The 72,089-nt window shown below is 32.9% G+C and overlaps 3 protein-coding genes and 1 pseudogene across 3 annotated transcripts; 2 read left to right on the top strand and 2 right to left on the bottom strand.

Annotated features, from left to right (window-relative positions):
- The first annotated feature begins 26,458 nt into the window (after positions 1–26,458).
- Positions 26,459–28,517, top strand: LOC120141728 (protein RER1A-like). Its single transcript, XM_039156524.1, has 4 exons — positions 26,459–26,920; positions 27,921–28,101; positions 28,177–28,242; positions 28,364–28,517. The coding sequence occupies exons 1-3, from the start codon at positions 26,550–26,552 to the stop codon at positions 28,231–28,233; spliced, it is 609 nt and encodes a 202-aa protein (XP_039012455.1). The 5' UTR covers positions 26,459–26,549; the 3' UTR covers positions 28,234–28,242; positions 28,364–28,517.
- A 209-nt stretch (positions 28,518–28,726) lies between these two features.
- On the bottom strand, positions 28,727–31,347 carry LOC120141737 (probable beta-1,4-xylosyltransferase IRX14H). Its single transcript, XM_039156533.1, has 3 exons — positions 30,312–31,347; positions 29,677–30,216; positions 28,727–29,260 (listed from the first exon to the last, which is right to left on the bottom strand). The coding sequence occupies exons 1-3, from the start codon at positions 31,046–31,048 to the stop codon at positions 29,047–29,049; spliced, it is 1,491 nt and encodes a 496-aa protein (XP_039012464.1). The 5' UTR covers positions 31,049–31,347; the 3' UTR covers positions 28,727–29,046.
- A 10,594-nt stretch (positions 31,348–41,941) lies between these two features.
- Positions 41,942–43,661, top strand: LOC120141804 (annotated as a pseudogene).
- Positions 43,662–44,679: 1,018 nt separating this feature from the next.
- On the bottom strand, positions 44,680–46,835 carry LOC120141713 (probable 2-oxoglutarate-dependent dioxygenase At3g50210). Its single transcript, XM_039156511.1, has 12 exons — positions 46,764–46,835; positions 46,577–46,692; positions 46,372–46,490; positions 46,227–46,290; positions 46,080–46,147; positions 45,954–46,012; positions 45,714–45,870; positions 45,584–45,603; positions 45,447–45,493; positions 45,270–45,350; positions 44,930–45,019; positions 44,680–44,859 (listed from the first exon to the last, which is right to left on the bottom strand). Exons 1-12 carry the CDS (start codon positions 46,795–46,797, stop codon positions 44,755–44,757), a joined length of 960 nt encoding a protein of 319 aa, XP_039012442.1. The 5' UTR covers positions 46,798–46,835; the 3' UTR covers positions 44,680–44,754.
- Positions 46,836–72,089: the final 25,254 nt, after the last annotated feature.

Here is a 72,089-nt window from a genome sequence, read left to right as displayed (position 1 = left end):
ATAAATATAAACATGTAGGTGTAAAACAAGTGGATACCCTTTATTTTATTTATCAAAGAAAAAAGTATTCGTTGATTAGTATATGCTTATTCTTTATATTCATTAAATAATAAATACTATATAAGATAGTAGCAATCCAGGCTAATACCATTTGGGATTGGTTATGGAAAGACGGACTAATATACGACTGCGTGACTGAAAATTTAATAAGATACTTAATAAAGTCGGTTAAACGTTATCGGAAACGTTATCGGAAATGTTGACTAATAATAATGTTGTAGGTGGAAAATATGAAAAAATAGTAAAAAAGTTAGCAACCGACAAACTTTGTTTATCGGTAGGTATTGATATCGTGCACAAAAGTATTGATATATATAGTAATATATAAGAAAGTGAAGAAAATTGGTTAAAAGTAGACATGTATCGATACCTTTATAAGTATATGTATAAAAGTATCGGTACTTTAGTAATTTAAAAGAATTGTAATAAAAGCACCTATAAAGTATTGATATTTTACACACATGTATCGATACATGACAATATAACATGTTGAAATTTGACAAATCCAGTTTCAATTTGACAAAACAGGTAACGAATTTGAAAAAACCGATTGAAAATCGACAAAATCGGTTGAAATTTGACAAAATCAATTTCAATTTGACAAAACCGATAAAGAGCTACAGGAATTGTTGAAATTTATATTAATACGTTTATAAGTATATGTACCAAAGTATCGATACTTTGTCGACAGTAAACAACTTAACTGGTTAAAATAAAATAGTCACTACCTATTACGTTAAAATAGTTACCGGTTTCTTTAACGGATAATAATAATGTAAACGGTAAAAAAAATAGGCACTATCTATTACGTTAAACTAGCTATCGGTTTGTTTAAAGGTTAATAATAATACAAACGGTAAAATAAAATAGACGCTACCTATTACGTTAAACTACCTACCGATTTCTTTAAAGGTATATTTTTTATCCATACACATAATGCATTATTTTCAATTTTAATATACTCAAACATTTACAACCGACAAAATTAGTACTTAAATTTGAATTTGAATTTCAATTTCAATTTCAATTTCAATTTGAACTCCACTATAAATAGGAGCTTTTCTGTTTTATTCCCTTCAAACAACAACATGCTCATTGCCTCGAGAGGTTCTACTACTGTGAGGCTCGTGCTAAATGTTCACAACACAACACCATTCATCTTCTATCAAATGATATGGATCAATCAACCAACAACTCATCGGAAAATCTCGACCAATCAACCTACAACTCTTTGAAAAATCCCGACCAATCAACCAACTCTTCAGAGATCAAATGTTGTGATATATGCGGAGATGTTGTTTGGAATGAATTAATTAATATATGTTGTGTTTGTAAAAAATGTCATTTGTAAGATTCTTTCCTTATTAACTTCCACAATTTTCGTGTTAGCCTTGATTAATCCTAATTTCTATTGTTTCTTTCCTACATGAAATGCCAGGTATAGCATGCCTATCATAATTTTGAGGCACAAGCTAGAAGATTGGATTTGTGAAGAATGCCTTTCGGATTGAATCCATTTCATCCAGCTCATGAAGATAGGATAGCCATAAACTGAAACAGTCTAAGAGAAAGATACCTGATGGAGACTGATTATTTGATTGATTGCTTGCCTCTATTATATTCAGTCTCTAATGGATACTGATTGTAACCCCTTAGGCCTGGACGTTATGCCCAAATCTAGGCGGTTACATATCTTATTTAGAAATTTATTTTCATATTTAAAATAACGTTTAAATTCATATACAATATAATATGAAATTAGTCATAAGAAAGGTTCATATGATAAACGTCCATATATCAATATATACATGTATTAGAAAAATCGTATAAAGCATATACATAGCAAAATACCGGTAATACAAATATATTGAAACGAAATCAAAAAACAAGTGTCACCAAAGTATAACTAAAAGGTATATAGAGATATACAGTGGTACAAAAATAGGATTAGTTGGTCCTCCTGATGCCAAGTCTGCTAACCTACGGTCTGTTACTATCTGAAAAGGTTAAAATTTACAAAATGAGCTAAAAAGCCCAGTGTGCTCCTTACGGTGTATAAAAACATACAAATAAAATACTTCAGTAAAATAAGTTTATCAAACATATTTTAAAAATATGAACACTACCCTCATCTGATCACCAGAATGTGTAAGTTCCCCAGAACCATACACCCATCTATACACCCGGTAAGAGCCTTATACACACAACATAAGGACATGTGGTAAGGACTTATCATGTGCACAAAGCAGAGGAGCCTTCGATAAGGACTTACCCTGAGCACAAAGCCGATGAGCCTACGATAAGGACTTACCTTGAGCACAAAGCCGAGGAGTCTGCGGTAAGGACTTACCCTGAACACAAAGTCGAAGAGCCTACGGTAAGGACTTACAAGTCATAGACTAGGCATGAGATACATCCTCCAATAATACCACCAATGATAGTAATAAACATGTATGTATTCGAGTGAAAACAGTAGTTTAATTTAGTAAAACATGAAAATATTCCAGACATAGAAATCAGATACATAAATACATAATTCAGAGATCATATCAGAAATGTACAGTAAATCAGATATCAGATGAATAGTATTCAGAAAATAAGGTATCGTGTCGTAAAAATATTCAGTATTATCAGAAATCTAAAATAGTTTAGATGAACAATTTAAAACGATAATGTAACATCATCAGGAAACACACTTGTACCGGTCTAAGTAGTCTGATAAGAAAGCTTACTACTGAGTCTGCCGATCACGACCAGCGGTAAAGCTAGATCATACGAATCGGAAAAATCAATATCGAAATCCTATTATATAATAATAATAATAATAATAACTCATATTTAAATAATTTACAGATACTTACGAGTAACTCTCGAGGAATGTAGATTGTGCGGATTTGACAGAAATAAAGCACTGGATCTAACCGACCCTCGTTCGGGTGAAATACGAGTATCTTCATAAAAATATATTCTCGAATCAATTTCATAATCAAATCCCAAATAAATAAGCAAAAATATTAAAAATAATAAGCATTTTTGGATTAACGGGCTCAATTCGGACATTTCGGGTCAGAATTTGGTAAAACGGATCACATAATTGGACTTAGGACGTCAAAAAAATCAAGATGAATGTTTTAAAAAAAAGTCAACGCTGGTCAACGGAAAACGATCAACGGTCAACAGTCAGTCAATAGACAATGGTCAACGGTCAACAGTCAGTCAATGGTCAACGATCAGTCAAGGAACAATAGTCAATAGTTGACCAGTTCGGGTCGGGTTAGGTCGACCTATTAGCCACCAGGCGGTGGAACTTCACCACGCATCGCGGTAGTGAGTGTGGACGCGTGCGAGGCCCTCGGAGGTCAAAATATTTATGAAAATATTATACGTGCTTTTTAAAGGGTCTTACCAAGCTCTGTTCACATTGATGAATGGCGGAGAGCTCGATTTTGAAACGTCAAAAATTTTATCTTCCTTTCCCCCTCACACGCCGACGATAACAGAGACAATATGGGCATAGGTGGACTCAGGACAATGCAAGAAACATAATGGTGCGGGAAGTGTCGAAAACGGAGCAACGATCGGCGACGAACGACGATTGAAGGTTTTATTTTAAATGAGGAAAAGTTGAAGAGAAAGAGAGAAAATGAGTTTTTAAAAATGGAAATAATTGAATTTTGGGGTTTTAAACCAAACCAAAAAAGAAAATGGGTAAATTACACTCTAGGTCCTCTAATTTTTTATTCTTTTTTGAATTTGGATATGAATTTAATTAAAATTTCACTTTGACCCTAAATTTAGTTAAAATTTCAATTTAGTCCTCGTTTTTTTTAAAAAAAAAATTAGGTCCTAATTTGTAGTGTAACATTGATTACTTGCTTGCTTACATACCTTTCTTATATTTAATCTCCATCAGGTGTGTCTCTCTTAGACGGTTTCGGTTTACAATTATCTTATCTTCATTAGCTGGATGAAATGGATTCAATCCGAAAGGCATTCTTCACATATCCTGTAACCCGTATCCGAGTTTGAGGTGTCACATTAACTTTTCAAAGCGTTTTCCTTTACAAATTGGTTAAAATTTAAATTCACAATTCAAGAAAATAAATATTTTACATTAATTAAAATCAATTGGTTTTACAAAACATATCAGAGCTTATACAATTTAAGTCTTTAGACTACATGTCAACTACATTCTATATAACAAAATATATGTATTTAAATACATTTCTGATCTGATCTTTGGAAAGGATAATCTGACATGTCTTCCTCCTCTTCGCTCCATAATCTCATCAAAACCTACATGTGAAACATACACACGCTAAGTCTATGACTTAGTAAGACATATAAAACATATACAAGCATATATCCTTTTATATAACAAATATACACATGCACATATATCATCATCTTTATTCTTAACATTATCATTAATTTCGTTTATCATATGATCATTTAATTACCATGTATACATATCGTATAACACATTTATCACTTCACAAAGAAACAAACACATGTCATCATACCAAGTTTATTTATATTATCTTTTTATTAACCCATGTACATATGTGAGAACTAAAGATATGTGAGTACATTGAGGTTGTGCACCTATGCTGTCACCATAACTCGTATAATTCCCACTGAGTGGTATATGAAATTTGTCCCGAAGGACCACATATCACATATATCCCAAATGACCACTCCTTAAGAACCATATACATATTCCAATGGACCAAATAAGTGTACCAAAGTACGTATATATGTTCCAAAAGAATTACATATATGTCCCGAAGGACCACGCAGAACCCTCGACTCTTGGCATGCCAACTATACCTCTAGTTCTCATGACATATAACATGGCATTATCTTTTATATTATTTCACATATTCATATCTCATATGCTCATAGCTTCTTATCACATAGCCTTTTTATCATATCATTCACATCGTATGACTTATCTCTTGTGATCATGTAATCACATAACTTTGTATCACATAGCTCATGTCATTTCTTATGAAATCAATTGTATCATGTAGCATATATAACTCATATGCTTTCTTATATATTCACATAGGTCATATCATATAGCTCATATCTTTTCATATAGTTTATGTTTTATTCTCTTATATTCACATAATTCACATACATGTAATACATACCAGGCATGTTTACACAAATCATGTGACATATACAATAACATACAACACATACACTTATCTCAAACATATGCTTACATTCATAAATTCATGCATTCTACTATAGAAAATAGACTCATCGCAAGTCTTATTTCTATTCATCATCATATACTAACTAATATGCACTATCTGGCCTTACTAGTCAATATCGATCTCTTATCTTTCTCTCGATGACTATTACTTGTCGACTTGTTTGAACGTTTCTCTCGATCGATATCTACACAATCATACATATTATATACATATTAGCATTCCAAATATCATAATTTGATCCTTAATTTCTTAGACCAAAAGAAAGGTTTAATTCCATTTTCTACTTAGAATAGTATCGATACCCCCTGTAGGGTATCGATACTTCCCTAGCTGTGGTATCGATACCCATTTTGTATTCGAAATCCTTGTTTCAAAAATTGGTACCGATACTGACCTTATGGTATCGTACTCTTGGTATCAATACTACCCTCCAGTTATCGATACCCTATGAATGCCTTTGTCAAATTCAAGCTTATAGTATCGATACTGTTCAACCAATATCGATACCCCTATACCAATTATCACTCTTTTGCTCTTGAAGTATCGGTACTTGATTAAACAGTACCGATACTCATAGCCCATAATTCACTTCTTTAACTCGAAAATCTTACCAAACTCACTTAATTATTCTACCATAACCTCTTTTTAACCCTTTAAGTTCAACTACACTTGTTTAAATCAACTTAGATCACTTTAATTCCTCTTAATATCCAATATCCTACATACACACTTGAATTTTATAATTATGCCAATAAATCAAAATGTTCATGTCGTAACCGGTTTTCGTCCGGGCATGAAATTTTACTCGGCGGGAAAAATAAATGGTTTTTAAATTAATTTGGGAGTCGCCATCGACCTTTTGGGTCAGGTAGGTCGAATACCTAAAAAATTATCTTTTAAAAGAGTTTTTAAGAAAACATCAGTTAAAAGATAAACTGATCTGCATTTTAACCAAAAATTCATTCTTTTTAAAAATAAAAAGGGATTCGTGGTCGGTTACATTTAGAGAAGGATTAGCACCCCTACAACGCCCAAAATTGGTACTTTTTTTAATTATAAATTGTCTCTAATAATAGAAATTTAAAAATTCAAATATATATTTAATTCATAATTCTATTATTTCAAATATTTTTAATTTTACAAAAATATATTAATATATAAATATAGGAGATATTTACTTATTTAGAATATCAAAAAAGGGTTTCTAGGTGCTTTAGACAACTTTTCTTCGATATAAAAAATAAATAAATATCAAATATGATTATTTTTCTTAAAAGTAATTTATAAAATTAAATTTATAAATAGGATTTTTATTTTAAAAAAACAAATAAACAAATATTATTTATTATATATATGTATATGACTAAATAATAATAATAATAATAATTAAAGATAAAAAAACATATTAAAATAAGTAATGATTGAAATAAATAAAATTAAAACTAGGGTATTAAAATATAAAAAACGATAAACTAAAATTAGGGATTAAATTATAACTTGTTAAAATTAAATGGTCTAATTCGTAATATTATGAAATATAATAATTAACAGTGTCATTTAGCCTTAATTATTTATTAATGATTAAAATAAAAATTATTAAAACTTAAGGGACTAAATAGGGTATTTTATACTAAAGATATATACATATGTAGCAGTGATTAAATTATAATAAAACAGAATTAGAAAACCGAATTACAAGGCTCATAAATTGATATTAGTGACCATAATGTAAATTTATAAAACTTGAATGACTACGGAAAGGGTTTTACCCGTAAGTAAAATTACGCAGGGGTCTTTCCCCAAAACGACATCGTTTGGGGAGGGATTTATATATACCCTAAACCGATCATTTTAGGCCTAAACTTTCGTTTTTCTTTTTTTTTTCTCTCTCTATACGAGAGAAAAGATTTTCTCTCTTCTTTTTCTCTACGCCGGAGGGAGACCAGTCTCCGGTTGATCACCGCCGCCGACCACCGTTACCGGTGGCCGGAAATTACAAAACCCACCCCAAATCGAAGCCCATATTTTTCTATACCCGAATCTAAGGTTGTTTTAGCTTAAAACCTTACCAATCGTCGTAGATATAGGATAGTTCCCTTCGACGTTTCGGTTCTCCGGTGGCTCGTAGAGACTCCTCTTTGGTAAGTTGCTTTCCCGTTTCTTATTTATTTCTTTTCTGGTTGTTGTTGTGGTTGTTTTGCTCTCTTTTGCCAATTGTTTTCTATGGTTTGGTATTTGTCTGCTGTTAGTTGCTCTATGTCGTTTGTTTTCTTTGGTTGTTATCGCCTCTGTTTCCTGCCGTGGCTTTCTGTTGTCTTCCTCTCTTTGCAGGAAATGATGGCCATTTATAGGCCTCGTCGAGAGGCTCCTCGGACCGGTCCAAAAGGGGCTCTTTGGCGAGTCACCAGACTATGGTGGTGACTCACCATAGAGTTGTAGCGTGGAGGGACAGCTGGATCTTCTGGAGCGTTCTGTTGAAGCGGTGGCAGTAGCTTCCTGAGACGTCGACGTGGGGCGGCTGGAGGCAGAGGCGGCGGCTGGTAATGAAATAAACCCTAAATGGGTTTAGGATTATTATTGGTCTGGGCTTCCAAGATATTGGGCCTCTGATTTGGGTTTTGTATATTAATAAATAATATATAATATTAATAATAATTATTTTAATAATAATAATAATAATAAATTTAAATTTAAAATGAAAAAATTGATGTCTTCAGCTGCCCCTCTTTGCTCATCCTTGTGTTAACAAGAATAGAGTAAAGACGAAAAAGACAATAATTTTTTCATTTGGCTTTTATTGAGTAGGATGAAAATGTTTGGAAACATCATGCACTGTAGGACTTACAGATGACTCTAAGGCTTTGAAAACATCAAAAAGCTCCCTAAGGCTTTTTGGAAACATCATGCACTGTAGGACTTACAGATGACCCTAAGGCTTTGAAAACATCAAAAAGCTCCCGAAGGCTTTTTGGAAACATCATGCACTGCATGACTTACAGATGACCCTAAGGCTTTGAAAACATCAAAAAGCTCCCGAAGGCTTTTTGGAAACATCATGCACTGCAAGACTTACAGATGACCCTAAGGCTTTGAAAACATCAAAAAGCTCCCGAAGGCTTTTTGGAAACATCATGCACTGTAGGACTTACAGATGACCCTAAGGCTTTGAGAACATCAAAAAGCTCCCGAAGGCTTTTTGGAAACATCATGCACTGCAAGACTTACAGATGACCCTAAGGCTTTGAAAACATTAAAAAGCTCCCGAAGGCTTTTTGGAAACATCATGCACTGCAGGACTTACAGATGACACTAAGGCTTTGAAAACATTAAAAAGCTCCCGAAGGTTTTTTGGAAACATCATGCACTGCAGGACTTACAGATGACCCTAAGGTTTTGAAAACATCAAAAAGCTCCCTAAAGGCTTTTTGAAAAACATCATGCACTGAAGGGCTTACAGATGACCCGAAGGTTTGAAAACATCAAAAAGCTCCCGAAGGCTTTTTTGGAAACATCATGCACTGAAGGGCTTATAGATGACCCGAAGGCTTTGAAAACATCAAAAAGCTCCTGAAGGCTTTTTGAAAAACATCATGCACTGAAGGGCTTACAGATGACCCGAAGGTTTGAAAACATCAAAAAGCTCCAGAAGGCTTTTTTGGAAACATCATGCACTGAAGGGCTTACAGATGACCCTAAGGATTTGAAAACATCAAAAAGCTCCCGAAGGCTTTTTGAAAACATCATGCACTGAAGGGCTTACAGATGTGGGAAATAGTTTACTAAGTAAAAAACTAAGGAAATCGTTTTATTACTTTTCAACAATTTCATTTTTAGAAAAGATTGAATGAGAAACTATGGAAATCGTTTTCTCATTATTTTTTTCAAAATAACATGTTGATTGGGTAAAATGCCCCAATCTCAAGATAATGCTCATTTTTGTGGATTGCATCCATCTTTTCTTCAGATGTTTGCATGATTCATGTATTTGCGGTTTTGAATACCTTCTTCTTGTAAGGTATTTCTTACCATGAATTTTCTTGTTCTTCCGAAGATCTGTAAAAGTTCATGTTTGAATGCACTCAATTGTATCAATGTAATGCATTGTCTATTGTGTAAATGATATTCTTATGAATGCATGAATGTTGATGCAATCTTCATTTGACTTCAAAGTGGTGAACTTGGTCTTCCTCCACTTCATCATTTATTGCCAGGGTTATCTCTGGATATCAGTGTAGAAACTTATGCTATCAAGCTTTCATTTCTGCAGAATCATCTGATCAACTTGTATCTTGGCATCTTCTTTGTTTCATGAAAGTCTCAGAAGAAATGTTTCATTTGTGGAACTCTTGCTGTAGTCAAAATTATGACCCTGATGCCCCATTTTGTCTTGGATAAAACCAACTTTATTTGCTTGGACTTGTGTGTAAATCCCATAAAGCTTTCATCTTTGAAAAAAGAATCTATCATCTTTAAAAAGAGAATCTATCATCTTTGAAGAGTGTAGATGTAGATATGCCTGACTCAGCAGGGATTAATTAGGAGAGTAGAGTATGTTCTAATTTAACTCTTGAAACATCACAAGGAAGATTTATTCCAATTCCTTTCATGTCTCCACATATAATCAGATCTCGAATAAGGCAACTTGGACCAATATCATGTCGAGATGCTTAACAACAACCTGTAGTTCAACCTTAGTTGACCCCATTAGTTTCTTGTTTAAAATTTCAGCTCTTCTTGGAAAGAAATCTTCATTATATCTCACTTCTAATCTTGGGGTTGAAGAAGACAAACTTCATCTTGGATCAATAAATGGAAATCATATGATTGCAACATTGGTTCAGCACCATAATCACTGGTTTGTAAAACATTTGACAATACATTCATCTTTTCCTGTGGTTTCTGCTCGGATTATTGGTCAAGGAAGCATTTGACAACACATTCATCCTTTTCTGTGGCTTCTGCCAAGATTTCTCAATCATTGAAGCTCTTTGCCTAGTGTTCAAAGCTTTTGTATGATGTCACAAGACCATTTGAGAACAAAACTCAATGGGGATACAAGTGATATGTTGGTATGACCAAAAAGTTGGTCAAATTCACAAAATGTGCTGGTGTTGAATTGAATACGAAATACCAACTGATCTTGATATCATTTCTGGAAAAGGCAAATGTAATACTGATTATGTTTTCTTCTATAACTGAGTGTTATAGAAAGTAGAAACACTTCAGCTATAGGATCCATGTACAGAACTATATCCGTAGAATTCTTGCTGCTGGTGATGAAACGCACATGATAAAACCCTAAAATAGATAAAAATCCAGTTCAGCCTGGCTTGGAAATGATAACCCTAGTAACAGCGGGAATGGGTAATATGTGTAAGTCGAGCTTTTCTCTTCAATGTCATCAAGTAAACAAAAACTGATGTGAAAAACATCTTCATAACCTCAATAGTATGGTTGAAACTAACTGCCAGGAACCTCAAGAAATATTTTCAATTATCACTGATACAGAGAATGCAAAATTCAAAGCTGAGATCTTGAGGAACTGAACCCTGGATCGAGTAGTCTCATGGGGATCATTTTTATTCATGCAACTGTGATGTAGCTTAACAAAGACCGTGCTATCATGTGACACATGGTTAAGAAGATTGGGTATTTGAAAACATACTTGCTGAGTAAAATTTTTTGTTCAACAATATGATCATAATGTAACTGCCTGATGAACGAAGCAATTATGTATAGTCAGCTCGACTATCATTGTTTCACCATTTTCATTCTTCATACCTTTTTGTCTCATTGGAAATATTTGTTCAAATCAATGATCTTGACACAGGATGTTGTGGGCCTTCAGCATGCCCCAATATTTGCTGATATGAGCGTTCAAAATACATCAACATTCTTCATTCTGATTGAAAGGGGCTTTCATCATGCCCTAGCATTTTGCTGATATAAACATTCAGGATACATCAATATTCCTGATTCTGATTGACAAGGGTTTTCAGCATGCCCCAACATTTGTTTCTTGTTAATCTGAGCCTTCAAAATGCCCCACATGGATCTGTCTGACTTGGACTTTCAAAATGCCACCAACATTTTAATTCTGGTTTATTTTCAATGTCTGTTTGACTTGAATCTCATGATCCCTATGAGGTCCAATTTTGACAATGCATTGTGTGGATTTATTCGTGCCCCAAATCTGTTTATCTTGAATGTTCTCATTATGGTGTCACTAAACAACACTGTTGTCAAGTAACTGGAGGAATTCTCTTCATGTTGTCACAAACTTAAGAAGTACTCAATCATTCTGACAAAAACGTCTGAGATATGTGTCTTTTGAATGAGGTGACCATTTTCTGTATCTGGAGGGGTCTAGTCAGACATAGTAGTATAAATTGCTTGGTAATTTATTCCAGGCTGATATAGTGAACCTTGTTTTCAGTGAAGGCTATTTTTGGAATATACTTTTCTGTGGGCGAGAAACCAATTTATGTGAACAGTAATCTGATGCAACAGCAAGACTACATATACAGTGGTACAAGCTTTTGAAAAATCTGCACCCATACAACATGTTGATTCTGATAACAACTCATCTGATTATAAAGCAATATTTCAGGATGATTTCACAGATATTGATAGTTCTACTAATATTGAGGAAATCCTGAATTCTGATTTTAATGAGGAGAGTAAACTATTATACTTGACAAAAATGGGATTCTCAGAGGCTGAGGCTTCAATAGCCATGGAGAGATGTGGTCCAGATTCATCAATTGCAGAGTTGACAGATTTTATATGTGCTGATCAACTGGTTAAGGCTACTGACACACTTCTTCCGATAGAAGATAGGAAGCCATTATGTAATGATCCCAATTACAAGAAAAGGCAAAACTCGAGCTATGATTTTTGGGAAAGGAATAAGCAGAAGAAGCTTCTTAATGAAGACGATCATGCAGTTCATCTTTTAATTCCAATGATTGGTTCTGTGGTTCATACCGAACCAGATTAGATAACTCAAAGAACACTTCCAGAAGATGCTATTGGGTCTTCTTATTTATACTATGAGTACATGGCACTTGCTCCAATTAATGTTTGGACTGGAATATCATAGTACTTATTCGATGTAGAGCTAGAATTTGTAGATTCGAAGCATTTTCATGCTACTATACTGAAAAGGGCTATATTCATAATTCTGCCAATTGAGAACAGATTTTCTCTTATTCTGCTTCCTCTATGTGCTTATGTTTTTCCATTGACAAAGAAATGATGGCCTTCCTGGGATCCAAGAACAAAGTTGAACGGTTTATAAACATGTACAGGAAGTGCCAAATTGACAGAAAGGATCTGTAAGGCTCTTGAAGCTTATGACAATGAGCCACCTTCGAGTGTCCAGAAGTATGTTCTTGATGAGTGCTGAAAATGGAATCTGGTATGGGTTGAAAAGAATAAAATTGTTCCACTTGAATCTGATGAGGTGGAAATGCTTCTAGGTTTCCCTAAAAACCATACACGAGGAGGAGGATCTGTTAGAAACATGTTCCCCTAGGATATCAATGTCCTGTCTCTTTTCTCTGGAATCAGTGATGCAGAGATTGCCTTCTATTGTCTTGGCATATCTTTGAAAACAGATGTGTAAGAACTGAATGATGATCAGTTGGAGCAATTGATGAGTAGATTTTTCGAATTCGACCTTGTTGTCGGTGGCATCCAGCGTAACAACCTTACTGGAAGAAATAAACATCATCAGGATGAAATAGAAGATTTTTGTTGGTGCATTTTCTTGCAATGACTGCTACGGTGACTGTCTCTTCTGCTATTTCAATATATCCCACTCTTTTCGAATCATGGAACAGTTTAGTTAACAGTAAAACTGGTCATCTTCAACTTTTGGAATCCTGTAACCAATGTTACCCTATATAAAAGGCCTATAAGGGTAGATTATGTTCCATAACCAGAGTGCAGGTAGTGACTTGTTCATGGCTCTATGTTGTAATCTTCTAGAGAACATGAATTGATGGCTGGGGAAAATAATTTGTCTGGTGATGCTTATCGCCCTCAACATGAGATAAACGATAATCTTTCTTGATGACCTCAAATAATGTCATAGGAGAGTGTCAAAAGTTCAATTCTCTAGACTTCTGGCTTTTTGGACCACTTGCCTTCAAAAATGTGAAGTGTTTCATCATTCTGGCATCACTTTTTCTACAATAGAGGTAGATTAGGCAACAACTTGCTTCAAGGACCTTCTCCATTTAAGACTGTCATGTTTAAAAATGTTTTTTCTCCTTTCTTTATTGAAGAATGAAAGAATTTTGAAAAGTAATGCCCTTCTCAGGTTCACAATAAAATCAAATCATAAGCATGAATTCAAAGAATATCAAAAGAATCAACAACTCTGTAATTTTTTTAGAATTATAATTCTTTGACAAGTATCAAGATTTGGTTTGGTTTCAGGATGGCCTTCTTATTTTCTATGGTTACATCTATTTAAGATGTCACTCATCTCTCGCTCTTTGTGAACTTTGTCACATGTCTCACTTTGAGGACTTGGTATTTTAATCGGATGCATACAAAATGACGCGACTATGATTGCCAATCACTAGACCTTCTAGAATCCTTCTATTTCAATTCTCTGGAATCTTTCATTTAGACTCATCTAATCAAAGTAGTGCAAAAATATCGGTCTAAAATGAAATTTCTGAGTGCTTGTGTGAAGTTGACTATAACAGGTGTTTCGTAACTCCCTTAGTCCATTTGTTAACACATTTGCCACTTTGGCTAGCTGAATTCAGCTTTATTGTATATAATAATATAATCACCTTTATCAGGTTAATTGAAATTTATCCATAAAGTCGTGGCTATTAACCAATTGCTCTAGAGGGATAGCTTTATTATATATAATAATATAATGGGTTGGCTGAATATTATCCATAAAGCCGGGGTGATTAACCATTTGCTCTAGTGGGCAACTCAAGCTTTATTGTATATAATAATATAACATGGTTATCCAAATCCAATTTCTTAAGCTTGTTAAGAAAAACCTGTTATAGTCTAGGTGTTTTGGTGGAATTCAGAAAATCTCTTTGTTAGAATTCAATTCTCAACTGACTTAAACTAGATTTACCTATTTGTGAAGATTACGTTCATCATTGAACGTCATCAATAGAAAAATACTTTAGTCGGTTTTGTAATGTAATACACCAATGATGCCCCATGTTGTATGCTCCTATATATAAATACCAAGCCTTTTTGTAATTCCTTTCAATAGGAGTAGGCTATCTCATATTTATAATAGGATAGTGTTTGGGTGTATTTCTTCTGAGGTAAGGTCAATGGTCCTTGTTTTTCTGGTTTTCAATCCTGATATTCTGTCAAAGATTATAACTGTAATCATGCAGAACTTTTTAATCCAGTTGATATTCAAAGAACTGCAAGATTGCAAAATCGACTCAATGTTCATAACCTTAATAAGCAACACAAATTTTATTTATTGTACAAAAGGCGGAGAAAGGAACAAAAAACAAGTTCAAACAAGATGCTGAAAGTAGAAAGGTACTACAGTGGTAGATAATACTTCCACTTATTTATTTTATCATGCCTCATTATTCCTATAATGTTGGGTATGTAATAGGATCAGTCATTCGCCTCCCCATTTCTTGATCATTTCTTGTGTCAAAACCCCGTTGTCAACAAGCATCTCAATTTCATTTAACAGTGGCCTACAATTGCCTGTAGAATGCCCCTTTACCCCCAAGTGGAAATTACAAATACTATCTTGATCATAGCTATGAGCAGAAGGGTTTGATATCACTTTAGTTGGTCTTAGTGTGATGTATTGACCTTTAACCAAATGAGGATACAAGTCTGAAATGGAAGTTTGGAACACTTCCAAAGTTTTTCTTGATCGCATGACTTTCTTTGGTCGATCCGAATAGTTACTTGCTCTTTTTCTTTTGCAATTGCGAGGACTCTGGATGCGACACTTATTCACATGATCAGCTTTTGCTTTTTGATCCATCAGGCTCCTAGATGTGACTTTTGAGTTTTCTTCACTGATTACATTCTCAATTAAATTTCCACTTGTCATAAGATTCTTGAATTCCTTCGTCGTATTTGCTTGCATTAACTCGCAGAAAGGAGCAGGAATGGAATCCCGAAACATATGTGATATCTCTTCTTCTAACATGGGAGGTTGAACTTGTGCTGCCACTCCTCTCCATCTTAAGGCATATTCTTGAAATCTTTCATTGGTTTTCTTCTTTACTCTTCTAAGATCCATACGTGTTGAAGCTAAGCCTTTAACATACCGATATTGTCCCAAAAATGCATCAGCTAGATCTACCCATTTCTTGATCTGTTCTTGGGTCAACTGATTGTACCAGACTACTGCTGGGTTAACAAGGCTATCATGGAAAGAGTGAATTAACAGGTCATCAGAATTTAAATATCCTCCCATTTTTCTGCAAAACATTCTCAGGTGGATTAGGGGACAACTTGTGCCATCATATTTCTCAAAATCAGGCATTTTGAATTCATGGGGAATAATCAAATCTGGAACCAAGCTAAGCTTTCTTGATTCTAATTCTTTGTGGGAAGTATCAACACATTTCATATTTTTTATTGCTTCATCCATCTTCTTGAATCTTTCCTCATATTGCGAATAATGAACAAGGCTATTCTTTGGGTTCAATTGGGATGCCCCAAAGGGTTTTACCATTTTTGACTCTTCAATCTGACAGCATGGTTGCTCTTTATCAATTATCTCTTCTTTATCAGATGTCACATACTGAATAATTTGATTTGATCCATCTGGTACTGAATTTGATGCTTATTTCCTTATATCCGGAAGTAACCCTGTCAATTGTTCTGGCCACTGGTCTTGTAGTCCCTTATAAGATTGCTCCACTGTTTTCATGATGAAAGTAAAGTAATATGAATGAATGGTCTTGGTTTTTACTGTTACAAAACCTTTCAAGAATTATTTACATGTTTTTATAATTAAAGTACATAACAGTACTTAAATAAAAATGTGAAAAATGCATAAATGGAAAAATAAGAATGAAAAATGTGCAATTCAAAGATATAAAAAGTAAAAATACAAAATGAAAATGCACAGATACAAAATGTAAATGCATGTATGAAAAGGTGTTACTCAAGAGTGATCATCTTAGAACAGATTCATTGAACACAAAAGCTTCAGTACATCAAACAAAACTTTTACATGTAGGGGACAACTTTCAGTCCTAACTTCAACAAAACTTTACATATAGGGAATAACTTTCCCATTTTCTTCTCTAAAACCAAGTTAGTTTATCAGCTTATGGGCCATATTGCTTGTCTGGACTGCAGCTTCTTCCATGACATTCTGGTGTTCTTTCATCTCCTATGTCAATTCTCGGAGTTGCTCATTTTCCCTTGTGAGAGAACATTTGTGTTCAAAAAGTTTTTGGACAAGATCTTCATACCCCTGCTATCCACTCTTCTGGGGTGTTTCATATACCAGCATTTTGAAAGGCTTGACTGACCTTCTGGAAATCTTCATGTATGGTTTCCATTTTGGTGCTCAATTTATCGTTTTCAATCTTCAAATGACGTATTTGAGCTTCAAACCTCAGCAAATCTTTTTCTCTCTGGGCGCCCCTACTGATACTCTTACCTTTGAAGACTTTTGGTATTAATCTAGCAGGACCTTTGGTTACCAAACTAGGTCGATCATTTACCATAAATTGCAAGGTTCCATGATCTAAAGGACTTTTGGACTCGACATTTGAAGGCAAGACAATTCTCGATGGTATGTCCTTGAGCTCTGGCATGATATTCACAATGAACGTTGATGTCATACCAATTTGGATACAGAGGTTGGAATGGTTTTATGTAATATGGAGCCACTTCTCGTGCTTCAAGTAACTTCTCATACAACTCTTTATATGATATAGGGATAGCATCAAAATGAGAACCACCTTTTGTTTTGGATTGAACCTGAGTTTTAGACGTCGGGAGCAGACCAAACTTTGATGATTTCTGATTACTTGATTTCTTCTTATCTCTGGGAGCTTTTACAGTGGTCAACATTTCTTTGGTATCTCCAGACGATTTGTAAATACAAATGATGATTGTTTGTAACTTCTCAAATTGGTTAGGATCAAAAGGCCCTTGCATATATGAAATTGCAGGATTAACTTCATTAAGCTTTCTCTCTTTCTGTGCAGGAATCTCTTCTCTTTTGGCCAAAACAGATATTCTATCCATCATCTTGGACATCTGCTCTCTTATTTCTCGTATCTCCTTTTGCTCTTCAATGGGCATACGATCTTTGGGTGCATAGCTCTTCTCTATCTTCAGAGTTCCCTCAGGATGTCTTTTCTTGGCCGCATCATATTTTGTTTGATCATAGAACTTTTTGTCCATTTACGATTTCTTTCCAATATGATGATCAATCTTTCAAGTCAACACCTTTTGATTATGCCATGATCATGCAATGCAAACAAAAGAAATCAATATGAACATATTAGAGCAATGTAACATGCATGAAAAAATAAAAAAAAATAGAATAGTTAGTACCAACTAATGGAAAAAAAATCTATTTATCAAGGTATAAATCTTAACCTCATGCTTTCTAGTTCCATGCTTTGTTTGGAAAATTTAACCTAACCGCATGATTTCTAGTTCGCATGCATTTATTCCGGAAAAAGAAAAGGAAATAAAATAAATTAAAAGCTAGAGCTTATTTCTCCTTTGTGTATACATACTGACAAAATTTCGGCATGGTCTCAGATTGGGAGAGTTTCTAGGGTTTATTATATGCAGGTTTTCAGTTCTAGGAGTAAAAGTACTCGAACTGTCCTTGTTGATGCCCCCTTGGGCTGTCAACCCTCAATCCTAGTCCATTACAGACTTAAACGGATCGAGTTCAATTCGAGGGGACACATTTCTCTATACCTGACACGGAGAATAAATTCTCACGAAGACATAGAGCATATGAACCCCGAAAGTTACTTGCTAGGTCTGACACGGAGAATAAATTCTCACGAAGACGTCGCTTTCACTCCCACTTAAAAGGGACAAACTCAATTATAGAGCTTTATGTTATGCAATGCAAGTGTTGTGTGTGAGGAGAAATGTTCAAACCTCTAACAGATAATTAAAATAATTAATACCTGAATAAAAAAACAATATTAATATAAAAACAATAAATAATAAAAATTTGAAAGAAAAGAATTAAAAATTAAATAAATGAATTTTTAATTTCTAATTAATAGAGACAATTTATAATTGATTTTAAAGTTTGACAGTCCCCAGCGGAGTCGCCAAGCTGTCGTAACCGGTTTTCGTCCGGGCATGAAATTTTACTCGGCGGAAAAAATAAATGGTTTTTAAATTAATTTGGGAGTCGCCATCGGCCTTTTGGGTCAGGTAGGTCGAATACCTAAAAAATTATCTTTTAAAAGAGTTTTTAAGAAAACATCAGTTAAAAGATAATCTAATCTGCGTTTTAACCAAAAATTCATTCTTTTTAGAAATAAAAAGGGATTCGTGGTCGGTTACATTTAGAGAATGATTAGCACCCTTACAACGCCCAAAATTGGTACTTTTTTAATTATAAATTGTCTCTAATAATAGAAATTTAAAAATTCAAATATATATTTAATTCATAATTCTATTATTTCAAATATTTTTAATTTTACAAAAATATATTAATATATAAATATAGGAGATATTTACTTATTTAGAAATATCAAAAAAGGGTTTCTAGGTGCTTTAAGATAACTATTTTCTTCGATATTAAAAAATAAATAAATATCAAAATATGATTATTTTTCTTAAAAGTAATTTATAAAATTAAATTTATAAATAGGATTTTTATTTTAAAAAAAACAAATAAAAATAAATAAACAAATATTATTTATTATATATATGTATATGACTAAATAATAATAATAATAATAAAAAAAGATAAAAAAACATATTAAAATAAGTAATGATTGAAATAAATAAAGTTAAAAATAGGGTATTAAAATATAAAAAAATGATAAACTAAAATTAGGGATTAAATTATAACTTGTTAAAATTAAATGGTCTAGTTCGTAATATTATGAAATATAATAATTAACAGTGTCATTTAGCCTTAATTATTTAATTAATGATTAAAATAAAAATTATTAAAACTTAAGGGACTAAATAGGGTATTTTATACTAAAGATATATACATATGTAGCAGTGATTAAATTATAATAAAACAGAATTAGAAAACCGAATTACAAGGCTCATAAATTGATATTAGTGACCATAATGTAAATTTATAAAACTTGAATGACTACGGAAAGGGTTTTATCCGTAAGTAAAATTACGCAGGGGTCCCTCCCCAAAACGGCGTCATTTAGGGAGGGATTTATATATACTCGAATCTAAGGTTGTTTTAGCTTAAAGCCTTACCAATCGTCGTAGATCTAGGATAGTTCCCTTCGACGTTTCGGTTCTCCGGTGGCTCGTAGAGACTCCTCTTTGGTAAGTTGCTTTCCCGTTTCTTCTTTATTTCTTTTCTGGTTATTGTTGTGGTTGTTTTGCTCTCTTTTGCCAATTGTTTGCTATGGTTTGGTATTTGTCTGCTGTTAGTTGCTCTCTGTCGTTTGTTTTCTTTGGTTGTTATCGCCTCTGTTTCCTGCCGTGGCTTTCTGTTGTCTTCCTCTCTTTGCAGGAAATGGTGGCCATTTATAGGCCTCGTCGAGAGGCTCCTCGGACCGGTCCAAAAGGGGCTCTTTGGCGAGTCACCAGACTATGGTGGTGACTCACCATAGAGTTGTAGCGTGGAGGGGCAGCTGGATCTTCTGGAGCGTTCTGTTGAAGCGGTGGCAGCAGCTTCCTGAGACGTCGACGTGGGGCAGCTGGAGGCAGAGGCGGCGGCTGGTAATGAAACAAACCCTAAATGGGTTTAGGGTTATTATTGGGTTTGGGCTTCCAAGATTATTGGGCCTCTGATTTGGGTTTTGTAATATTAATAAATAATATATAATATTAATAATTATTATTATAATAATATAATAATATTAATAAAAATTGATGTCTTCAGTTCCAAATTCATTTCTATCACTTCATACTTCCTAATTTAGCTGATGACAAGTCAATTTTAGTCTCAAATTGTACTTACCAACCCTCTTTCAAGATTTCACTTATAAACCTCTTATCTTCAATCTCTCCTAATTTATCATTCTTTTAGTTTCTACATCTATTTAAGTTTCCATAGTCTTTCCTTATGCTTTATCAATCAAAATCAATCCTTAATTGAAAGAAAATCAGCTGAAAAATCAAACTCACCTTAGCTACAATGCTCACGTTGAGAGGAGGAAGAAGAAGCAAAGATTTTAGACTTCTTTTTTCTCTTTTTCCCTCATTTCCACGAGGTTAAATCCCCTATAAAGGGAAAATAAAAATATTTATTATCAAATGACCATTATACCCTTTCTACTTTTAAACTTTGTTATTAACTCCAACACCAAAATTCTTCAATTAAGTCCCTGAACTTTTAATCTTTTTTTTAGATTAGTCACTAAGTTTCAAAAACTTTCATTTGGTCACTAACCTGACTTTTGGGATACTACATATCCAATCTTCTAGCTTGTGCCTCAAAATTATGATGGGCATGCTATACCTAACATTTCATGTAGAAAAGAAACAATGAAAATTAGGATTAATCAAGGCTAACATGAAAATTTTAGAAGTTAATAAGAAAAGAATCTTACAAATGACATTTGATGTTACAAACGCAATATATATTGACTAGTTCCTTCCAACCAACATCTCCGTTGATTGGTCAAGATTTTCCGATGAGTTGTTGGTTGATTGCTCCATATCATTTGATAGAAGATGAATGAGTTATTAAATTATTGTACATCTACTCCAAGTATCGGTAATATAAATTTTGAAACATAAATTGCATAGTTTTTGTATCCATACTTACGTTTTTGTATCGATACTCATACTATAAGTATTTGCATTTTAAATTTGAGGATTGTTGAAATATTGATACTAATTATTAAAGTATTGTACAACTACTCCAAGTATCGGTAATATTATTTTTGAAATATAAATTAAACAGTAAAATATTTAAAACTTAACCGGTTAAAATAAAATAGGAGTTACCTATTACGTTAATCACCTATCGGTTTATTTAAATGTTACTAATAATGTAAACGGTAAAACAAAATATACGCTACCTATTATGTTAAAATACCTACCGATTTGTTTAAATGTTACTAATAAAGTAAACGGTAAAATAAAATAGGCGTAAATGTCCAAGTATCAACACTTCTCATGTTGTATTGATACTTTTATTCTAGTATGTTTCTCAATCAATTTGCATGCAAAATGTATCGATACACATATATAAAGTATATATACTTGGAATTTCGAAATATATTACTTTAAAGTAATAGGTTAATTAACAATGTAAACGGTAAAAGTCTATCGATATATTGATAATAGTCGTAAATACCAAGTATCGATACTTTTATATAGGTAAGGATACTTTTATTCCAATATGTTTCTCAAACAATTTGCACGCAAAATGTATCGATACACATATATAAAGTATTAATATTTATAATTTCGAAACATATTACTTTAAAGTAATAGGCAAATTAACAATGTACACGGTAAATGTTTCTACCGGTATAATGAAAATAGGCGTAAATGTACAAGTATCGATACTGTCATATAAGTATCAATACTTATAATTTTGAAACCTATTACTTTAAAGTAGTAGGTAAATTAACAATGTACACTGTAATATGTTGATAATATTGAAAATAAATAAAAATAATTAACATATTTTGTTATCGTCGGATTTCTAAGGTCTCATCAGCTTTAAATAGGCGCTGCCTATTACATTAAATAAGCGCTACTTGTTATGTTATTATGGTTGATAATGTTTCCAATAATTAACATATTTTGTTATCGTCGGATTTCTAAGGCTCCATCAGCTTAAACTTTGGTAACATTTTAGGCGCTACTTAATATGTTTATAATACTGATAACAAAATAAGTAATTAACATATTTTGTTATCGTCGGATTTCTAAGGCTCCATCAACTTTAAAAATGTGCTACCTATTACGTTAAATAAGCGCTACATGTTATGTTATTATGTTTGATAATGTTTTCAGTAATTAACCGATTATGTTAAAGTAAAAAAAAATTAGTGTATTTTACATACAACAATGATATTGCCGGTTATTACCATTATTATTACCAACACAAATAATATTTTCGTTGAAAACATATAACATTTAAGGTAACGCTTTTAATCGGTCACCTATTTAACCAATCACATCATTTTTTAACCACATTTTAACTGTTTCACATCAAAACCTCCCATACCATTCATACTTTTTTTTCCTGCTAAAATGACACCTAACTAATATTGTTGAAAGAAATGATAATCCTTTTAAAAAAGATGTGCCTAGATTAAATATATCTCATAAAATTATGTGTAAAATCAATATAAAACACAAATTATAGGATGGAAAGAATATATTGTTTTACACAAAACAATTATTTACATATGACATGTTTCCTTTAACGATGATTTGATAGTTTCATCCAAGTTAGTAGTCATATAAATATATCGATACTTCGTCATATGCAGTGTCGTGGCAGGGTTTTTGGGGACCCTGTACAAATTCGTATAAAGGGGCCCCTATTTTCTAGATATATTCGATTTTGGACAATAATAGTGGCGTTTTCTTGACAAACGCCGCAATAAATCCATCTATAATGGCGTTTTATCAATAAAACCGCAATAATAGTGGCGTGTTTTTGAAAAACCGTCGCAATAAGTCCATCTATAGTGGCGTTTATTGGTAAAACGCCACTATAGATTTTTTTTGGCCCCATTTTTTGGGGACCCTGCGCGGTCGCGCAATTTGCACCCCCAGCCACGGCCCTGGTCATATGCATTAGTCGCAGCAATAAATCCATCTATAATGACGTTTTATCAATAAAACCGCAATAATAGTGGCGTGTTTTTGAAAAACCGTCGCAATAAGTCCATCTATAATGGCGTTTATTGGTAAAACGCCACTATAGATTTTTTTGGGCCCCATTTTTTGGGGACCCTGCGCGGTCGCGCAATTTGCACCCCCAGCCACAGCCCTGGTCATATGCATTAGTCCATATATTTTTTTTATTATAACGATAAAATAATAACCGTCAAATTTTTTTAGTTTCAACACTTCCAACATATACACAAATAGTTCGGTAAGAGAATGTACTCTAATAAATAAACATTAGTTACTTAAAAAGAAAATAAAATGAAAATATTATGATGAATTAAATTGAAAAAAATTATATGTATTCATGCATATAATAAGTTATCGTTTATTAACTTTTTTATACTTTTATTAAAATATCAAGATGAAATATTTTTTTACATAAATCTTTATTAAAATTATAAAGATAAATATAGTTTTAAAAAATAATTATAAAAATTATGACTAATTAACGTTATAATAAATATAATCATATTTATGCTATGAGTTAATTGCATCACATGTTCTTCAATCATGACCCTCATTCCAAATTGGTCCCTAAATTTTTAAATATTATAATTTCATCCCTAAACTATGACTATCATTCTAGATTAGTCCTCAAAATTTTGGACATTTTAGTTTCATCCCAAACTATAATCTTCATTCTAAATTGGTTCCCAAACTTTTTGAACTATCAATTTCGTCCCAAATTATATGTATATACTAATCACATCCATTGTTAATAAAATTATTAGGTCAAGTTATATTATTGTATGTTTGAAAAAAATAGGTTCAACTATGGTTGAAACTAATTGCATATTTGGATGAATTTATGGTTGAAATTGGAAGATTAAAAAGTTTGGAGACCAATTTAGAATAAGAGTCATGGTTTGAGGAAGAAATTAGAATGTTCAAAAGTTTAAGGACTAATTTAGAATAAGAGTCATGGTTTGGGGATGAAGTTAGAATGTTTAAAAGTTTAAGGATCAATTTAAAATGAGGATCATAGTTTAGGGACATATGATACAATTAACTCTTAGGATGTGTTTGGTTGGGGGAATGTGAGATTCCCATGGGAATGGAATCTACATTCCCCCGTTTGGTAATCTTACATTACCAATAGTATATTTTTTAGGGTATATTACCGGGAATGTCACTACCTCCCTTTCCTTAGGTATTGTTGGATTACCGGCGTTTTGGACTAAAATACCCTTAAAAAAATTTCTTTCAAAAATATCATTAATTTGTCATTGAATAATAAAAATTCTACGAAAGTTAATTACAAATTTATCCTTAAACTATTTTAGATTTACAAAAAAAATCTATAATTAAAATTTTATATGAAGTTCAGGGGTTAAAATAAAATTTTACCCTTTCATTAAACCTTTTTATATTTTCAATTTTGTAAAAAAAATTATATAAATTTTATGAATTTAAAATTTTTAAAGAAAATATATAAATTTTTTTCAACTTGTTAAAAAAACAAATATATAATAATGACAATTTGGTCAAATATACATTCTAATAATCTTTTATTCCTTTAACCAAACACGATAATCTTACATTCCTGCTAAACCAACCAAACACAAAATACAACATTCTCAGTAATCCTATTCCCTGATAATCTTTTATTCCCACTGGAATCTTACATTCTGTGAACCAAACGCACCCTTAGGGGCGTTTGGATAGGGGAATGTGGGATTCCCATAGGAATGTAATAATTTTTTATTTTTTTATTTTTTATTTTTTAATAATTTTAAAGAAAAACAAAATTAAGCACATTATGTGTTACAACATTAATACAATTAACAATCGTTCATGTATTTATCAATTAATGAAATTTTAAGAATGTATTTAATTATAAATTTTCAAATAAGAACTCATTTAAGAATGTATTTTATCACCAACCAAATAGTTTTTGTGTTAAAAGAATTGTTATTTCTTGAGGAACTGGGTATGAGTATTATAGATGTCAAGGGTGTAAGCGTTCAATTTCGAGAGGTTTAGAGTTATTTTTGAACACATATTGCCTTATAGTTACCCTAGGTTAATATATATATAGGTAAAAATTTAATTTTTTAGATAAAACTACGATGACCTATTAATAATTTAAATTATTTTTTATTGATATTAAAAAATAAAAATACATCTATTTAAATATTATTTGAATATTTTGACGGTTTAATATAAAAATAAATGTTACAAGCGTTTTAATTTTAAGTGTCCCGACCATAACACCTTTAAAAAATTTCGTTAAGCGACATGTGTCACATTCTTATAATTTAGAAAAAAATTTATTTTAAATACAAAAACTAAAAAATATAACATCTTTTAAAAAATACCAATTTTTTAAAAAATCTTAAAAAAACCTTCAAAACTTTAAAATCCTTTATTCCAATCCTTATACCTCGTCGACCACTGTCATTTATCACCGTTATCGTCTACCAAATCCAGTGACGAATCTAGAATTTTTGTTAAGTGACATGGATAATAGTTTATGGGTGGGCACATTCCCACTATAGCATCAAATAAATCCTCTACTGATCAAACTTCTACCGATGACACAGCCATACAACAATATAACCACCGTAACTAATCTTTGAAATTATTTATGTCGCTGTCACCAAATGTTAATATTAAGTAAAGGGGGATTGTTAGGACAGGTAGTTACAACGAGAGAGAGAGAGAGAGAGGGAGGGAGACCGGAAGGGAGATCTGAAGGAGAGGAAAGGGGAAGGAGACGGAGATGGAGATACAGATGACGACAGAGATTTTAAAAAAAATATATATTTTCTTCAAAATTATCAGAATACGACAATATCATTTATCAAGGTTTTTTTTAACGATCAGAGCACTTAAATGATAATGTTTGTAATATTAGACACATAGATTGATCAAAAAATAAGTTAAACACCTAAATGAAAGAAAACGATTTAATTACATTTATTTTTATATTAAGCCTATTTTAACCTCAAAAACTTTAAAATAATTAAAATCCTAAATCTTAAATATGATGTATAATAAAATTAAAATTTATAAAATATTTTTTACTATAAGTACATTAAATAATTTTTCTTAAAATTTATCCCAATTAAATTATAGAAGTACATCCGATTTAAACGAACCGGTATATGAAGAAGACGGATATTATTCAAGGAAAAGGCAAGAGAAAAGAAAAAACACAGACGAAAAGGAACTTCGTTTTAGGATAAAAAAAAAAGAGCTTGTATTTTTTCATAAGAGGGTCCCCCGATGGAGATCGGAACAAGCGGCGGCGCCCTAGGCGGTGACTATCTATCACCGTCGTCTCCCGCGGCAGTCATATCGCGCTGGACCTTCGAGGTTTCACGGCGGTTCCAACACCTCCTGGACAAGACGGTTCCGCACGTTCTCTACCGTTGGATCGGATGTCTGCTGGTGGTTTTGATCTACGCCGTTCGTGTGTACTTCGTGCAAGGGTTCTACATCATCACCTACGGCCTTGGCATCTACTTGCTGAATCTATTGATGGGATTCCTTTCTCCTCAGGTGGACCCCGAGATGCAGGATGGGCCCTCGCTCCCCACCCGTGGATCGGATGAGTTTCGCCCATTCGTTCGGCGACTACCCGAATTCAAATTCTGGTCTGTTTTAATGACTTTGATTTCATAAAATTGATTGTTATTAATGTTAAATTATGTTTCATTGAGTTGAATGATTAGAGAGATTTTTGTGTGATTGAAACTTGCTGGATGAAAGATTGTCTCCTTTTCTAATAGTATTCCTAATTTTAGGATAATTCAATTTATTACTGATGATAAATAATAATGTGCAAGCCATTGTGAGCGAAGAAAATAATGTTGGAAGTTTTTATCATTGCTGATAAATGAAGAGATCATGAATTCTTATTATAAAATGAAAAATAGAAGGATTTGGAATCAAGTATTTCCAGTTATAAGCCACATTCTGAAATCTGAACTTGTCAAATTGGCAGTCCCCCCACCTCCCTCTTATTTCTTGCCACTAATTGTTACCCTAATTTCATATAGGTAGTGAACACAAGTATATTAAGCTTTTCTATAGATTTAGAGGATTATACCTTCGTACCTATGTTTGAATATGTGTCAAAAATAAGTGTATGGATGACATATCTCTTGAATGTCAATGCTCATATATTGGAAGTCAATGAGAGTAACTAGAAATTTCTATTTTTCCTTCCATTTCCAAGGTACATGTCAATTGGAGCTTGGTATTTTAATATAGCCTTTATCACATATTCATACTTGCTGCTGGTTGGTGTCTGTGTGTAGAAACTTTTGTTGTAAAGTGTTCTTTTCCAGGGGAAGCCTTACCATGTTATGGAACTAATGGAAAATCCAGGTCAATGAGTCCAGTTTGATTCTTTGACTTTAAGGGTTCCTAATAACATAGTGTGCTATGCTCTAGTTAAATCCTTTTTGAACTTGATGTGAAATATAGATTGGGAGAAACAAGCAGCTTTTTTTTTCTCGACTCTCTTGTTCTTTGTCTATAGTTTTATATAGGGTGCCATAATAGGGTGCCATAAAACTTAGTTATTGGCTTTCAGAAATATTATGCTGAATGCTAAGATTTTTGTCTATTATGGGGCCCTTTTGTGTTAAGGTACTCAATTACAAAGGCCTTCTGCATTGCATTTGTGATGACATTCTTCAGGGTGTTTGATGTGCCCGTCTTTTGGCCAATACTCCTTTTCTATTGGTTAATGTTATTCATCCTAACAATGAGGAGACAGATACTACACATGATCAAATACAAATATGTTCCTTTCTCCTTCGGGAAACAGGTATTTCTGAATCCATTTTTCCTTGGTATATTCAATTGCATGATTGATTGTATTGTTCTTTGTTTCTTTTGTTAGCGATACGATGGCAAGAAGGCATCTTCAACAGAATGCACGAACGTTCCCAGGGATTAAATTCCTCAGGTATGTATGCGTATATATCTCTGTAGAATTTGCTGGTACTACAAGTGCTCTTAAAGGACCATCAGTTGCACATTGAATGTTTGCTAATTTTCGTTCGCTTTTCACTGAATGTAACTTTCAGATCGACAAAGAAACTTTGTATGGAAGGGGCTTACATTTTTCATCACCTGTAACTTCAATTACAATTATTTTTAATTTAGATAATACCCAATCAAGCAGTGCAGTTGGTTTAAATGAAATTATAGTTTTGAATTGTACTTTTGAACTTGAAGAAATACCCTATTATTAATTCATAACTTTAACGTTTATTTAGATTAAAAGATTGAGATCGGCGATGGGTATACTCTGCTGTCTATTGATTTCATTAGCTGTTTATCTGGATTTTGATCAGCGAATCAAACTGTGCATTGCACCAGTAAATATCCACCCATTTGCGATAATCGTCGGAATGAAAATTTTTATTATTCTTGTTATATCTACCGACTACTGAACACAACTCTATTGTCCCTATTACCCCTATTACAGGATTTATGTATAAATTTGTAAATCGAAGTAAAAAAACACCAACGGCTCGGCTTACATACCTCCTAAATGAAGCAGATAATCAAACACCCCAAGAAACTATAGATAGGTAAAAGGAAACAAAAGAATAGTCGAAAACTCAGGATGAACACAGAAAGATGCTTACCCATATGTACCCAACACCTGATAAGACCATCTGCATTTCCCCCTTGATCAAATTTCTCGGTGCAGCGGTTTCAACTCGGGCATGGCATAGATTCCCAGCTAATGATTTTAGTTTTGTCAAAATCCCGTGCGTCTGTCCGCTCTTGCTTCATCGTGCTTCCTTTTACTTCGACGTTTTGATCTGGATGTTCGTGTCTTTGTAGTATGCATGAGTGTTGGCTCTTGGATGCCTATCACTGGCTTCTCATTAGCAGGGAGTTCAGGGGGAGTATCTGGCCATGGAGTGCGTTTCGACGGAACAGTGATCTCCAAAGGTGGGTCGATTATCCATCTGCAGGGTGTACAAAACAATGAGCAGATGTTACGGAGAGGAGACCAAGGCAGAATAACATTTGAATTCTAAGAAACCAACAAGGTTACTTAGTTTCGGAAATGAATCAGCCACAAGTGAATATTTCACTAACATTTGAAAGAAATTATACTTAATTTGGCATTCATCGCTGCCTCTCCCTAAATTGCTTCCATCAGTATCAGATATTTAAGTTTTTTACTCTAAAATCAGTCTGATAACAATTTTATTATATTATATAACTTTCCACGACTTAAGACCTAATCACGATAATTTAGGAATCACAAACCACCACCATTTTCTAATATCAACCATTCTGATTGTTTTGTGTAGATATGATAATTCACTAACATTAGCAGCATAATACTAATATAAGGAGAATAGCATGAGATATTCACCTAGGAGGGAACTTGCTATCAGCACGAGCTTCAACTCGAAGCCACCAGAGCAGAACCCGACGTCCACAGCTTCCAAGTGGTTCTACCACCGAAGGGACTTTAACCAAACCCAACGGATTCTCAATATCCCCATCCAATGCATCGATATCCTTAATCCAGTCCGGCTTATCTCCGTCTTTCCAGAGCAACCTAGAATTCAAAACAAACCCTGACCACTCCAACATCCTAGGCAGCACGGTCGCTCTATCGTCAATATAAACAGCACTTCTCCCTGCAAAGGGCAACGTATTGAACGTATGCCACCCCGCCAACATATTAGACACGTTACAAGCCGGACCTTGAACCGGCATTGGAGGATTCTCCTCTTCCCCTTTCTTCTGATCCACGGTCTCATCGGTACTAGCCGAGTTAGCAAGTATTCCAACCGAAACTGCCCCGAACCATTTCACATTTTGGATTTCATCAAAAAGTTCCATACTATGCATGTTACTATCATCAGCAAACATTATAATTCCATCCAATTTCTTCTCTCTTATAATTCTGCCCCCAAAATAAACACAACAAATGCAATCAATTATAAATTTCTTACAACATAATTCCAAAAACGCATAAAAAATTAAATAAATTACGGTTACCTTAAAGCACGAAGCCGCATTTTGGATTCCAATTTATGTCGTTGGTCCCAGGAATTCGGCATCCGTTGATTGAACCCGACGTGGATGGTTTTCAAACCGGATTTGGCAATAAGCGACGCCGTTTCGTTGCTGATGCCACCAGCTTCCACAACGATCCATACCAGATCGTAAGGAACCAGCATTAGCGAGTGCATCACACCGGTCAAATGCAGCGCTTGGAAAGTCCGTACATATGTCGGCGTGACCACGATAATCTTCCTGGGATCCTTCACCCCGAATTGCAATCTCTGCTCCGTTTGAACTCTTTCTATAATCTGGTGCGCCTTCATGACCTCGACCGGGTTCGGGTGCGGCCACGGCCGGATCCGGATCCCGTGCCGCCCGACAACCACACGGGAATTAGTAACCGTATTATTAAGCGACGGTAACGGGACGTTGCCGACGGGGTTGGTGGGTAGAAGGGAATGGAAATCTAGCGTTTTGGCCAGTTCGGAAGAGGAGTGAAACGGCGACGTGTATAAGTTGGTGTAGGAAGTGGAGAACAAAAGGAAGACCAAACGAGAGAAACGAAAGCCGAGGACCAAGCTAATTAAGCAAGAGAGACCATGGAGGACGAGCCAGAAAATAGCCGCGGGTGATTTAATGGCGCTGTCGGAAGAAGAATCCAACGGTCCTGATGATCTGAAGCTGTTGCTTCGACGGTTGAGATAGCTCTGTTGTAACACCGAAAGCTTCATTTTTTAGTCAATCCGAAGCTCCGGAGACAGAGAAGAGGAAGAAATGGAGAATTAGGATGAAATTACTTGTCCAAACTTTTGTGGTAGGTTGAATTTGGTGCGTAGGGTGGGGTTTAAGGAGTTGATTAAAGAAAGGGTTTTCTCTTGATTACTTGGAAATTACGGGATGAATTGAATTAGGGGTTGTTTCAGATTACTGCTTTTGATTTGGTGTTTAAATTCCATCTTCTTTGTGTTCATGTTTGATACAGTGGAAAGCGAAGGGAGAGAAACAGAGTTGGAGACACACAGAAAGGCAAACACATTGGCCCATCATTTAGGGCATCAGCTTAGCTTAATGTTTTATTTTGGACAAATTATTTAAAAATAATAATTAACACGTATCAAATTTATTTTAATAATTAAAGAAATATTAATTTTTTTAAAATTTACATGCAAGTATTAAATATTATAATCGAATTTAAATTTTTATTATTAAATGATTAAAAATTTTATAGTAAATACTATTTTATAGTCACCATAGATTAATAAACAAAATATTTATAGAAAAATTCCCTGAATTTTCTTAGTCAATTAATTACGATTTACAGTGGTTCAAATAAAGATGACATAACAAATCTTAATGTCATCAGTAATAAAGAAATTATTGTTATTAAGTCTTGGGTTTGAGCACCATAAATGTCATGGGTACAAGCCTTCAATGTTAAAGGGTTGATATCTATCTTAGAACAAATAATATCTTATACTTACTCAGATTAATAAAAAAATTAGATTTAAAATTTATTGAATATTCCCGTTATATTTTATAATGATTTATTTTATCATATATATATATATATATATATATATATATATATTGATTTTAATTTTATTTATATATTAATAATAACTATTATCATAATTGAAAACATAACTTAAAAAAATTGTAAGTTTAATATTTAAAAGTCAAAATAAATATATCTTAACAAATGTAACCAACTACCTAAATTTCTAAATTTGATAAAAATAAATTAGTATAGTTAATTTTTAGTATTATTTGAAGTATATTATTTGTGAATTTTTATTTTGTAAATAGGATAAAATGACGCTAAATGTTTTATTCGTTTTATTTTTATAATTTTAAATTTGCACAAATAATATTGGACATAATTTTAATTTTATTTATTAGATATTTACTTAGAGTGCTTTAAATAATAATATTTATTAATTATTATTATTTTATACGATTAATATTTTATAATAACAGTACAGAGATTTTGCTAATTTTACACTCAATCAATTTTATTAAGTCTGTTTTATTTTTATTATATTAAAAATTAATTAAATTAGAACCCATTGAACCGTCTTACTATATAATGTTGTTTTCCTTAAATGATTCAAATTCGAACAGTTTAGTTTATCAAATGTATGCGCATTTTCAATAGACTAAGAAAAAATATTAAAAAAATATTACTTTTATCAAAATACAATGATATTGATAATTTGAGGATTGATTTAACATGTTTTAAAATTTAAAGATTAATTTAGAATAAAGTTATAATTTTAAAATTAATATAAAATGATTTAAATTTTAAGTTTCAATTTAAAATAGGAGTCATAGGGCATCTTGGACAGTTAACTCATTAGACTATAATTTATAATAATTTAATAATTTTCGTTATTATTCTAAAAGAACTCATTAAAGAAATTCGTAGTAAAATTTATTTGAATAAACACCTTGTAATGAAACTATACCTGATATTAATTACAAAGAGTTAGCTATATTTCCAAATTTATAATTATTTAATATTTTTTCGTTAATACGCTAATTAATTATGATAACGTTTAGACTATTGTTTATGAAATGACCATCCAGCTCAGTTGGTAGAGCACAAGGTTCTTAATCTTAGGGTCGTGGGATTGAGTCCTACGGAGGGCATTTCATAATTCGGAGGTCTCCTACGGAAGCTGCTCTCAACTTGACGTTGGGGGTAATCTACTATCCTACCTCCTCCTTACCCCATTACATATGGAAATAAGGGTCAGCTAATATTTTTAGACTATTGTTTATCTAATAGAGGTCTTGATATTAATTGGTTTTAATAGTAAAAGAGAATATTATTATTTTTAGATTTATTGAATTCAAATAGTTACGACTATATGATGCATATGTGTTATTAATAGATAAAAAAATTAAATAGAATAGATAATATTTTATAATCACTACATATTATTAAAAACATATTATACCAAATTTGACATTTTTCATATTATTTTATTTTCTCCCGTTGCAATAAGAAATGACAACAATAAATCACTACTCACAGGCATAATGCAATCGTTATGCCGTTAAATGAATAACTTAATTTTATTAATAAAATAAACGTGTTTAGTATATGCCATTAGATAAAACATTAAATAATTCGTTTTATTTTTGTTAAATAATCAGAAAATCTTATATTTAATTATTTTTGTCAAAAAATAAAAACAAGTAATATGAGACTATTTGCTCGCTAATTAGAAAAGGTGGAAGGGTAGAGTAAAAAACAGAGGAGCGGTTTGGTGGGAGGGATCTATTGATTAGCTGAATGGAAGGGTGAGTGACGCCAAATATGTGTAAGCTTTGCAGCATTATTAATTAATTAAATTTAACTTTTTGTTAGCTTGATTATATAACATATATTATATGTTAAATTTAAAAGAATAATAGAATTTATAAAATTTTGAAATATGATATATATTATAGGCCACATAGTACACTTTTAAAGTTGTCGTACCATTTTTTATAATAAAAAATAGATTAGAATGAAACGTATCATGATTGGAAAATTAAAGTTAAACTGAATTTTTTTAAGATATTAAAATGATAATAAATATAATGAATTAAAATTTCATTTAATTCTAATTAATTTATACGGAGGTGATGAGTTAAGATGGCCTAATTGATAGAGACCCAGAAATTAAGGAGATTGGTCTACATTTTTTATATTTTATTAAAGAGAAAATCGTCTCAGTGACCAAAAATACCTTAAAATATACAATTTTAACCAATTTTTTTTGGATTTGCCAAAATGACCAATAAAATCGCAACGCGATTTAGAAAATCGCAACGTTAAAAAGAAAATCGCAACGGTCAAAAGAAAATCGCAACGCGAGCTTCCAAGTTCGCAACGCGATTTAGAAGAAAATCGCAATGCGATTGATAGAATCGCAATGCGATTTATAGAATCGCAATGCGATTGAGAGAGTCGCAACGCGATTTAGAAGAAAATCGCAATGCGACTGAGAGAATCGCAATGCGATTTATAGAATTGCAATGCGATTGAGAGAATCGCAACGCGATTTAGAAAGTCGCAACGTTAAAAAGATAGTTAAAAGATTTTTGTTTCTTAAGAATTTTCTCTAAAAAGATAGTATCCGCGCGGACGTGTCGAAGACACGTATTACCACGACCACGACCACGACCACGACCACGACCACGACCACGACCACGACCCGACCCGACCCGACCCGAGACGAGACGGCGGCGGCGGCGGCGCACGAGAGTCCCCCTTGTCCTCTTTCACTCAACAAGGAAGTGCAAAATACAAGCCTTAAATATAATTCCCAATAGTGTTTCCAATACTATGTGGGATTGAGCATTACCAACACTTGTTCCCAATATCATTATTCTTCATAAGTTATCATCCATTACAATATGAATTATCGATAATAAATTAATTCATTTTAATAAGTATTTAAAATTATAACTTGATAAATACATGAAATAATTCTATTATTAAATAAAAATATATTTTTATATTAAAATTATTGAGATAGATATTTACTATAAAAGTAAAAGATTTTTTTTTCACGTACAACCTCTATGTGAATTAGTTTCACAATAAGGTATCGGTTATGCATTGGATTCTTTCGTATTAGATGGTCTTTAATAAGATCATCATCATCATTCTTTTGTTCAACAATACCATATATTAATGAGGTATATTGGTTCATTAACACGACTAATTCATATTGTAATGGATGATAACTTATGAAGAATAATGATATTTGGAACAAGTGTTGGTAATGCTCAATCCCACATAGTATTGGAAATACTATTGGGAATGGTATTTAAGGCTTGTATTTTGCACTTCCTTGTTGAGTGAAAGAGGACAAGGGGGACTCTCGCGCGCCGCCGCCGCCGCCGTCTCGTCTCGGGTCGGGTCGTGGTCGTGGTCGTGGTCGTGGTAATACGTGTCTTCGACACGTCCGCGCGGATACTATCTTTTTAGAGAAAATTCTTAAGAAACAAAAATCTTTTAACTATCTTTTTAACGTTGCGATTCTATAAATCGCATTGCGCTTCTCTCAGTCGCATTGCGATTTTCTTCTAAATCGCGTTGCGACTCTCTCAATCGCATTGCGATTATATAAATCGCATTGCGATTCTATCAATCGCATTGCGATTTTCTTCTAAATCGCGTTGCGAACTTGGAAGCTCGCGTTGCGATTTTCTTTTGACCGTTGCGATTTTCTTTTTAACGTTGCGATTTTCTAAATCGCGTTGCGATTTTCTAAATCGCGTTGCGATTTTGATATCGCGTTGCGATTTTATTGGACATTTTGGCAAATCCAAAAAAAGTTGGTTAAAATCGTATATTATAAGGTATTTTTGGTCACTGAGGCGATTTTCTCTTTATTAAATATACATACTAATTTAATATTTTCTGGAAATACTAATATGAGAATCTACATACTTTGTTTTACGAGCTTGAAGAATATGTTGGTAAATGGTAAATGTAATATGTTGATGAATATGTTCATATACACTAAATGAATTAAACGTGAACATCTTGAAAAAAATAAACAAATGAACATAAATACGATATTAAAAATTTAAACTAATATGAATCGAACACGAACAAGTTTAAAAATAAACAAATGAATTTGAACATAATCTTATTCGTTCAGATTAAATTCATTTATATCCCTATTTATAATTGTGTTTGTCAAGAGTAACAAAGCTACAACACAAGAGTAAAGAACAAGATAAGAGAGAATAGGCTCTCTAAACCTTTTAACAATAAATCATACATTTGTTGTTACAACTAAGCTTATTTATAGCTCTATGAACACACGTATAACCAACTATAACAGAAGTCTAACAGTTTCATAACTGAAGCTTAACAACCTAGCACTAACTAACTCATGCTAAATCACTCATAACCGAATGAGAACCTATTACATTCACCCGTCTTTTTCATTTCCATCAAGCCTCAACATTCCCAATGCTTTCTGAACTTCTAAACAGCAAATTGATTAAAGATCAACATTCTCCATGCTTTCCAACTTCTTGAGCAGCAACAACTTTCTAAAACAGCAGCAGATTAGGAATCAACATTCCCCATACTTTCTAACCTTCTAAACAATTGAGTGACCAAGAGTTTTTAACGATGCTTTACAAACATAGGCGAACTGAAGCTTAACAACCTAGCACTAACTAATCATGCTAAATCACTCATAACCGAATGAGAACCTACATTCACCCCGTTTTTTCATTTCCATCAAGCCTCAACATTCCCAATGCTTTCTGAACTTCTAAACAGCAAATTGATTAAAGATCAACATTCTCCATGCTTTCCACTTCTTGAGCAGCAACAACTTTCTAAAACAGCAGCAGATTAGGAATCAACATTCCCCATACTTTCTAACCTTCTAAACAATTGAGTGACCAAGAGTTTTTAACGATGCTTTACAAACATAGGCGCTGAAAGTGGCTTTATCAACACATCAACAACATGTTCATAGGTTGGAACTTCATGCAATTGCAGTTTTCCAGCAGCCATCATTTCACGAACAAAGAATAAATCGAGCTCAACATGCTTGAATTTTGAATGAAGCTCAGGATTAGCACAAACATCCACAACACTCCTATTGTCACACCACAGGGTTGCTCGTACATGCACGACAACATGTAGCTCCTTAAGCAAGGCCATAACCCATACCAAATTCGCAGCAGCAAAGGCAACGCTCCTATACTCAGCCTCAACAGTAGAACATACAACGACTTGCTGCTTACGAGAACTCCATGCAATAAGATTACCTCCAAAATAGATACAAAACCCCAAAGTAGATCGCCTATCATCAATATCAGAAGCCCACGTGGCATCAGCAAAGCCAGTTAACGACAATCTTGATGATGAAGTGAATCGTAATCCATAGTCAGTAGTGCCTTGAAGATAATGCAAGATCCTCTTGATTGCTTGAAAGTGTACATCACATGGTGCCTGCATAAATTGACAGACCCTAATAACTGAGTAAGAAATGTCCAAACGAGTTACTACCACATATTGGAGAGCACCCACTATGCTGCGATACTCAGCAGCGTTTGTAATGAGCTCACCCCCATTTGCTGAAAACCTGCTTGTAGAAACCATGGGAGTAGGGAGTTCTTTTACATCACCGAAGCCAAATCTCTCTAATAGTTCATGAATGTATTTCCTCTGACTCAAAACTAAACCATCAGCATCATGGCACACCTCAATGCCCAAAAAGTAACTAAGGGAACCAAGATCTTTCAAGGCAAATTGTTTGTTCAAATCATTAATCACCGTTTGAACATCATTTGCATTACTCCCTGTTAAGATTATGTCATCAACATAGACTAGCATATATACTATGCTATCAGTAGTCTTTCAAACAGACAATGACGAATCATATTTTGCCAAAACAAATCCTACTGAAATCAGATATCCTCGAAGACTGTCAAACCAGGCTCGAGGCGCTTGCTTCAGGCTATAGATAGTTTTATTAAGCTTGCACACCAGTCCTTCATTTCCTTGTTCATACCCAGGCAGCTGCTTCATGTAAACTTCTTCAGTCAGCACCCCATTCAAGAACGCGTTGTTGATGTCAACTTGGCGAAGCTGCCATCCCTTGGACAAGGCAAGTGAGATAATTATACGAACAGTGGTTGGCTTAACCACTGGGCTAAACACTTCATGAAAGTTCACTCTAGCCTGCTGAAGGAACCCTTTGGCTACGAGACGCGCCTTGTAATGAGACACAGTCCCATCTGGATTTCTTTTCACCTTGAAGATCCACTTACAGTGAACTGCTTACCGTCCCTTTGGAAGAGAAACTAGTGACCAAGTTCCATTATTTACCAAGGCTTCATATTCTTCTTGGACCGCTTTAGCCCAGTGAGGACTGCGCATAGTCTCCTTGAAGGAATAGGGTTCCTTATCAAGAAAGGCAACCTGAAGTGTCTTTGGCTTGCGAATCTCATTTTTGCCTCTCGTAAGCATGGGATGAAAATTTTGAAGAGTAGGCTGAGGACCAGCTAAGACATGTATACTGTCCTCTGGAGCAGGTACTAGAGTTGACATAGGCTCAACAACTGAAGGAGCAGGTTCATCCACAGCAAGGGACTGTTCAACACGTTCTGAAAACTCAGAAGCTGTAGGCAGAATTATACTAGGCGGTTCCACAAATTCTGGAGCCACGGAAACTACAGGATCATTACAGGGAACTATTTCTTCATTGTTCGATGTAACAACTACTTCATTACTATGGCCAGCATTACAAGTAGAATCATTAGCAATACGAGGAACAACAACAGGCAGCATGCTAATGGTTACATCAGACGTACCTCGATCACCCATGCAATCAACACACCTTGCTTTTGCATAAGGAAACTCTTCCTCGTCAAAGACAACATGTCGAGAGAGAATGACCTTGCCTGAATCATCCAAACACTTGTAGCCTTTTATAAGAGGAATTATAACCAAGAAACACACATTTTTTTATAGCGAACTTGCAGTTTATGTTGATTAAATATGCGTAAACACGGAAAAAAAAGCACTGCCAAATACACGAATAAGAGAGTAATCTGGAGATTCTTTATAGAGGACTTCAAACGGAGATCGACCACTCAGAATACTCGTAAGAAGCCTGTTTATCAAGTATACTGCTGACACAAAAGCATAGCTCCAGAACTTTAATGGCAACGAGGCTTGAGACAACATAGCAAGGCCCATTTCAACCACATGCTTATGCTTCCTCTCAGCCTTACCATTCTATTCAGATGTACCAGGGCAGGATATACGATGCAGGACCCCATTCGTTTTGAACCAAGACCTCAAAGCCTGATATTCTCCACCTCCATCAGACTACAGCATCTTGATTTTATAGCCGACTTGCACTTTAACCATTTTAACAAAATCAAGGAAACATTACATGACTTCAGACTTACGCTTGAGTAAATACACCCATATGTATCGACTAAAGACATCGATGAATGAAACGTAGTAAGAAAATCCATCTAAAGAAACAACCGGTGTAAGTCCCCAAACATCAGACACGACTAATTAAAAAGGCTCATTGTATTCAGTCAAGGACTTACAAAAGGGTAATTTGTGTGCTTTGCCTTGCATGCAAGCAGTACAAACACGAGTGAATTTAGACTTATTCAAAGGAACATTACAAGACTTTATAACATAAAGAACCACTTCTAAATAAGGATGACCTAGCCTTCTATGCCACAGCTCCAACTCATCTTGTGAGCCAGAAACATTATGGACTTGAAATCCTGCTTCATGCTTGGTACACGGAAGTTGACCATCATATGGCAGTAGCTGATATAGCCCCTCATCCGTGAGCTTCCCTCAAAGAAGAAGCATTCTGGTCTGAGCATCCTTCACAAAGCACTCAGAATCATAAAACTCAAGAAAAACGTTATTATCACGTGTGAATTGTGATACAGATAATATTTTCTTCTTAATATTAGGAACATGTAACATGTTTTGTAAAACTAGGAGTTTCTATCTCGTAGGTAAGAAACCTCGACCAACATGATCGATTTTGACTCCTTCATCATTTCCCATGAGTAATGTATTCACACCAATATAGACAGTACCTGAGTCAAAAATTGATAGATCGTTTGAGACATGGTGCGTGGCACTTGTATCGGGATACCAATTTGTTTCTGGGGGCACTGAGGAACGAGTTGAACTAGCAGCAACAGAGGAGTTGAATATTGTAGAGGACATGTAAGTAAATGGTGGATGCCCAGAAGATACATGGAATTGATAATATCCTGGAGTATGAGACATACCAGTCATTCCTGGTATACCTGGGACAGCCGAGTAAAACATCGGTGAGTGTGAATAAGGAACAAATGACTATGGAATGGTCGAGAAAGACTGAAACGTATGAGCAAACACCTACCCTCCAGATTGTTGTTTGACTAAATTTATTCGAGCAAATTATTTCTGGACATCACCAGTTTGCTCCTCACCTCCAGTTATACTAGTAAAATCTCGATCAAAGCGGTGATAGCATTTTTCCACCACATGACCAAACTTGCCACACAACTGACATTGAGGTATGTTTGAACTCCATCCTCAGCCTCGACCACGATAACCACCACCTTGTTGATCCCGATTTTGGCTTGAACGCAATTGTGATGCATTGTTCTCTTTAGCATCCACTTCAACGTTATTCACCTCCTTAGGTAAACAGTCAAATTAGCCACAACACCCTCATTCAAGAACACTTTCTGTCGAGCCTCACAATCCATTAACATATCGGTCAGAATATCTAAAGAGAGACTCTCATGAGACGTAATAGCAATGATCGACTTAAACTCCATTTAAAGACCAGCAAGAACAACACTTACATGCTCCTGTTCAGTAACAACATTACCAAATGCATTGAGTAAATCACAGATAGATTTAATCTTTGCAAGATACTCATTAATAGTCAACCCAGACTTTCTTTGAGTATACAGACTATGCCTAAGGGCTGAGATCTTGGCAGTAGACTGAGCACCGAACAACCGAGAAATGGTAGACCATATGGAAAAGGTTGTTGTGAGGCCAGTGAGATGAGGAAGAACCTCAGTCCCAATCGTGGTGAGCAACCAAGAGGCTAGCAATTTATCTTGTTGCCTATGAATCAGGAAAGTCGGATTAACCTCAGACTGACCAGACACACTTGCAACATATTCATCTGGTATAACTGCATCACTGGAAAGAAAATTTGTTAACCCATAGCCATCAACTATCAACGCAACTTGATGTTTCCAAAGAAGATAGGTGCTCTCGGTAAGCTTGACAGTGTCATGCTTAGGGATATGTTGAATCCCATTAATTCCTAACGGAACTAACATGGAGCTCACGGGAGAGGTATTTGGTGACATATTTTCAGAGCCTCAAACCGGATCTGCAGTTAAATCAACCATGATGAGCAAGATGAATCAATAAACGGTTTAACAGCGGAAGAAACCACCAGGATTGACGAATGATACCATGTTAAGACTAACAAAGCTACAACACAAGAGTAAAGAACAAGATAAGAGAGAATAGGCTCTCTAAACCTTTTAACAAGAAACCATACATCTGTTGTTACAACTGAGCTTATTTATAGCTTTATGAACACACATATAACCAACTATAACAGAAGCCTAACAGTTTCATAACTGAAGCTTAACAACCTAACACTAACTAACTCATGCTAACTAACTCATAACCGAATGAGAACCTATTACAATGTTTGAGCCCTTAAATTTCTAGTTTCTTTCAGTTTATCCTCATTTTGTAGATTAATTACTATTTTAACAAATGCAAGTCCCATTTCCTTTAATTTAGTCCAAAACATTTATTTATTTAAGATTTTAGTATTATTTATTATTGTTAGACATAAACTAAATTTAAAAATAATTAGTCGCACTTAATCAAAAACAAACGATGATAACTCATATTTTCATGATCTTTTCAAATACCTGACATTTTCAAACTCTAAAAATTATTTTTGACAACTTAGCGACTTGAATGAAATTCTAAGAAAATGGATCCACAATTCTAAGTCCATGTCGACTAGTGAGTGACTAAATGGATAGTCTATCCAAAAATCTAAAGGTCGAAACGAAATTCTTCGACAATCCCTAGGCACTGCGGCGATATGGTTTCCCTCTCAACCTCCTTTGCCATTTGTCCGCCCATCAACAAACCTAAACCTGTCCACTTAATTCCCCACGCTAAACCTCTCCGTTTCCCTCCCTTTTACTTAAATCCCCTCCCTAAACCTCTCCTCTCCAGCCCCATTTGCCTCATGGCTCTTACTCAAACCCAAACCACCCACTCGGATCCACCCCAAAACGCCGACTCCGACGACTTCCTTTCCTCCAATCCACAGCTGAACCAAGAAGAGCACTGTTCTTCCCTCGAAGAAAAGCCCTCGTCGATAGGTTCTCCGGGGAAGTACTTAAGCGGGGTTTCACGATTTGAGAGGGAATGGGATCATTGGACCAAGCTTGGTCAGCCGAAGTATTTTGTTGCTCCCATGGTTGACCACTCGGAGCTTCCATTTCGCATGCTTTGTCGAAAATACGGAGCTGAGGCTGCATATACGCCTATGTTACATTCGCGTATTTTTACAGAGAGTCCAAAGTACCGTTCTGAAGAATTTACCACTTGCAAGGCATTTTTTCCCTTTCATTTGTTAAAAGAATTTCTGGGCTTAACTTTTTTTCCCATTTTCTCTAAATTTATATGAATTAATGATTGCAGGGGGACCGTCCGTTATTTGTCCAATTCTGTGCTAATGATCCTGATACGTGCTTGAAGCTGCAAGGAAAGTCGAATCATATTGTGACTATATTGACATTAATCTGGGGTAAATTATAATCATTTCGAATTAATGTTATTTACTTTGGATGTAGAAGCATAAAGTATCTTTGAAAGATTATGAATTTACCTTACATGTCGACAATGTACATGATTTACTTTTATGTTAAATGCCCTTAGTTGAGTGTTGATACTGATTTACAGATGATCTATCTTTTTCCATTTGTGGAAGTAAAAAACTATTATAAAGATCGAAATTGCTATGTGGTTTTTGTGTAGATGTCCGCAGCGAGTTGCCAGTCGAGGGTATTATGGAGCTTTCTTGATGGATAACCTTCCTCTTGTGAAATCTTTAGTGGAAAAACTGGCTTCGAGTCTTAATGTGCCGGTTTCGTGCAAAATCAGGGTGTTTCCTAAGCTAGAGGATACACTGAAATATGTAAAGATGCTGGAAGATGCTGGTTGCTCTCTTTTAGCTGTTCACGGTCGAACAAGAGACGAGAAAGACGGGAGGAAGTTTCGAGCCGATTGGAATGTCATCAAGGCTGTGAAAAAACGAGGTTAGAATCCCAGTTCTTGCCAATGGGAATATTAGGCATATGGATGATGTTGAAAACTGTCTGGAAGAGACAGGCAGTGATGGTGTGCTTTCAGCTGAGACTCTTCTTGAGAATCCTGCTCTATTTGCCGGATTCCGAACTGCTGCGTGGGTAGCAGGTAACGAGAAAGACTATGTGGATGGGAAACTTGACCAAACAGATCTTGTGGTCGAGTATTTGAAGCTGTGTGAAAAATACCCTGTCCCATGGAGGATGATCCGATCACATGTTTACACAATGCTAAGAGACTGGTTTAGACTTGCGCCACAAGTTAGAGAGGATCTAAATGCACAGTCTAGGCTGACATTTGAATTTCTTTACAGGCTGGTGGATCGGTTACGAGAGTCGGGTGTAAGAGTTCCACTTTATCAAAAGGATAATTCAGCAGCTAGAGAAAATGAAGTAAATATTACTTCTTTTGAATAACTATTATTTTTGTACTAATTCTTTTTATGTTTTGCTATTATTTTAAAATTCATCTGTAATTAAACTTTTTATAATTTTAGTGTTTATATTATGTAACTAAACCTAGCATAAATGATCTATTTACCCTCATCTTATCTATTTATTTTGTATTTTACAGTATCATATTTAGAATAAATGCTTTTAGATAACAATACTAAATAGTTTTTACTTTATAATGAATATTTTTTATTTAAAAACACTTTTAGATAAAAATATTAAATAATAATCATTTTTTTCTATTTTTTAAAACAATAATGAGCTAACTCTTTTTTGTGTTTATTGGTGCCTCTTAATTCAATCTTACGTATACTCCTTATCGTAATCATGATGCCATTTTGATCTTTGTAACATCATAAAAGAAGGCAACGAGGTTAGAAGAGAGCCTAACTCTTTTAGTATTTCACCAATCAATTTGGTGATTAAATTAATTTGATGGTCATCTGAGTTGAACGTTAAAATACTAAGATATGACAGTTGTTTGAGATTCTGAGATTATATTTTATCATATTTCCAATTAGCAGGTTAACGTTCGGCTTAAACTACTGTCAAATTTTTTAATGGAAAATGACGATTTTGGAACATAATGAATAGTCAGATGATCATTTTATAACTTTTAATATTCGACGGACTCAACAAAGCAACGTTCTATAGTCAAAGATCATTTTGTAACTTTTAATTATCGAGATACTCAATAAATAGTGTTCTATAGTCATGGGACCAATCGTGTACTTTACCCTATATAATAATATTAAAAAAAGATACAATATTAATAACGTTAATTTTAAATGAATCAGATTTATGTAATCGAATTTTTATTTCTAATTATTTCTTGTACCATTATACATCTTACTCTTTTAAACAAAATATACAATCATGAAAGCATAGTACATAAAGACTTGATAAAGCATTAATTATTAATTGATTTAAATCTCACATGACATAATTAACTCAAACAACATTTATTCAAACCATGAGCATCCTCAACATTGCCTTTATTGATCCTAATAATCAATCTAGCTAATTTAATTCCTCCATGACGAAGTTATTTTTGACTTTATTTACTAAATGCTCCCCATAAAACGGCTTTCTGCTTCAGCCGAGCTCTCCCACTTTTCTCCACGAACAAGTCCAAGGGCTCCACCAGTGTATTAAAATTTGGCTGTTTAATCACCAAACTTAACCATCTTTTAAACAAAAAAAATAATTAAGCAAATGAATTAACTAATTACCTCATAAAAATACGCCACGCAAACTCGATACTTCGGTGAATTATTGATAACTCTATGCAAAGTTGCTTCATATCGGCCATTGGACCATATCTGCAACACTACCGCTCTTATAAATAATAAGTTTTTTTTAATCTAAGATCTGATTATAAGGTAATATTTGTTCGAAAGACTCTTAACTATTTAACAATGAATGCTCAATCACCTTGTAAATATCATGTTTGAACCGATGACCTTTAGGGATAATAAAAAAATATTTATATTCCTTTAACTATGAAAATCGTTTGGTTAGTACTCGTAAATAATAAGTTTGAATATGTGTACATTTATATATGATTTTTACCTTCAACATGTCGCCGATATTGCACACAAATGTCCCTGGAATGGGAGTAGCTTGTATCCATTCCCCCGATAGGTTTTTAATCTAAGACAACGGAAGAGAAGCTTCGTCTATTGTAATTATAAAATTCGAATCGAATTTATATTATCTTATAGATATATATTAATGCATTGACATTACCTCAAGTGCAGTTATATCATCATCTTGATTAATCAATGTTAATAAACCTGTTTAAACCATAAGACTAATTAGTTAAATAATATTTTATCATATGTAACTACTTAATTAATCAAACAGTTGAAGGAATTATTATTTACCATAGTCTGTGTGAATCCCGCTTTAATATATTGTTTGGTCAAAGAGAAAAGAAAAAGAAAAAATGTATCAAATTAGATTAGCAGCTGGAAAATTGAATAAAAAAAGAAATATTTTAAATTGAAATATTACCATCCAATGTCGTTAAATTGTGGATTTGCAGGTGGTTTTCCGGGATATCCAATAAGACGCACCACCCAAAACGGATCTCCACCTTTTTCACCTTCAAGCTCATCTGCTGATCCACCCAATGCTAAGGCAATACCCCTCATGATTTTTCTTGAAAGATCTGTTACCAAACTATAAATCATCGAATTATCCATTGAATATAAACAAATTTTCTAAGTCAGATATCTAATGAATTAGACTTGCCTGTGCAAAATCTGATATACTCCTCCATTGATGCTTTGAAGTTCGCAGGATCTCGTGGCCTATATATATAATATATTTTTAATAAAAATATTCTTCCAGTTTTTTTTAATAAAAAAATGCATATACCATTGGTTACATCCTTCCAAAATCTCGCCAAGTGATCCGTACATCCCTTTCTTCACTTCTCTATAGTACTGCCATTATTCATAAAGTTAGGTATTAATGTAATGTGATCTATATATATATATATAAATATGATACTCAGTTACTCACATCGATGGCTTCCTGCAAGTCAGGGACCCCTTTAGTTATGTTTGCTTTCATTTTCTGGTATCCTCTGTAACATTCATGAATTTTCTAGTCAATTCTCTTGCTTTTAAAACTGTTATGGATGAGGAAATTAATTAAAGTAATGAACCTGTATCCTGTGGAGGGAGTCAATTTGATTTTAAGTTTTTCATCGTAAGGAAGATCGAAAAATCTGTGAGTCACATCTTTAACCTCGTTCATAAGCGACTGGGGAACCCCATGACCCTTCTGTTATTATTCATCAGCATGCAAAGGTTACATAAAAGAAAACCATAAGAATATAGTGATATTGAAGGATAATAAATTATGTATACCACGTAGAAGAATCCGGTTTCTCTGCATGCCCGATCCAATTGCTTGACAACTTCACGTACACCCGGATCTTGACCCATTTTCAGATCATCTCCCTTGGTCACTAGAGGACCGACATCTGTAATTACCACCACCACATGAGAAAAGAAAATGCATGATGAAAATAAGGAATGGGGTGAATGGAAATACCGATGACTGGGATGGATTTGAAGTCGGTGGTCATATTGGTGTGTTTTTTTTCTTATATTATTAAGTTGCAATGAGTAGCTTAAGTTGATGCTTCAGAAATTAAGTTCCGGCAACCCCTTATATAGTGGGAGGGATGCTAACCGTTCCAAAATAAACTTCGTCGAGCCGCCTCTTCACGTGCTTCATTTTCAAACATGATAATATAAAATAATTAGATGTGGGTAACGACATGCGAGTAGAATTCTCTTACCCCTATTCTAAGCCCCTAATCACTAATATTACGACACGTGCATTAATATTAATTAGTAAACTCACAACAATTTACCATTAACTTTCTTTTCTTCAATTTTCATTTAAGGCTTTTTTTTTATTTTCTTTGTAGAACAAAGTCAATCAGTTTAGTAATTTAAAAAAAATCATTTGATTTATCTTTTTTTTAATTATTTTTTTGTCTATAATTAATTTTTTTTAATTTAAAGTAATTCATTCGGTTAACTTTATTTTTTTTCTTTTTTCATATTGATCTTATATTATTTTTTAAATTTTAAACAAACCATAAAATCTAAACTCCAAAAACATAAATCCTAAACTCTAAATCACAACTCCCACACCCTAAATATCAAACTCTAAATCCCACACCCTAACTCTAAATCACAAACCCTAAAATCCCAAACACTAAATCCCAAAATATAAAACCCTAAATTCTAATTCATAAACCTTATACCTTAAACCTCAATCACAAACCCTTATTTTATTCAAATAAAAATAAAGCATAAAAAAATCTAAATTCAACATGAAAAAAAAAGTTATCCGAATGAATTATTTTAAACTTTAAAAAGATAAATTTAGTTATAGACAAAACAAATAATCTGGTTGATTTTGTTTTACTAAGAAAATAAAAAACATTAATTGAAAAGTAAAAAAAAAAAGTAACAAACTGTAGTTAATTTACTAATTAATATTAGTACGCATGTCGGAATGTTAGTGGTGGGAGATTTATAGGGGCACAGAATAGGGGCAGCCGAATTCTATTTCATGAGATGCACCAATATTTAATATTTTTAATTTTTGTCAAAAAAAAAATAGTTTGTATTTTAATTAATTTATCATTTAACTTGCCCTTAAATTTATTAATTAATTTTACTATCGACTAATTTTGATGAAAAAAATTATTATAGAAATATTTTTATTTGGGTTCATTAACTATTAATTTTATTTTAAAAAATGATTTAGTAATTAATAATATTAACATAATAATAAATGTATTCTCTAATATTTATATATTATTATTATAATTGAATTTTAATTTTTTAAAAAAATTAACTCTTTTAATATTATTATATTGTTTCTACAGTATATATTGTTCGAAATGAAGGCCGTAAGATTTTATGCTGCTCATCTTTTTTTCTGTTTACTCCGTCTACAGTATGCATATTGTTTGAATTAATTTTTCATTTTGATATTGTTGAAAAGTATTTATAAATTAAATGATTGACCACTGTAGTATTTTAATTGATATTAAATAGGGCTTGATTAAACTTTTCTTCATTGACCAGCTAAAGTGTCCTACTTTGTTTTTGTTATTTACACGGATTTATCATTTATCTATTTGATTCTGAATCAAAGCCACCACACCAAATCATTATTGGATGAAGTTGAAGATCAATTTTGACTTTAGTTGGTCGATATCAAGATTTTTTTTCTTAAAAGAAGTTTTAATTTCAAAGACATAAAGATTTATTCGTCCTAAAATAAGTCTTTTTATCGAGTACTACTTAAATTAATTTTAAAATATTTTTCTTCTAGATATACAAATATATCCGTTGAGTTTTAATTTAATTAATATTATTTTTATTTCAACATATAATAAACTATGAGTTCAAATATATTTAAGCATATTATAAGCTTTGATTTTAGAGTTTAAAGGGTTTAAGACTTGTTTAGACCAATATATATATACACGTAAAAAGAACATCAATGACGTATTTTAGGCTTTTAGCGGGGTAACATAACCTCTGATTTAATTCATTCGTGAAATAGGTATAGTGTTGATGTTGCGGAATACATCTATCGGATAGAGTAAAATCGTAACTGATAATATATAGGGTAAAAACCACGGACAACGGTAAAAGAATGGTGTGAAGATATGATTGTTCCAATCAAATCTTCAAGTGGGAGATTATTGAAAATTAGCACATGCACCGAAAGTGCATGTTGAAAAAAAATGAAATGAAGTCAAAAAGCATTAAATGCACCGAAAGGTGCACATCATTTTTGTTGACATTTAGGAATGGTAAAATCTCACATTTAGTCATTGTACTTTAGAGTATTTATAAAATTAGTCCTTAAGCTTCAACTATAAATACCCTAGCTCATTTAGTTTCAAAACCATCCCAAAGCATTCTAGCTTTCTTCCAATACTAGAGAAAATTTAGAGAGTTTCTTGAGAGTTGTTTCTCCTTTTTATCAAGAGAGAATTATCATTGTTTCTCTTTGGTAGATCGAGAGAGTAATTCTATTTTCTCATAGTGAATTCTTCTACCGTTGTCCGTGGTTTTTACCCTATATTATTTAGGGGTTTTCCACGTAAATTTTGTGTCTCTTTTATCTTCATTTTTATTCTCTCAAATTATCAGTTACGATTTTGCTCTATCCGATAGCCGTCTTTCGCAACAATTGGTATCCGAGCCAGATTAGAGTGTGTAATATCTGCTTATTGTCTTTGTGGTTGCCACCAAAAGGTGGATCCTCCAAAATAAGAAACTAATAAGTTATTACCTATTCTTTGAAGGTTCCAGAGAACTATTTACGATAGTGAAATAGTGAGAGCTATGCGTAAAAGAAGCTATGGCAACGAAATTTGATATTGAAAAATTCAATGGGAGAAATTTCTCATTGTGGAAATTGAAGATGAAGGCCATCTTGAAGAAAGACGGTTGTCTAGCAGCTATCAGTGAAAGGCCGGTGGATTTCACAGATGATAACAAATGGATCAAAATTGACGGGAATGCTATGTCAAACTTTCATCTAGCATTAGCAGATGAAGTATTGACAAGCATCGAGGAGAAGAAGACAACTAAGGAGATATGAGATCATCTCACCAAATTGTACGAGGCCACATCGATGCACAATAAAATTTTCCTTAAGAGAAAATTGTACACTCTCCGTATGCCAGAATCTACTTCAGTGACGGAGCACTTAAATACACTGAAAACTTTATTTTCTCAGCTTACATCCTTAAGCTGTAAAATAAGAGAACAAGAACGTGCTGAACTTCTATTTCAAAGTCTACCGGATTCGTATGATCAACTCATCATCAACTTGACAAACAATAATGTCACTAGTCTAGTCTTCGATGACGTTGCAGCTGCTGTTCTACATGAAGAAATTGGCACAAGAACAAGGAAGACAAACAAGTAAATATGCAACAAGCAGAAGCATTGACAACGATGACAACGATAAGAGGGAGATCAACAGAAAATAGCCAAAGCAACAGTCACAAACATGGTAGATCGAAGTCGAGGAGCAAGAAGAATTTAAAGTGTTACAACTGTGGAAAGAATGGTCACTTGAAGAAAGATTGTTGGAGTCTAAATAAAAACTCCAATCCACAATGCAATACCGCAAACACTTCAGATGATGAAGATGCTCTATGCTGTGAAGCGTCAACCACCGTGGAAGGCAGAAAAAGATTTACAGATATATGGCTCATTGATTCAGGAGCAACATATCACATGACCTCAAGAAGAGAATGGTTCCATCATTATGAACATGTCTCAGGAGGATCTGTGTATAGTTGCAATGATCATGCCTTAGAGATCATTGGCGTGAGAACCATCAAATTAAAGATGTATGATGGAACAATTAAAGTTGTTCGAGATGTGCGGCACGTGAAAGGCCTGAAGAAAAATTTATTATCTTACGGATTGTTGGATAATAATGCAAACAAGATTGAAACACGGAAAGTAATCATGAAGGTCTTCTGTGGAGCGCTTGTGGTGCTGAAAGGCGAAAAGATAGCTGCAAACTTGTACATACTGAAGGGAGAGACTTTACTAGAAGCAGAAGCCTCTGTTGCCTCATGTAGTTCAGATTCTGCAATGATATGTCATCAGAAACTTGGACACATGCCAGAACAAAGAATGAAAGTCCTTGTGGAGCAAAAGCTACTTCCAGGCTTAACAAATGTATCACTTCCTTTATGTGAGCATTGCATAACAAGTAAGCAGCACTGGTTGAAATTCAACACATCAAATTCTAGAGGCAAAAGTGTTCTAGAATTGGTTCACTCTGACGTATCGCAAGTACCAATTATATCCCTAGGCGGAGCAAAATACTTTGTCTCATTTATTGATGACTACTCCAGGAGATGTTGGGTGTACCCTATTAAGAAGAAGTCATATGTATTTTCAACTTTCAAAAACTTCAAACCGCGGGTGGAACTTGATTATGTAAATAAGATCAAGTGTTTCAGAACAAATAATGGAGGAGAATACACAAGTGAAGAATTTTATGACTTTTATAGGAAAGAAGGCATCAAAAGACAGTTCACAGTGGCGAACACTCCTCAACAAAATGGAGTGGCAGAGCGGATGAACAAAACATTGTTAAAAAGAACAAGAGCAATGTTGAGGGATGCAAGCCTAGAAAAATCATTATGGGCAGAAGCAGTCAATACCGCCTGTTATTTGGTGAATCGAGCTCCATTAACTGCAATAGAGTTGAAGACACTAATGGAGATGTGGACTGGAAAACCATCTGATTATTCAAACCTCTATGTATTTGGAAGTATAATGTACATGATGTACAACTCCCAAGAAATTTCAAAGCTGGATCCAAAATCCAGGAAATGCAAATTCTTGGGGTATGTTGATGGTATAAAGGGGTATCGCTTGTGGGATCCCACTGCCCACAAAGTGATCATCAGCAGGTATGTTATCTTTGTAGAATATAAGCTACAAAGAAAAGAAGATGATAATAGCACTGAAAAGTCAGAGACTACACAGATACATGTGGAAAAGGAGTTTGAACAAGGAGATTCTTCTGAAATAGAACCATCTCATGATGAACAAGAACTAGAGAGTTCTGAAGCTCCAACAACTAGTCAATCAGATCGTGTGAGAAGACGTCCCAATTGGCACTCAGATTATGTTATAGAAGGTAATATTACATATTACCTTTTAACAGAGAACAGTGAGCCATCAACATACCAGGAGGCAATAAACAGCTCATATGCTTCACTATAGATGATGGCGATGCAAGAAAAAAATTGAAGGCCTTCATAAAAATAATACATGGGACATTGTGCCACTACCACAAGGAATGAAGCCAATTGGTAACAAATGGGTCTTCAAAATCAAGAGAAATGGTGACGATCAAGTTGAGAGGTATCGTGCAAGACTGGTGGTCAAAGGATATGCTCAAAAAGAAGGTATTGATTTCAATGAAATATTTTCTCCTGTGGTTCGATTAACAACAGTTCTAGTAGTTTTGGCAATGTGTGCTACATTGGACTTACATCTAGAGCAACTAGATGTTAAAATAGCTTTTCTTCATGGAAATCTTGAAGAAGAAATTTATATGCTCCAGCCTGAAGGTTTTGAAGAAAAAAAGAAGAAGAACTTGGTTTGCAGGTTGAACAAATCTCTGTACGGTCTAAAGCATGTGCCGAGGTGTTGGTATAAGAGATTTGATTCCTTCATTATGTGCCTTGGATACAACAGACTAAATGCAGACCCTTGTGCTTATTTCAAGAGGTCTGGTGATAACGATTTTGTTATATTGTTGTTGTATGTGGATGACATGTTGGTTGCAGGACCCAACAAAGATCATATTGAAGAATTGAAGGCACAACTGGCTAGGGAATTTGAAATGAAGGACTTGGGATTAGCAAACAAGATTCTAGGGATGCAAATTCACCTAGACATAAGTAATAGGAAGACTTGGCTTTCACAAAAGAATTACTTGAAGAAGATCTTGTCACGATTTAGCATGCAAGATTGTAAGCCAATTTCTACCCCTCTTCCTATTAACTTCAAATTATCCTCCAGTATGAGTCCTAACAGTGAAGAAGAGAGGATGGAGATGTCTCGAGTACCGTATGCATCAGCAGTGGGAAGTTTAATGTTCGCTATGATATGCACAAGACCAGACATTGCACAAGACCAGACATTGCACAAGCAGTGGGAGTGGTTAGTCGTTACATGGCGAATCCAGGAAAAGAGCATTGGAATACAGTAAAGAGGATACTGAGATATATCAAAGGGACTTCAAATATTGCATTATGTTACAGAGGATCAAATTTACTAATCAATGGGTATGTAGATTCTAACTATGTAGGGTATTTGGATAAAAGCAAATCTACTACAAGATATGTGTTTAAAGTTGCTGGTGGAGCTGTAAGCTGGGTTTCAAAATTGCAGTCAGTTGTGGCTACATCCACAACAGAGGCAGAATATGTAGCAGCTACACAAGCCATTAAAGAATCAATCTGGTTGAAAATGCAATTGGATGGGCTTGGGCACAATCAAGAGTATGTCTCTTTGTTTTGTGACAGTCAAAGCGCCTTGCATCTAGCAAGGAATCAAGCATTTCATTCAAGAACAAAGCACATACGAGTTCAATACCATTTCATTCGTGAAAAGGTGGAAGAAGGAACGGTATATATGCAGAAGATCCATACCAAAGACAACATAGCAGATTTCATGACGAAGGCGATCAATGTTGATAAATTTACCTGGTGTCGATCCTCCTGTGGTCTGTCAGAAACGTAAGCAACATGATGGTACAAGGTAGAAAGAATGGTGTGAAGATATGATTGTTCCAATCAAATCTTCAAGTGAGAGATTGTTGAAAATTAGCACATGCACCGAAAGTGCATGTTGAAAAAAAAATGAAATGAAGTCAAAAAAACATTAAATGCACCGAAAGGTGCACATCATTTTTGTTGACATTTAGGAATGGTAAAATCTCACATTTAGTCATTATACTTTAGGGTATTTATAAGATTAGTCCTTAAGCTTCAACTATAAATACCCTAGCTCATTTAGCTTCAAAACCATCCCAAAGCATTCTAGCTTTCTTCCAATACTAGAGAGAATTTAGAGAGTTTTTTTAGAGTTGTTTTCTCCTTGTTATCAAGAGAGAATTATCATTGTTTTCTCCTTGGTAGATCGAGAGAAGTTGTAATTCCTATTTTCTCATAGTGAAATTCTTCTACCGTTGTTCGTGGTTTTTACCCTATATTATTTAGGGGTTTTCCACGTAAATTTTGTGTCTATTTTATCTTCATTTTTATTTTCTCAAATTATCAGTTGCGATTTTGCTATATCCAATAGCCGTCTTCCGCAACAGTTGAAACATTGCAATGTACGCTGATTATTGCATGAAGTGTTACAACGCTTCGGTAACAATTTGAGCAACATTGTTTATTTAGGAATAAAGATCGACGCAAATGAAGGATTAAATGACCTTAATAATTAAGGGGAGTTGTTGTTTTTAGGAGTCATGGATTCAAACAACAGAGCATGTATATTTCGTCAATAACTAAAAAATATTATAAATAACTATTATCTTATAATCATCTAATTTTTTTATACAATATAATAAATAATAACGATCTATTATAATTCAATTATTCATTTTTAACGATTAAATTTTGTTTAAATCATAGACGATCTAACTAATATCAATGACAAAAAATGTCTTATATTTTTAAAAGCAATAGCGGAACATAACGAGAACTATATAGGCCAGCCACCAAAAAATTAAAAAAAATATCATTCAGTTTAGAAATTTTTAAAAATATCACTAGACACCTTAAATATTAAAAAAATTATTAATATATATTTGTATATTGGAAAACGTCATAACAAAACTTACCATCAAGGTTTTGTATTATAATATACATAAAATACTTTCAAAAAGATTAATTGGCCGCCCAAAATCAGATAACAAGATCCTTTATTAATTAAAAAGAAATAATAATAAAAATTATAACTCATACTCTATGCATGGGCCACCGTCTGCACTATGATGCTTGTTCTGAGTCAATGAAGGAAACTATGTACTTCCAAAATCCATTGAATATATATAAATTTTATTTTGTCTTATTAAAATTATTCTTTATTAATTTTTTGATAGATATTTTTTAAAATTTTAAATATTTAACTTTTATAATATATATATATATATATAAATTTTTAAATACATTTTATATTTTATTAATAATAAATTTTAAATAATCAAAATCAAAATTAATTTTGATAAAAAAAATCAATGAACAACAATTTTAATAAGAAATAAAAAGTATAGTATGTAATTAAAATTAAAAAGGTGGAGAGAAATCTTTAGCAGTGAATCGATAGGTGATGTTGGCAATGTTACGCAACCCGTGCATGGAAATATATTTTAAAAAGTAAAATTTAAAATTTAATTATTTATGATTAGAGTTAAAAATGATTTTAAAAAGATAAATATTTATTTTAGACATTATGTTATAAATTGAAAATATAGTAATTAATGATAAAAATATAATTTCACAAAAAATAATTTTTTATAGCAAAACCTAAAAATTTGAGCTTTTGAAATTAAATTAAAAATCAATTTTTCAACAATGATTTTAAATCAATTTTTGAGTGTTTAATATTGTTTATAAGATGAAAAATCATTTTTTATTGCCATAAACATTAATAACTTGGTCCTTAGCTTTTTAATTAAGAGAAGAAACTTGTAATTCTATAAGTAAGAAACTTGTAATTCTATAAGTTGGATTTATCTTTTTTAATTTGTTGAAATTGGATTACTAGTCTATCTAACAAGTTAGAGTTGAATTAAAACATAGTCCAAATGCCGATTAACAGCATTACAAAAAAATAAAAAAAAATAGTATTTGATGAATTAATGACTAGTTATATTATATGAGAATTGCCCGTCCAGCTCAGTTGGTAGAGCGCAAGGCTCTTAACCTTGTGGTCGTAGGATCGAGTCTCATGGTAGACAATTCATAATTCTGACTGCCGGAGATCTTCCACGGAAGCTGCTCTCAACCTGACGTTGGGGCAGCCTACTACCCTACCTCCCCCTCACCTCATTACATATGGAAATAAGGTCAGCTAATAATTATATTATATGAATCTGAATTAAAAATTAACCCAAATGACGACAAACGGGATTACCAGTCAAATAGAAGTTGTTCCACGCAAGCACTTACCAGACGAGAAATGATGCATGCATCTGAATTATAAGCCTTAATTCCCGATGGCTTCTCAACATAGCATGAATAACTGATTTTAGTAAAGCGACACTTCTATTGAAAATTTTAAAATACAACTTATTAATATAAGATTCAAATGACATAAATAATTTATAATCGAAAAATTTATCAAGAGCATAATCTTTTTAGGATTGATAAAATAATATTTTAAGTTGAAACTAAAAATATTATCTTCTTTATAATATTTTCGTTTATATGCCTTAAACTTCCCGTAATGTAACTTTTCAATTCAACTGAAAATGTTACAAATTTATAGATTAAATAAAATAATATTTTACTTTAAACAATATCTACCCGTTTCTATTAAGTGTGGGAGACGGCTAAAGGATTGGAATGAGTAGACTAAAGTCCTACGTATGTACTTAATGGTTTACAAAGAATAAACAACATGACGAAAATATTATTATAAAGGCCCATCCATTACTGTCACAATCAAATCCACTTCATTAATATTGCGAAGGAACAATATCGAAATGAAATAGAATGATCGAGGGAGAGGTAGATAGAGCGACCCAATAACTAATTACAAGCTAGAAGTCGTTATAAACAATGTGCCTTAGGGTTATGTAAAATGTGCGTAGTTATAAACAAAATTAAGTTGATTTCAATTGATTATGTCATCAACCAACAATAATTACACCTGTTTTATATATTACAAGCGACGGGTGTTATATAAAATATATTGAGCTCAACCTCGTTAAGGCTTAAAAGCTTATTAATTAATGTTAACAATGTAAAAAGAATCACACATTAAATAAGGGTATATTAGAGTAAGAACATTTAATAAAAATTTTCAATATAGCCTTAGGGTTATGCTGATTTGCATAGTTATTTTAACCTTTAAAGAAATTGACCTCAAAATATTTTTTTTGACTGATTTACACCGTAAAAATTCATAATTCTTTTTTGCTTCAAACTTTTTTTTTCCAAATTCTCCCGTTCTTCTATTCTTCTTCTTTGGTTCATTAGAGATGATTTAATAACTTTGACTGTGATATCACATTAAACCATCTATAACTTATATATTATATCAATCTAATCTTATTTTAAAATAATTTAATAAATTGTTAATATTTATTTTTTTATTAATTTACTCCTCATTTTAATTATAAATAATTTAATAATTCAATAAGTCTAACCATCATCTTATTAGATGTAAATTAAAGGAAATATAAAATGAATCAAACCTAATATTTTGAGGGGGGAAATATTAATTATGCTCTTTTATAGGTGTTCCTCCCCCCCCCCAAATATATGATTTAGATCATGATTTTATTGGATGAAAATTAAAGATAAAAAAATATCATAAGGGATCAAATCTTTTATGCTAAAAAGAGGAACACTTGATCATTAAGCTCAGTTTAATTATTGATATTATATTTACAAATCTATTATTTAACGTATTATTTTATTAGCTGAAAAATAAAGAAAATAGGAAGTTGTGATGATTTTTTTATTAGTTTGAAAATGATACATTTATTTTTATATTATAAACATCTTAAAGAAATAGTTGAAGTTAAAATAAAAACAAAATCTGATTCGATTAGAATGTTCTAACGAAAATCATTGTTTGTTAAAGAAATTTATTATTTTTAATTTAGAGAATTTAAATATTTATCTTTATCAATCTAACCAAAGTTTAGAAAATTATTGTTTTAAGATGTTTTAAAAACTATCATTTTTAATTTAAAAAATTAATCTAACCCGAGTTAAATTCTCTCACCCATTTAATTATTTTTCCTAAAAATCTTTATCAATCACAGTTTGAACCAAATAATATATTTTTGTTAAAGATACATTAATAATTAAAATTTGTGGTTAAATGGTCCTTATTCCTAATGTCCTAGGTTTGATCCCCTTGAATTTCACTTATTGTTTCCTTTAATTTGTATAAATTTTGGATACTTTTTTTTTGAAAAGGGTTGATTTTGTATTTAATAATCGAGACAAATACAAAATCGGACACAAGTATGTGCCTCATTAAAAAAAATCTCCCTAAACCTAAATGGAGGAAAAATAGTGTCCATTCTCGCATCGAAAAATACATAGAACAGCTTAATAACCTCATGCAATACGCAAAACGCTGAAACCACATCGCACACTATACAATGGAAATAGCAACACAGACCAGGGATTCAAATTGAGTTAGCGTTTTTGGTTGCGTTGCGTTTATCGCAGTCGCTGACGTAATGAATGTTATCGCAATCATTGCGGATATCGTGGATGTGATTTTTTTTAATTCACACAACTTATTATAAAATATATTAATTATAATTATAGAAAATCACTTTTAATGATTTTTAGAGTATTTTATAACACTTATAGACTTTTACTAATATGTAAACACAATTTTTACCATCATTAATTATTTTTGTATTTATTTATAAATTTCTTAAGAATATTATATTAACTCATAAAAAATAGAAAATAGAAAACATTAAACATTCGTCATACTTAATAAGTTTGTAAGTTTCTATCAATAAAATATCGATAAAATAATTAAAAGTCATACATAAAAAAAAGGCACATATTAACTTGTAGAACCTTAAATGCTTCGTTTTAAGAAACCTTAGATTTGATGTCGTGTATCAAAAATCCACCTTGATGCTGAGATAAAAAACAATTTAAAGAAACCTTAAATTATGACTAATTTAATTCATTGATCCTTAATCATACTTCTATTTTCAAAGCTAGCCTAAAATCAACATGAAACCTCAACAACTTCCCATGCATATAAAAAACTTTAACTCCAACATGAGCAATTTTTTTTTTTAAAAAAAGAGCACATCAACTCAATAAAATTGAACTAAAGCTAAGAACAATGTTAAAGAACATTTTTTTTGCAGAATGACCACACAAATTTTTTATTCTTCTACTATTGATTTTGATTCATAGTTTCTAAAATTGAGTTCAATATGGAGTAGGGCTGCAGAAAGTTTTCAATGCAACAATTGGATGTTACTAAAGAAATAAATGTTTATTGGAATCTTAAAACTACAAAAGAACAAATTATTTTCCTGTCTTTGGATGCATTTGGGAAGTTGAGTGACATCATTTTAATAAGACATAATGTAACAAAATAACTCTAACGTTTGACAGTAATGTCAAACTTGCTCGTATTGTTTTTTTGGAACATTTGACCACTGAACGTTTAACTTTGGGTAAAAAAATAACCCTTGATGGATGGAAACCATCAGTCAACTGACGGTCAACGTCATATGCTGACGGAGCAAGCACAAATGGACGTGGAATCTGATGTGGCATGTATATATCAGAGATCATGATGACGTGGTGTTGCCACGTCATAATTTTTAAAAATAAAATAAATATTTTTATGACTAATATTATTTATATTTAATTATTTATGACCAATCAGAGAGTGACACGTGTCACTCTTTAATTGGTGTTTGTGCCACATCAGCTTAACCAACCATTTATTAAAAAAATCAAATTGGGTGCCAACTGTGCCCCATTTCAAAACAGAGATTGAACAATGAATGAAAAGAAAAGACAAACATAAATGTTAAAATCTCAATTCCAGATTAAGGATTTGGAAACCTAAAACACAAAAACAGAAAAGGTGAAAAACGAAGATTTGATCAAATTGACACCCTTTAATCGAATATTTCCCTTTTTAGCACCGTTTGATCTATATTTCCCGAAGTGGCACCCTTTCGGCTGAGGTGGCGAAAGGCGCATCCCCGGGGACGCGCTTTACCTGGTTTTGTTGATTTAGTTGCCACGTGTGAAAGGCGCATCCCCGAGGACGCGCCTTTCATTAAATGTCTTAAATGCCCTTCCGATTTTCCCCCAACTACCCCTCCTCCTCCCCCTATATAAACCCCTCAACCCCTCTCATTCTTCACACCAAAATCATCTTCTCCTTTCTTATATAACTCAAATTCTCCAAATCTTTGAGTTTTAAATTTCTTATTAGTGGTAAGAAATTTATTTTTCAGTTATTATTTTTTTAAATAATTATTATATTTTATATTAATATAATTATATAAATATTTTTATTTTTATTAAAATAATATTTATATAATTATTATTTATTTAAATTTATTAATTAATTATTTTTTGTGCTAATTATTTTTTTGTTTACAGTTATAATGGAAAGTGAAATGCTGCTGCGATTGGATGCTGACCATATCTCCACGAGATAATAAGATTATTTTGGGAAAAGATTTTTAGAAAAAGACAAATGACCTCATAAAAGTTTACGAGCCCTTAGTGATAGTATTGAGACTTGTGGATAGTGATGAAAAACCAATAAGGGGATTTATTTATGAGGTTGTTGATAGAACAAAATGGGCAATTCAACAAGATTGTCGATATTTCACCGAGTACGAAAAGATAGAATTTTATGCATTCTACATTTAATTGGTAAGATAAAATGTTTTGTATAATTAAGAATTATTTTATATTTTATTATAGATGAAATTTTATTACTTTTAAGCTCTAGATTATTATTATTTAATGATATTCTTATAAATTATGCTTAGGTTATTTTCTCAATCCATAATTTCAATTTAGGGTGGAGAATTATGATAATTTATTGATAGAAACATTAGAAGGTACAAGATCGATAATTGAAAGATTAGAACCTTCTCTTGATACTCAAGTTAGAATGGTTTATCAGGTTAGATTCAAATATTATTATCATTAACTTAGATACATAATTTGAAAATGTTTTTTCTTCATTTTTATTTTATCTTTTATTTATGCAGTTGTTACTATTTCGAGATAAACATGAGACATTCGGTATTCCACAAACACAGAGAGCTTGAAGGCAAATGAATATGGGTAAATTGTTAACTAAATTATTTAATTTATATCATTTAGTTATATTGTACATTTTTAAGTTATTTTAAAATTTAAATATTATTTTACAGTTGAGTGGTGGATAATATATGGCATATATGTTCCTGAGTTACAAAGATTAGCAATTAAAGTGCTTAGTCAAACAACTTCTGCATTAAATTACGTACAAAATTAGAGCACATTTAGCTATATTCACACCAAGGTAAGAAATAGGTTGAAGTTTAAAAAACTTGATAAACTAGTGTTCACCTACTACAATATGAGGCTCCAAATTAGACATTAGAAAAGAATGAGCATCGATCATATAAACACTAGTTTTAACTCTATCAACCTTGATCATATCTTTGAAGATGTTGATCCATTATTAGAATGACTTCAAGAGAAAGAGAATCCATTGTTAGATGGTGAAATTGTCAGTGTGTTGCCTGTAGATACCTCAGATGATGAAACGAACATTGATGAATATCGACAACAAAATTTGGCTCATTCAAGTTCTAGTGCAACACCAAGTCAAAGTGGTGATAGACTTGATGGTGGTGGTTTAACTCTAATTGATGATGACGACGACGACGATGATAGTGGTGGTGGTGGCGGTAGAGATGAAATTAGGTCTTCTAGTCGATATGGAAGAGAATATGGGGTTGGTGGAAATATATCTTCGGAAACTATAAGAGATAGAAGTGAACTTAAAGTTCTTTCAAAAGGAAAGTACAAGAAGCATACTTTTGTAGGCTCTTCATCTGGTGGAAGATCAAGTTCTATTAACCTTGGGCAGGGAGATTCATCTACTAACACACAAAGTTTTTATCCACCAGAACAATTTTCATGTTTCCAACCTTCATATGGTTATCCACAACTATATGGTTATTATCCATCATTTTCTAATTATGGTGTGCCATATAAACCTCAAATGCATCATCCGCCACCAATATATCACTCACATCCACCTCTCATATATCCTCCTCAGATATATCCTCCACATTAATTATATGAAAATCAAGGTGAAAATGTTACTTTTTTTTGATATGTTTTTGGACAAAGGCCATGAGAATCAAGTCAAGAAGGCTCTCAAAATGAAGGTGAATGATCTGAACCTCCTCGTCATTCCACTAAATGATGAAAATTAAATTCTCCCTCTACCACTTTTTGAAATGTATGTTTTTTAAATAATTTTTTTTCAATGTTTTTAATTTTAATGATAATAAAACATTTATATCTTCTTTCTCAATTTTAATGTTTGACGTACTATTATCATTATTGTAGTGAATTGGATTCTCTCATATTTATTCTCAAAATATTCTACTTAAATGAGTACAAATCCAAATTGATTCTATGCATTTCATTGAAATGATGTCACTCAACTTCCCAAATGCATCTAAAGACAGGTAAGTAATTTGTTATTTGTAGTTTTAAGATTTCAATAAACATTTATTTCTTTAGTAACATCCAATTGTTGCATTGAAACCTTTTTGCAGCCTTACTCCACGTTGAACTCAATTTTAGAAACTATGAATCAAAATCAATAGTAGAAGAATCAAAAATTTATGTGGTCATTTTGCAAAAAAGTGTTCTTTAACATTGTTCTTAGCTTTAGTTTAATTTTGTTGAGCTGATATGCTCTTTTTTTTTAAAATTTGTGGCTTATGTTGGAGTTAAAGATTTTTATATGCATGGGAAGTTGTTGAGGTTTCATGTTGATTTTAGGCTAGCTTTGAAAAGAGAAGTATAATTAAGGATCAGTGAATTAAATTAGTCATAATTTAAGGTTTCTTTAAATTGTTTTTTATCTCAGCATCAAGGTGGATTTTAGTGCACGACATCAAATTTAAGGTTTTTTAAAAAGAAACATTTAGGATTCTACAAGTTAATATGTGCTTTTTTATGTATGACTTTTAATTGTTTTATCGATATTTTATTCATAGAAACTTACAAGCTTATTAAGTATAATGAATGTTTAATATTTTCTATTTTTTATTTTTTATGAGTTAATATAATGTTCTTAAGAAATTTATAAATAAATATAAAAATAAGTAATGATGCTAAAAATTGTGTTTACGTATTAATAAAAGTCTATAAGTGTTAGAAAATACTCTAAAAATCATTAAAAGGGATTTTCTATAATTATAATTATAATTATAATTATTATATTTTATAATAAGTTATGTGAATTTTAAAAAAATCAAGTCTACGATATCCGCAGTGACTGCGATAACATTCGTTACATCTGTAACATAGATAAACGTAATACGACCGAAAACTCTGTCGTGACCGTAATTTGAGTTCCTGGCTACCACCACCAAAGACTACAACATTCCCATACTGAGATAAGCACCACTCTGATTGCCTACTGTTAGCATAATAAATGCAGTGTGTACGAGCTTACACTGCATGGGATCATTAGCAGTGTAGTTAGAAGCTTCCTGAAGTTGAAGCTGTTATAGCAGCTAAGGTTGTTAGGATGTTAGTTTGGTTAGTTGTTTAGTTAAGGTTGTTACAATAGTAGTTAGGAGCTGTAGTATATAAGCAGCATCAACCTTGTATTCATTATAGAGTTTTAATATCCAATATACAAGTCTACATTCATTTGTTTACTACATTCCCAATATGGTATCAATCGCCATTGATCTTGGTATCATACCTTCTTACTTCCGTGTCTGATCTATACATTGTTAAAGTGCTGCTTAATCATGGATTTCACCTCTAATGCTCCTTGAGGTTTCACCAACAAGAAGGTTAATGTGGTTCTTGATGAAACCAACCTTATTATTGTGGAAACAACAAATCTTGCTCACGGTTAAGAGCCATCGATTAGAGCGGCTGTTAACTGGAGTTATTTCCCCCACCTATGACAATTCTTGATGCAAATGGTGAGACTCAAATGAATGAAGCATATGAATATTTCATCGCGCAAGACAATTCTCTAGCATCTTGGCTATTGTCAACGGTAAGCACACATCTTTTACCATAATTTGTGGGTGTTGAAACAGCTGCTATAGTTTGGGAAATTGTACTCAAGTTTTTTGCAAATCGTTCAACTATGCCAGTCATGAGTTTACACTATAAACTGCAATATTATTGAAAACATTTTGATGTTTCGATATAACAAATTAAGTATAAATGAATTTTAAGATTTTACAAATGATTTTCTAAGTATATTCGATTTAATTACTCGAATATCAAATTATTACTCTAAGTCTTCAAGATCAATTTCAAACCTTACTAAATGTGTAAAATTGTGTTTTATACTTAATATATTTTTTGAAACAATTTTCACAAAGTATTTTGAACCAAAATCAAGCCAAGTGATGCACCGATACACCAATCCATGCATCGATGCACCAATCCATGCATCGATGCACCATGGAATAAATTGAACATCGAATACATTTCATGCATCGATGCACATACTATGCATCGATGCACTTAGAGATTTATGAAAACATCGAATGCATTTGATGCATCGATGCACCAGCCATGCATCGATGCACTCTGGCTATTTTGAAACAACGAATGCATTTCATGCATCGATGCACTCTTAGTGAACCGATGCACTAAGGGTCCAACGGTCAAAATATTTGAATTTTACACTTGATACACCGATGCACCTTGGGTATGCATCGATGCACTAACACTCCCAACTGATTTTATTAATTGTTTTCACACTTAAACGGATCTATTGACTCCACTAATCATCCCCAACGTTCAGAATCATTTGAAGGTGTAGTTAAACAACCTTAGAAGCCATTTATCAACAACAAGAAAACACAAGAAACAAGAATCAAGAGAGAATCAAAGAGAAAACATCAAACCTCAAGTTTGAGCATTTCAAGCCTATTTTTCATTCAATATTCATTTTGCTTTCAAGAACACTACTTGTACTCAATTGTATTCATTTTTGAGTGTTCTTTTCTCTGTTCTAGAATTGTGCAAACAATCTACCTTGTGAGGATTTCCTTGTAAGTTTGCAAATTTGTAATCTTCTCTTTGAGAAATAGTGTTCTCAAGAATTGAGGTATATTCTTGAGGGTGTTGTAAGGTTATCTCTTTGGCCTCAAAAGAAAGAAAAAATTAGTGAATTTGTTGGAAAATCCTTAGTGTGGATAGCTAAGGTAGTGGACGTAGACTTTGGTTGAGAAAGTCGAACCACTCTAAATCACTGTGCAAATCTTTTCAATTTTTGAGAAAGTCGAACCACTCTAAATCACTGTGCAAATCTTTTCAATTTTCTACAAAAGCTTCCACCAAAATTTTAATTGTCAATTCACCCCCCTCTTGGCCAATTCCATCGATCGATTAACTCAATAAATATATAAGAAAAGGGAATGACAGCATGCGAATTAACGCGAATTAAAGAAGTTTGTGATGCCCTTGCTTTATGTGGGAGTGATGTTCCCCCAATTGAACAAATAGTAAGCATTCTCAAAGGTCTTCCTAGGGAGTATCAGCCATTTATGGTTGTTGTCTCAACCATGAAAGATGCACTCTCCATAGATAACATACATGCAATGTTGTTGGATGCTGAGGTGTTGAGTTAATCGATCGATGGAATTGGCCAAGAGGGGGCTGAATTGGCAATTAAAATTTTGGTGGAAGCTTTTGCAGAAAATTGAAAAGATTTGCACATCGATTTATGGTTCGAATTTCTCAACCAAAGTCTACGTCCACTACCTTAGCTATCCACACTAAGGATTTTCTAATAAATTCACTAATTTGTTCTTTCTTTTGAGGCCAAAGAGATAACCTTACAACACCCTCAAGAATATACCCCAAATTCTTGAGAACACTATTTCTCAAAGAGAAGATTACAAATTTGCAAACTTACAAGGAAATCCTCACAAGGTAGATTGTTTGCACAATTCTAGAACAGAGAAAAGAACACTCAAAAATGAATACAATTGAGTACAAGTAGTGTTCTTGAAAGCAAAATGAATATTGAATGAAAAATAGGCTTGAAATGCTCAAACTTGAGGTTTGATGTTTTCTCTTTGATTCTCTCTTGATTCTTGTTTCTTGTGTTTTCTTGTTGTTGATAAATGGCTTCTAAGGTTGTTTAACTACACCTTCAAATGATTCTGAACGTTGGGGATGATTAGTGGAGTCAATAGATCCGTTTAAGTGTGAAAACAATTAATAAAATTAGTTGGGAGCGTCAGTGCATCGATGCATACACAAGGTGCATCGGTGCATCAAATGTAAAATTCAAATATTTTGATCGTTGGACCCTTAGTGCATTGGTGCACTAAGAGTGCATCGATGCATGAAGTGCATTAGATGTTTCAAAATAGTATGAGTGCATCGATGAAAGTCTTGTGCATCGATGCATCAAATGCATTCGATGTTTTCATAAAAACCTGAGTGCATCGATGCATAAAATACATTCGATGTTCAATTTATTCATTGGTGCATCGATGCATGGATTGGTGCATAGGTGCATTCCTTTGAAAAATTGATTTTAGACTTGATTTTGGTTCAAAATACTTTGTAAAAATTGTTTCAAAAATATATTAAGTATAAAACACAATTTTACTCATTTAGTAAGGTTTGAAATTGATCTTGAAAGACTTCGAGTAATAATTTGATATTCGATTAATTGAATCGAATATACTTATAAAACTCTTTTGTAAAATCTTAAAATTCATTTATACTTAGTTTGTTATATCGAAACATCAAAACGTTTTCAACAATCTCCCCCTTTTTGATATAACAAAACATTTGAGTAATTCTAAGATTTGAAAATTATTTTTGAAGTCAATTTTGAAAAAATTACTTCCCCTTACTATAACACATCTTCTCCCCCCTTTTTGTTAAATAAAAAAAATACGAAAACGAATTTTATTAAGAATTTGAAAAACTTAGCCAATTGATTCATTAATTTTAAAGTTTAAGCTGCTAAGATCACAATCAGAAGAGAGATTAGCCATTAGTTTTCATAAAAAAATATTCATAAACATGTAATGGATAATTGGTCATATATGTCTAATGATGTAAAATTAAGTATAAATATCAAAAAGAAAATTCAAACCAAACATATATTTAAGATTTAACATCCAAAGTAACCAAAATATAAATCCAAAACAATTAATCATCCAACAATCAAAGAAAAAAAACAATCCCAAAAGCATTCAAAATGTTTTAACAAGTAAGAGTCTAAGTTGATCCAAAATAAACACAAATCAAGGTCTACTCGTCTATAGAAGGATCGGGAGGAGGAGGAAATCGTGCTTGCATCTCGAGAGAAAGAGCATCCATACGTGCAAGCATCTGTCATTGAAACTCTATTTGTTGAGCTTCCAAAGTGTCTAAGCAATGATTTACCGCTTCGTTGTTAGCAGTCAAATGAGATTCGATGAAAGCAAACCGTAAATCAAATGTCTCCAAAAATGAACGAAAATATGGAGGCACTTGATCCTCTTGTGGAGCCGGTGCATTGTCGGGATCGTCAATATCTTGAAATAATCCTTGAAGCTCGGGATCATCATCTGCAGCCGGAGGAAGAGGAGGAGCACAAGAAGAGCTAGGAGCAACTCGTGAAGAACTAGCTCCCAGAGTTTGCTTAAAGGGTCAAAAGACCCATAGACCAGTTTCCTCGTCCTGTTTCCAATCAGCTTTCTTCAACGAGGTGAGATTGATTGTGTTTTAAAGAGGAATGGGATTGTCAAGAGAGACATTAAGACCGAGTTTGATAAAAAAATTGCTAAGAAAACATCCATAAACTAATGTTTCGACACGTTTTGAAGGAACAATGTTTATGGTATCTACTAGCTCACTGAATATAATGTGTGGCAAATTTATTTTGTTCTTATTCTTGAGACAGTGCATCCACCATAAATCCCTAATACGAAGAGTGGAGTACCTAACTCCGGATGGTCTAAACCACCAAGAGATCATCAAATGAAGAAGACGATCGTTATGAGATCGTAGAGTACTAACACTAGCATTTGGAACATAGGGATAATCCATAATTTCTTTCTCATTATATAGACCATCGTCATCTAGCCCAAAATGTGAAGCCATAGTCTCGGGTTCAATATTAATATATTGTTCTAAAAGGTAGGATCTGATTACTATAGTTCCACATTGAGTCTGGTTTGAATACATACTGCATTAGAGTAGAAAATGCGGACTAACTGATGATAGACGATAGGTTTTAGGTGAAACATTTTATCAAACTTCCATGTTTTGAGAATAGGAAGGTATTCGAAGTCAATATCAATCATGGCTTGAATAGAAGGAATAAGATCTTCCCGGATTCTATAAGATTGGAAAGAATTTATATACCTATGGTACAAGTCGTCTTTACAACGTTCAGGCATATTAAAACAGGATCCTATAATGTTTTGATCATTCGGGTTTGGATTTTGAGGTTGATGAGGTATGGGATATCGGTTTGAACGACTCGATGAAGAAGTCCTAGGGAATTTAGAATTTGACATTATTAAGGAATAGAATAAGGAATATAACCTGCAATTTTGAAACACATGTATGCAAAATAATCAATCCCAAAACTCAATTGAGTCCGCAATAATTCAAGGTTCTCTAAACCGAATCCTAATGGGCATATTTTTGAAAAACTATTTAGAAAACAATGTTTGAAAAATATAATATGTATAGTATTTCATGAAAACAATATAATTAAATCAAAAAACATCAAATTAAAAAATTAAATTTAGATTTTTGATTTTTTTATTTCAAAAAATCATTGAAAATTTGTGAGTTTTTGATGAAATTAGTTGTAAAATCTTGTTTGTAATCATCAAACAATCAATGTCCGATATAATGTTCATCCTATAACTAATCTAAACTAGTTCTAAAATCAAAATATGATAAAAAAGAGGTTTTTTTTAGAAAAATACCTTGAAAATTCTGGATTGATAATAATGAGAAGTTGTTTTGCTTGATTTAATGATAGTAGAAAGATATGGAGATGAAAAGCTCGAAGAATCCGACAATTTCTTGTTAATTTTGAGAAAAAGGAGAATTTAGAGAGGGTGAGAGGCGTACGGCTGATGAGAGTTTAGTTTTAGGGTTTGAAACAAATAAGAAAATAAGCCTTTTAAACCCAAAACCCGACGGATGCATCGATGCACATTCAAGGAGTGCATCAGTGCATCTTCATGATGTATCGATGCATATTCAAAGGGATGCATCGATGCACTGTTAAGTGCATGATGTATTAAGCATAAAAATGTTAAAAATATGTTTTAAACACTCAAAATGCTAAATTAATTAGCTCTAGTGGTATTGACAATTCATATATTGAAAATTAATCATGTTCAATAAATCAAATTAATCATTAAACTACATTTGAACATAAAGTTAATTTTCACCAAAGAAACATAAACTCCCCCTAACTAATAGCAAAGAATGCAATCAAAAAGAATTTTTTATTTATTCTTAAAAGTGCTAAAAATAATTTAAACACTAAGTAAAGATAGGTCAGTTAAACCTAATTCTCTTCTAAGTATCCAAAATCTTTCTTTGTCTAAAGGTTTTGTAAAGATATCCGTTAATTGGTGCAAAGTATCAACAAATTCTAGAACTACATCTTCCTTAGTGACATGGTCTCTAATGAAGTGATGTCCTATTTCAATGTGCTTAGTTCTAGAGTGTTGGATGGGATTTTTAGTGAGATAAATAGCACTAGTATTGTCACACTTGATAGGAATGGTACCTACTTCAATTCCATAATCAAAAAGTTGTTGTTTCATCCATAAAACTTTTGCACAACAACTACCGGCTGAAATGTATTCCGCTTCAGTGGTAGATAATGCTACACAATTTTGTTTCTTTGAAAACCAAGAAATCAACATATTTCCAAGGAATTGGAAAGTACCGGGGGTGCTTTTCCTATCTAATTTGCATCCTCCATAATCCGCATCAGAGAAGGCATGCAAGCTAAAGCTAGAGTCTCTAGGATACCAAAGTCCTAAACTAGAAGTGTCTTTAAGGTATCTAAAGATTCTCTTAACAGCTAGTAAATGTGATTCCTTAGGGCATGATTGAAATCTAGCACATAAGCAAACGCTAAACATAATGTCCGGTATACTTGCGGTTAGATAAAGCAAAGAGCCAATCATTGACCTATATAATTTAACATCCACACATTTACCTCCTTCATCTATGTCAAGCTTTGTTGATGAGCTCATTGGAGTATCATGAGGTTTCCTATTTTTCAGTCCAAACTTCTTGAGCATGTCTTTAACTTAGCTTGATTGATGAAGATGTCATCTTTTCTTTGCTTGATTTAGAGTCCCAAAGAAAAATGAGAGCTCCCCCATCATGCTCATCTCGAATTCACTTTGCATTAGCTCAGAAAATTCTCGGTAAAGAACATCATTAGTAGAACCAAATATTATATCATCAACATAAATTTGAACTACTAATAAATCTGTACCTTTATGCTTTAAAAACAATGTAGTGTCAACCTTCCCTTTTGAAAAACCTTTTTCAATTAAAAAGTTTGACAATATTTCATACCAAGCTCTAGGAGCTTGTTTTAAACCATAAAGAGCTTTTGTCAATTTAAGAACATGATTTGAAAATTTTGAATCTTCAAAACCAGGAGGTTGTTCCACACTTCTTCTTTTATAAAACCATTTAAAAATGCACTTTTAACATCCATTTGATAAATTTAAATTCATGAAACATGCAAATGCTAATAACATTCTAATTGCTTCCTTTCTAGCTACGGGAGCGTATGTTTCATCATAGTTTATGCCATCTTCTTGAGTGTACCCTTGAGCAACAAGTCTAGCCTTGTTTCTCACTATATTACCACTTTCATCAAGCTTATTCCTAAATACCCATCTAGTACCTACAGTAGATTTATTACTAGGCCTTTCAACTAATTTTCATACTTTACTTCTCTCAAATTGATTTAACTCTTCTTGTATAGCCATAATCCAATGTTCATCATTTAATGCTTCTTTAATATTTTTAGGCTCTATGCATGAGATAAATGCAACATAATTACAAATATTTCTAAGAGAAGATCGAGTAGTTACCCCTTTGGATGGATCACCTATAATTTCACCATCCTTGACATAGTTGTACTCTCTTGGATAAAATACTTCCCTTTCTTCAATGGTTGGATTCTCGAGAGGATCACGAGTTTCCTCATCTTTCGTTTCTTCCTTTGATGATGAATCTCCGACGTCATGTCTAGCGTCATTTGCTTATACAATACCTACATCATCATTAACACAAGAATCCTTCCTCGGAAGGAGATTATCATCGAAAACAACATATATAGACTCTTCTACAACTAAATTTCTTTTATTAAATACTCGATAAGCTTTAGAATTTAAGGAATAACCAAAAAAAATTCCTTCATCACTTTTAGCATCAAATTTGCCAAGATTGTCCTTACCGTTGTTTAAAACAAAACATTTACATCCAAAATGATGAAAATAGCTAATGTTAGGCTTTTTATTTTTTAAAATTTCATATGGAGTTTTCTTTAAAATTGGCCTAATCATTACTCTATTTACAACATAACAAGTGGTATTTGAGGCTTCCGCCCAAAAATATTTTGATAAATTATTTTCACAAAGCATGGTTCTAGCCATTTCTTCTAAAGTTCGATTTTTTATCTCAACAACTCCATTTTGTTGAGGGGTTCTAGGTGCTGAAAAATTATGGCTAATACCATTAGAATTACAAAACTTAGTAAATCCAAGATTTTCAAATTCAGTGCCATGATCACTCCTAACACTAGTTATAGAGTAACCTTTTTCGTTTTGGATTATTTTTGAAAATGTGATGAAATGTTCTAATGTTTCACCTTTAGTACTTAAAAATAGAACCCAAGTATATCTAGAATAGTCATCTACCAAGACAAATGCATATTGTTTTCCACCCAAGCTAGTAGTCTTAGTTGGCCCAAAAAGATCTATATGGATAAATTGTGATATTCTACTTGTTGATACGTTATTAATGGATTTAAAAGAAATTCTCTTTTGTTTTCCTTTAGCACAAGTATCACAGATTTTATCATTATCAAATTTTAGTTTAGGTTACTCTCTTACTAAGTCCCCTTGAATTAGTCGTTGCAAAACACTCATACTAGCATGTCTTAGTCTCATATGCTATAACCAACTATCATGCTCATCCTTAGCAACTAGGCATAAATTAGTCATATCAATAGAGTCTAAATGCACCATGTATATGTTTCCTATTCTATGACCAACAAGCATAATTCGATTTAGATGCAATGTCAATGACTTTAC

This window comes from Hibiscus syriacus, unplaced genomic scaffold (assembly GCF_006381635.1).
Source record: "Hibiscus syriacus cultivar Baekdansim isolate YM2019G1 unplaced genomic scaffold, ASM638163v2 tig00110813_pilon, whole genome shotgun sequence".
NCBI classification, from domain to species: domain Eukaryota; kingdom Viridiplantae; phylum Streptophyta; class Magnoliopsida; order Malvales; family Malvaceae; genus Hibiscus; species Hibiscus syriacus.
This window is presented reverse-complemented; position numbering and strand designations above follow the sequence as displayed.

What these genes read in the sequence shown, in the direction of transcription:
- LOC120141728 (XM_039156524.1), top strand. Translation starts at nt 26,550, where the DNA reads ATGGAGATCGGAACAAGCGGCGGCGCCCTAGGCGGTGACTATCTATCA. An exon ending in CTACCCGAATTCAAATTCTG is followed by an intron (nt 26,921 to 27,920) that starts GTCTGTTTTAAT and finishes TTTTGTGTTAAG; the next exon opens with GTACTCAATTACAAAGGCCT. An exon ending in CTTTCTCCTTCGGGAAACAG is followed by an intron (nt 28,102 to 28,176) that starts GTATTTCTGAAT and finishes TTCTTTTGTTAG; the next exon opens with CGATACGATGGCAAGAAGGC.
- LOC120141737 (XM_039156533.1), bottom strand. Translation starts at nt 31,048, where the DNA reads ATGAAGCTTTCGGTGTTACAACAGAGCTATCTCAACCGTCGAAGCAAC. An exon ending in ATGCGGCTTCGTGCTTTAAG is followed by an intron (nt 30,217 to 30,311) that starts GTAACCGTAATT and finishes TTTTGGGGGCAG; the next exon opens with AATTATAAGAGAGAAGAAAT. An exon ending in GATAGCAAGTTCCCTCCTAG is followed by an intron (nt 29,261 to 29,676) that starts GTGAATATCTCA and finishes TACACCCTGCAG; the next exon opens with ATGGATAATCGACCCACCTT.
- LOC120141713 (XM_039156511.1), bottom strand. Translation starts at nt 46,797, where the DNA reads ATGACCACCGACTTCAAATCCATCCCAGTCATCG. An exon ending in CAAATCCATCCCAGTCATCG is followed by an intron (nt 46,693 to 46,763) that starts GTATTTCCATTC and finishes TGGTAATTACAG; the next exon opens with ATGTCGGTCCTCTAGTGACC. An exon ending in ACTCCCTCCACAGGATACAG is followed by an intron (nt 46,291 to 46,371) that starts GTTCATTACTTT and finishes TGAATGTTACAG; the next exon opens with AGGATACCAGAAAATGAAAG.